Source organism: Pseudorasbora parva, chromosome 14, assembly GCF_024679245.1.
Source record: "Pseudorasbora parva isolate DD20220531a chromosome 14, ASM2467924v1, whole genome shotgun sequence".
In the NCBI taxonomy this organism is placed as follows: Eukaryota; Metazoa; Chordata; class Actinopteri; order Cypriniformes; family Gobionidae; genus Pseudorasbora; species Pseudorasbora parva.
Genome location: NC_090185.1, coordinates 5,439,612 through 5,511,700, shown reverse-complemented (window position 1 = coordinate 5,511,700; position 72,089 = coordinate 5,439,612). Strand labels below are relative to the sequence as shown.

The following is a 72,089-nucleotide window of genomic DNA, read 5'->3' as shown; positions in this document are numbered from 1 at the left end:
GTCATAGTACACACTGTATTCAGTATTTTTGTCAATTTTGAATTTGTGATAATTGAATAAATCCACTTTAATGTCATAGTATACACTGTCGTAATTCATTATTTTTGTCAATTTTGAATTCATGTTATAGTTGAATAAATTCCACTTTTACGTCATAGTATACACTGTTGTAATTCATTGTTTTTGTCAATTTTGAATTCCTGTGATAATTGAATAATTTCTACTTTTACGTCATAGTATACACTGTCATAATTCAGTATTTTTGTCAATTTTGAATTCCTGTGATAATTGAATAATTTCCACTTTTATGTCATAGTATACACTGTCGTAATTCAGTATTTTTGTCAATTTTGAATTCCTGTGATAATTGAATAAATTCCACTTTTATGTCATAGTGCACTGTCGTAATTCAGTATTTTTGTCAATTTTGAATTCCTGTGATAATTGAATAATTTCCACTTTTATGTCATAGTATACACTGTCATAATTCATTTTTTTGTCAATTTTGAATTCCTGTGATAATTGAATAATTTCCACTTTTATGTCATAGTATACACTGTCGTAATTCAGTATTTTTGTCAATTTTGAATTCCTGTGATAATTGAATAATTTCCACTTTTATGTCATAGTATACACTGTCATAATTCATTATTTTTGTCAATTTTGAATTCCTGTGATAATTGAATAATTTCCACTTTTATGTCATAGTATACACTGTCGTAATTCAGTATTTTTGTCAATTTTGAATTCCTGTGATAATTGAATAATTTCCACTTTTATGTCATAGTATACACTGTCATAATTCATTATTTTTGTCAATTTTGAATTCCTGTGATAATTGAATAATTTCCGCTTTTATGTCATAGTATACACTGTCATAATTCAGTATTTTTGTCAATTTTGAATTCCTGTGATAATTGAATAATATCCACTTTTATGTCATAGTATACACTGTCATAATTCATTATTTTTGTCAATTTTGAATTCCTGTGATAATTGAATAATTTCCACTTTTATGTCATAGTATACACTGTCGTAATTCAGTATTTTTGTCAATTTTGAATTCCTGTGATAATTGAATAAATTCCACTTTTATGTCATAGTGCACTGTCAAAATTCAGTATTTTTGTCAATTTTGAATTTGGGATAATTAAATAATTTCCATTTTTACGTCATAGTATACACTGTCATAATTCATTATTTTTGTCAATTTTGAATTCCTGTGATAATTGAATAATTTCCACTTTTATGTCATAGTACACACTGTATTCAGTATTTTTGTCATTTTTTAATTCATGTGATAATTGAATAATTTTCACTTTTATGTCAGAGTATAGACTGTATTTATGTCATAGTGTACACTGTATTCAGTATTTTTGTCAATTTTGAATTCCTGTGATAATTGAATAAATTCCACTTTTACGTCATAGTATACACTGTCGTAATTCATTATTTTTGTAAATTTTGAATTCATGTTATAGTTGAATAAATTCCCCTTTTATGTCATAGTACACACTGTATTCAGTATTTTTGTCAATTTTGAATTTGTGATAATTGAATAAATCCACTTTAATGTCATAGTATACACTGTCGTAATTCATTATTTTTGTCAATTTTGAATTCATGTTATAGTTGAATAAATTCCACTTTTACGTCATAGTATACACTGTTGTAATTCATTGTTTTTGTCAATTTTGAATTCCTGTGATAATTGAATAATTTCTACTTTTACGTCATAGTATACACTGTCATAATTCAGTATTTTTGTCAATTTTGAATTCCTGTGATAATTGAATAATTTCCACTTTTATGTCATAGTATACACTGTCGTAATTCAGTATTTTTGTCAATTTTGAATTCCTGTGATAATTGAATAAATTCCACTTTTATGTCATAGTGCACTGTCGTAATTCAGTATTTTTGTCAATTTTGAATTTGGGATAATTAAATAATTTCCACTTTTATGTCATAGTATACACTGTCGTAATTCAGTATTTTTGTCCATTTTGAATTCCCATGATAATTGAATAATTTCCACTTTTATGACAGTATACATTGTCGTAATTTTGTAATTGTGTCCATTCTGAATTCCTGTGATAATTGAATAATTTCCACTTTTATGACATAGTAGACACTGTCGTAATTTAGTATTTGTGTCCATTTTGAAGTTTTGTGATAACTGAATAATTTCCACTATTACGTCATAGTATACACTGGCGTAATTCATTATTTTTGTCAATTTGGAATTCCTGTGATAATTGAATAATTTCCACTTTTATGACATAGTATACACTGTCGTAATTCAGTATTTTTGACAATTTTGAATTCCTGTGATAATTGAATAATTTCCACTTTTATGTCATAGTATACACTGTCGTAATTCAGTATTTTTGTCCATTTTAAATTCATGTGATAATTGAATAATTTTCACTTTTATGTCAGAGTATACACTCTATTTATATCATAGTGTACACTGTATTCAGTATTTTTGTCAATTTTGAATTCCTCTGATAATTGAATAAATTCCACTTTTATGTCATAGTATACACTGTCGTAATTCATTATTTTTTGTCAATTTTGAATTCATGTTATAGATTAATAAATTCCACTTTTACGCCATAGTATACACTGTCGTAATTCATTATTTTTGTCAATTTTGAATTCCTGTGATAATTGAATAATTTCCACTTTTATGTCATAGTATACACTGTCGTAATTCATTATTTTTGTCAATTTTAAATTCCTGTGATAATTGAATCATTTCCACTTTTATGTCATAGTATACACTGTCGTAATTTAGTATTTGTGTCCATTTTGAAGTTTTGTGATAATTAAATAATTTCCACTTTTATGTCATAGTATAAACTGTTGTAATTCATTATTTTTGTCAATTTTGAATTCCTGTGATAATTGAATAATTTTCACTTTTATGACATAGTATACACTGTCGTAATTCAGTATTTTTGTCCATTTTGAATTCCTGTGATAATTGAATAATTTCCACTTTTATGTCATAGTATACACTGTCGTAATTCATTATTTTTGTCAAATTGGAATTCCTGTGATAATTGAATAATTTCCACTTTTATGACATAGTATACACTGTCGTAATTCAGTATTTTTTTCAATTTTGAATTCCTGTGATAATTGAATAATTTCTACTTTTATGACATAGTATACACTGTCGTAATTTTGTAATTGTGTCCATTTTGAAGTTCTGTGATAATTGAATAATTTCCACTTTTATGTCATAGCATACACTGTCGTTATTCATTATTTTTGTCAATTTTTGAATTCATGTGATAGTTGAATAAATTCCACTTTTACGTCATAGTATACACTGTCGTAATTCATTATTTTTGTCAATTTTGAATTCCTGTGATAATTGAATAATTTCCACTTTTATGTCATAGTATACACTGTCGTAATTTTGTAATTGTGTCAATTTTGAATTCCTGTGATAATTAAATAATTTCCACTTTTACGTCACAGTATACACTGTCGTAATTCATTATTTTTGTCAAATTGGAATTCCTGTGATAATTGAATAATTTCCACTTTTATGTCATAGTATACACTGTCGTAATTCAGTATTTTTTTCAATTTTGAATTCCTGTGATAATTGAATAATTTCCACTTTTATGACATAGTATACACTGTCGTAATTTTGTAATTGTGTCCATTTTGAATTCCTGTGATAATTGAATCATTTCCACTTTTATGACATAGTATACACTGTCGTAATTTAGTATTTGTGTCCATTTTGAAGTTTTGTGATAATTGAATAATTTCCACTTTTATGTCATAGTATACACTGTATTTAGTATTTTTGTCAATTTTGAATTCCTGTGATAATTAAATAAATTTCACTTTTACGTCATAGTATACACTGTCGTTATTCATTATTTTTGTCAATTTTTTAATTCCTGTGATAATTGAATAAGTTCCACTTTTACGTCATAGTATACACTGCATTCAGTATTTTTGTCATTTTTGAATTCATGTGATAATTGAATAATTTTCACTTTTATGTCAGAGTACAGACTGTATTTATGTCATAGTGTACGCAGTATTCAGTATTTTTGTCAATTTTGATTTCCTGTGATAATTGAATAAATTCCACTTTTATGTCATAGTATACACTGTTGTAATTCAGTATTTTTGTCCATTTTGAATTCATGTGATAATTGAATAATTTTCACTTTTATGTCAGAGTACAGACTGTATTTATGTCATAGTGTACACTGTATTCAGTATTTTAGTCAATTTTGAATTCCTGTGATAATTGAATAAATTTCCCTTTTACGTCATAGTATACACTGTCGTAATTCATTATTTTTGTAAATTTTGAATTCATGTTATAGTTGAATAAATTCCCCTTTTACGTCATAGTATATACTGTATTAATGTCATAGTATACACTGTATTCAGTATTTTTGTCAATTTTGAATTCCTGTGATAATTGAATAAATTCCACTTTTATGTCATAGTATACACTGTTGTAATTCAGTATTTTTGTCCATTTTGAATTCATGTTATAGTTGAATAAATTCCACTTTTATGACATAGTATACACTGTCGTAATTCATTATTTTTGTCAATTTTGAATTCCTGTGATAATTGAATAATTTCTACTTTTACGTCATAGTATACACTGTCGTAATTCAGTATTTTTGACAACTTTGAATTCATCTTATAGTTGAATAAATTCCACTTTTACGTCATAGTATACACTGTCGTAATTCATTATTTTTGTCAATTTTGAATTCCTGTGATAATTGAATAATTTCCACTTTTATGTCATAGTATACACTGTCGTAATTTTGTAATTGTGTCCATTTTGAATTCCTGTGATAATTAAATAATTTCCACTTTTACGTCATAGTATACACTGTCGTAATTCATTATTTTTGTCAAATTGGAATTCCTGTGATAATTGAAAAATTTCCATTTTTATGACATAGTATACACTGTCGTAATTTTGTAATTGTGTCCATTTTGAATTCCTGTGATAATTGAATCATTTCCACTTTTATGACATAGTATACACTGTCGTAATTTAGTATTTGTGTCCATTTTGAAGTTTTGTGATAATTGAATAATTTCCACTTTTATGTCATTGTATACACTGTCTTAATTCATTATTTTTTTCAATTTTGAAGTCCTGTGATAATTGAATAATTTCCACTTTTATGTCATAGTATACACTGTCGTAATTCAGTATTTTTGTCAATTTTGAATTCCTGTGATAATTAAATAAATTTCACTTTTAGGCATTGTATACACTGTCGTAATTCATTATTTTTGTCAATTTTGAATTCATGTTAGAGTTGAATAAATTCCACTTTTACGTCATAGTATACACTGTCATAATTCATTATTTTTGTCAATTTTGAATTCCTGTGATAATTGAATAATTTCCACTTTTATGTCATAGTACACACTGTATTCAGTATTTTTGTCATTTTTGAATTCATGTGATAATTGAATAATTTTCACTTTTATGTCAGAGTATAGACTGTATTTATGTCATAGTGTACACTGTATTCAGTATTTTTGTCAATTTTGAATTCCTGTGATAATTGAATAAATTCCACTTTTACGTCATAGTATACACTGTCGTAATTCATTATTTTTGTAAATTTTGAATTCATGTTATAGTTGAATAAATTCCCCTTTTATGTCATAGTACACACTGTATTCAGTATTTTTGTCAATTTTGAATTTGTGATAATTGAATAAATCCACTTTAATGTCATAGTATACACTGTCGTAATTCATTATTTTTGTCAATTTTGAATTCATGTTATAGTTGAATAAATTCCACTTTTACGTCATAGTATACACTGTTGTAATTCATTGTTTTTGTCAATTTTGAATTCCTGTGATAATTGAATAATTTCTACTTTTACGTCATAGTATACACTGTCATAATTCAGTATTTTTGTCAATTTTGAATTCCTGTGATAATTGAATAATTTCCACTTTTATGTCATAGTATACATTGTCGTAATTCAGTATTTTTGTCAATTTTGAATTCCTGTGATAATTGAATAAATTCCACTTTTATGTCATAGTGCACTGTCGTAATTCAGTATTTTTGTCAATTTTGAATTTGGGATAATTAAATAATTTCCACTTTTACGTCATAGTATACACTGTCATAATTCATTATTTTTGTCAATTTTGAATTCCTGTGATAATTGAATAATTTCCACTTTTATGTCATAGTACACACTGTATTCAGTATTTTTGTCATTTTTTAATTCATGTGATAATTGAATAATTTTCACTTTTATGTCAGAGTATAGACTGTATTTATGTCATAGTGTACACTGTATTCAGTATTTTTGTCAATTTTGAATTCCTGTGATAATTGAATAAATTCCACTTTTACGTCATAGTATACACTGTCGTAATTCATTATTTTTGTAAATTTTGAATTCATGTTATAGTTGAATAAATTCCCCTTTTATGTCATAGTACACACTGTATTCAGTATTTTTGTCAATTTTGAATTTGTGATAATTGAATAAATCCACTTTAATGTCATAGTATACACTGTCGTAATTCATTATTTTTGTCAATTTTGAATTCATGTTATAGTTGAATAAATTCCACTTTTACGTCATAGTATACACTGTTGTAATTCATTGTTTTTGTCAATTTTGAATTCCTGTGATAATTGAATAATTTCTACTTTTACGTCATAGTATACACTGTCATAATTCAGTATTTTTGTCAATTTTGAATTCCTGTGATAATTGAATAATTTCCACTTTTATGTCATAGTATACACTGTCGTAATTCAGTATTTTTGTCAATTTTGAATTCCTGTGATAATTGAATAAATTCCACTTTTATGTCATAGTGCACTGTCGTAATTCAGTATTTTTGTCAATTTTGAATTCCTGTGATAATTGAATAATTTCCACTTTTATGTCATAGTATACACTGTCATAATTCATTATTTTTGTCAATTTTGAATTCCTGTGATAATTGAATAATTTCCACTTTTATGTCATAGTATACACTGTCGTAATTCAGTATTTTTGTCAATTTTGAATTCCTGTGATAATTGAATAATTTCCACTTTTATGTCATAGTATACACTGTCATAATTCATTATTTTTGTCAATTTTGAATTCCTGTGATAATTGAATAATTTCCACTTTTATGTCATAGTATACACTGTCGTAATTCAGTATTTTTGTCAATTTTGAATTCCTGTGATAATTGAATAATTTCCACTTTTATGTCATAGTATACACTGTCATAATTCATTATTTTTGTCAATTTTGAATTCCTGTGATAATTGAATAATTTCCGCTTTTATGTCATAGTATACACTGTCATAATTCAGTATTTTTGTCAATTTTGAATTCCTGTGATAATTGAATAATTTCCACTTTTATGTCATAGTATACACTGTCATAATTCATTATTTTTGTCAATTTTGAATTCCTGTGATAATTGAATAATTTCCACTTTTATGTCATAGTATACACTGTCGTAATTCAGTATTTTTGTCAATTTTGAATTCCTGTGATAATTGAATAAATTCCACTTTTATGTCATAGTGCACTGTCGTAATTCAGTATTTTTGTCAATTTTGAATTTGGGATAATTAAATAATTTCCACTTTTACGTCATAGTATACACTGTCATAATTCATTATTTTTGTCAATTTTGAATTCCTGTGATAATTGAATAATTTCCACTTTTATGTCATAGTACACACTGTATTCAGTATTTTTGTCATTTTTTAATTCATGTGATAATTGAATAATTTTCACTTTTATGTCAGAGTATAGACTGTATTTATGTCATAGTGTACACTGTATTCAGTATTTTTGTCAATTTTGAATTCCTGTGATAATTGAATAAATTCCACTTTTACGTCATAGTATACACTGTCGTAATTCATTATTTTTGTAAATTTTGAATTCATGTTATAGTTGAATAAATTCCCCTTTTATGTCATAGTACACACTGTATTCAGTATTTTTGTCAATTTTGAATTTGTGATAATTGAATAAATCCACTTTAATGTCATAGTATACACTGTCGTAATTCATTATTTTTGTCAATTTTGAATTCATGTTATAGTTGAATAAATTCCACTTTTACGTCATAGTATACACTGTTGTAATTCATTGTTTTTGTCAATTTTGAATTCCTGTGATAATTGAATAATTTCTACTTTTACGTCATAGTATACACTGTCATAATTCAGTATTTTTGTCAATTTTGAATTCCTGTGATAATTGAATAATTTCCACTTTTATGTCATAGTATACACTGTCGTAATTCAGTATTTTTGTCAATTTTGAATTCCTGTGATAATTGAATACATTCCACTTTTATGTCATAGTGCACTGTCGTAATTCAGTATTTTTGTCAATTTTGAATTTGGGATAATTAAATAATTTCCACTTTTATGTCATAGTATACACTGTCGTAATTCAGTATTTTTGTCCATTTTGAATTCCTTTGATAATTGAATAAATTCCACTTTTACGTCATAGTATACACTGTCGTAATTCATTATTTTTGTCAATCTTGAATTCATGTTATAGTTGAATAAATTCCACTTTTACGTCATAGTATACACTGTCGTAATTCATTATTTTTGTCAATTTTGAATTCCTGGGATAATTGAATAATTTCTACTTTTACGTCATAGTATACACTGTCGTAATTCAGTATTTTTGTCAATTTTGAATTCCTGTGATAATTGAATAATTTTCACTTTTATGTCATAGTATACACTGTCGTAATTCAGTATTTTTTTCAATTTTGAATTCCTTTGATAATTGAATAATTTTCACTTTTATGTCATAGTATACACTGTATTCAGTATTTTTTCAATTTTGAATTTGTGATAATTGAATAAATCCACTTTAATGTCATAGTATTCACTGTCGTAATTCAGTATTTTTGTCCATTTTGAATTCCTGTGATAATTGAATAATTTTCACTTTTATGTCATAGTATACACTGTATTTATGCCATAGTATACACTGTATTCATTATTTTTGTCAATTTTGAATTCCTGTGATAATTGAATAAATTTCACTTTTACGTCATAGTATACACTGTCGTAATTCATTATTTTTGTCAATTTTGAATTCCTGTGATAATTGAATAATTTCCACTTTTATTTCATAGTATACACTGTATTTATGTCATAGTATACACTGTATTCAGTATTTTTGTCAATTTTGAATTCCTGTGATAATTGAATAAATTTCACTTTTACGTCATAGTATACACTGTCGTAATTCATTATTTTTGTCAATTTTGAATTCCTGTGATAATTGAATAATTTCCACTTTTTTGTCATAGTATACACCGTCGTTATTCATTATTTTTGTCAATTTTTTAATTCCTGTGATAATTGAATAAATTCCACTTTTACGTCATAGTATACACTGTCATAATTCATTATTTTTGTCAATTTTGAATTCATGTGATAATTGAATAATTTCCACTTTTATGTCATAGTGTACACTGTCGTAATTCATTATTTTTGTCAATTTTGAATTCCTGTGATAATTGAACAATTTCCACTTTTATGTCATAGTATACACTGTCGTAATTCAGTATTTTTGTCATTTTTGAATTCATGTGATAATTGAAAAATTTCCACTTTTATGTCATAGTATACACTGTCGTAATTCAGTATTTTTGTCATTTTTGAATTCATGTGATAATTGAATAATTTCCACTTTTATGTCATAGTACACACTGTCGTAATTCATTATTTTTGTCAATTTTGAAGTCCTGTGATAATTGAATAATTTCCACTTTTATGTCATAGTACACACTGTCATAATTCATTATTTTTGTCAATTTTGAATTCCTGTGATAATTGAATAAATTCCACTTTTACGTCATCACTGTCGTAATTCATTATTTTTGTCAATTTTGAATTCCTGTGAAAATTGAATAATTTTCACTTTTCTGTCAGAGTATACACTGTATTCAGTATTTTTGTCAATTTTGAATTCCTGTGATAATTTAATAATTTCCACTTTTTTGTCAGAGTATACACTGTCGTAATTCATTATTTTTGTCAATTTTGAATTCCTGTGATAATTGAATAATTTTCACTTTTATGTCATAGTATACACTGTCGTAATTCAGTATTTTTTTCAATTTTGAATTCCTTTGATAATTGAATAATTTTCACTTTTATGTCATAGTATACACTGTATTCAGTATTTTTTCAATTTTGAATTTGTGATAATTGAATAAATCCACTTTAATGTCATAGTATTCACTGTCGTAATTCATTATTTTTGTCAATTTTGAATTCCTGTGATAATTGAATAATTTCCACTTTTATGTCATAGTATACACTGTCGTAATTCAGTATTTTGTCCATTTTGAATTCCTGTGATAATTGAATAATTTTCACTTTTATGTCATAGTATACACTGTATTTATGCCATAGTATACACTGTATTCATTATTTTTGTCAATTTTGAATTCCTGTGATAATTGAATAAATTTCACTTTTACGTCATAGTATACACTGTCGTAATTCATTATTTTTGTCAATTTTGAATTCCTGTGATAATTGAATAATTTTCACTTTTATTTCATAGTATACACTGTATTTATGTCATAGTATACACTGTATTCAGTATTTTTGTCAATTTTGAATTCCTGTGATAATTGAATAAATTTCACTTTTACGTCATAGTATACACTGTCGTAATTCATTATTTTTGTCAATTTTGAATTCCTGTGATAATTGAATAATTTCCACTTTTTTGTCATAGTATACACCGTCGTTATTCATTATTTTTGTCAATTTTTTAATTCCTGTGATAATTGAATAAATTCCACTTTTACGTCATAGTATACACTGTCATAATTCATTATTTTTGTCAATTTTGAATTCATGTTAGAGTTGAATAAATTCCACTTTTACGTCATAGTATACACTGTCGTAATTCATTATTTTTGTCATTTTTGAATTCATGTGATAATTGAATAATTTCCACTTTTATGTCATAGTGTACACTGTCGTAATTCATTATTTTTGTCAATTTTGAATTCCTGTGATAATTGAATAATTTCCACTTTTATGTCATAGTATACACTGTCGTAATTCAGTATTTTTGTAATTTTTGAATTCATGTGATAATTGAAAAATTTCCACTTTTATGTCATAGTATACACTGTCGTAATTCAGTATTTTTGTCATTTTTGAATTCATGTGATAATTGAATAATTTCCACTTTTATGTCATAGTACACACTGTCGTAATTCATTATTTTTGTCAATTTTGAAGTCCTGTGATAATTGAATAATTTCCACTTTTATGTCATAGTACACACTGTCATAATTCATTATTTTTGTCAATTTTGAATTCCTGTGATAATTGAATAAATTCCACTTTTACGTCATCACTGTCGTAATTCATTATTTTTGTCAATTTTGAATTCCTGTGAAAATTGAATAATTTTCACTTTTCTGTCAGAGTATACACTGTATTCAGTATTTTTGTCAATTTTGAATTCCTGTGATAATTTAATAATTTCCACTTTTTTGTCAGAGTATACACTGTCGTAATTCATTATTTTTGTCAATTTTGAATTCCTGTGATAATTGAATAATTTTCACTTATATGTCAGAGTATAGACTGTGTTTATGTCATAGTGTACACTGTATTCAGTATTTTTGTCAATTTTGAATTCCTGTGATAATTGAATAAATTCCACTTTTACGTCATAGTATACACTGTCGTAATTCATTGTTTTTGTCAATTTTCAATTCATGTTATAGTTGAATAAATTCCACTTTTACGTCATATACACTGTCGTAATTCATTATTTTTGTCAATTTTGAATTCCTGTGATAATTGAATAATTTCCACTTTTATGTCATAGTATACACTGTCGTAATTCAGTATTTTTGTCAATTTTGAATTCCTTTGATAATTGAATACTTTCCACTTTTATGTCATATTATAATACTGTCGTCATTTAGTATTTTTGTCAATTTTGAATTCCTGTGATAATTGAATAATTTCCACTTTTATGTCATATTATAATACTGTCGTTATTTAGTATTTTTGTCAATTTTTAATTCCTGTGATAATTTAATAATTTCCACTTTTATGTCATAGTATATACTGTCGTAATTCATTATTTTTGTCAATTTTGAATTCCTGTGATAATTGAATAATTTTCACTTTTATGTCATAGTAAACACTGTCATAATTCAGTATTTTTGCCAACTTTGAATTCCTGTGATAATTGAATAATTTCAACTTTTATGTCATAGTATACACTGTTTTTATGTCATAGTATACACTGTATTCAGTATTTTTGTCAATTTTGAATTCCTGTGATAATTGAATAATTTCCACTTTTATGACATAGTATACACTGTCGTAATTTAGTATTTGTGTCCATTTTGAACTTTTGTGATAACTGAATAAATCCACTTTAATTTCATAGTATACACTGTCATAATGCAGTATTTTTGTCCATTTTGAATTTGTGATAATTGAATAATTTTTGTCCATTTTGATATATATGTGATGATTGAATAAATTCACTTTTATGTATTAGTATACACTGTCGTAATTTAGAATTTTTGTCCATTTTGATTTTTATGTAATAATTGAATAATTTAACTTTTATGTAATAGTATACACCGTCGTGATTCTGAATTTTTGTTAATTTTAACTTCTTGTGATAACGGAATAAATTCACTTTTATGTAATAGTATACACTGTCGTAATTTAGAGTTTTTCGGGTGGCCACAGATGGTCAGGAGCCTAAGGGCACCTTTGCAAGTAACAAGTCTTGGGTATCCATGGTGGGTCAGGAGCCATGGGCGGGCCATGGCAGGTCAGGAGCTGTGGGCCAATCTGAAGCTCCGGGCAAAACTGGAGTCTGGGGCGGATCTGGAGCCTTGGGTAGCCAGGGAAAATTGGGATCCCCACCCACGTGCCGCACCCACAGGTTCCCCACCAACGGGCCTATACCCCCACCCAAAAAAAGTGGCCTCGTGCCCAGGAGGGGCAGAGTGTCCCCAAAGTCTATCAGCCACCATTCCTCCAGCTCTGGTGTGGGTGCGGCCTTCATGGCCAGAATTGAGGGCTTAGCGGTAGCCTTCTACTGCCAACTGGGCTTAGAGGCTGGCAGGTTGGCACAGGAAGACCCACTGGAGGGATAGGCGGAGGAAACTGGCTGAGGGTTAACTGGCCAGGCCACGTTTCTCTCTGATGGGACTGGGCAAGGAAGACACACACTCTCTGGTTCTTCTACCATCTCAAAATCAGAACAATTTAGGACCAAAATCAGATTGATTGTCTCGACTAGGGAATAGGAACAGGCAGGTTCCAGGAAATGAACGGTGTCCTTGTCCAGACCCATCAGAAAAGAAACGTGTTAAGCGGGGCATCGGGCCAGTCTACCAGATAAGCAAGCACAGAGAATTCCTCTACATACCTCTCTAGTAGGCGAACGTTCTGCTGAAGGCCACATAGGCGATCCACTGCCGCAGAGACTTCAGCTGGCGACAAGTCTTGGCAGTTGGGTCCGGACTTCTGTTACAGGTGTGTAGTGCAGCAGAGATGAGGAGATCCAGGACTTCCAAACAAACAGGCTTTATTCAAATTAAACTTGACACAGAACACTAAACACTGCTAAACCTAACAGGGTAAGTATAACATAGACCAGACAATGAGTGACTTAAAAACAAACACAGATGACTGACTTAACGAGGGGCACAGGTGACAGGATGATAATTAAACACTTCTGAACAGAACTAGACTAACGAGGGAAACCATGGAAACAGACAAGTGGCGGGAAAATAGATCAAGGAACATGTGAGAAATGAAATCAGGAAGTACAGGGGCCAAAACACAACAAAAACAGACCATACATTTGACAAATATTACATAAAAGTTGAAATTAGTCAACTATTACATGAAGTAAAAATTGACAGAAATAAAAAATTAGGACAATGTATTAAAAGTGGAAATTATTCAATTATTACAAAGTCAAAATGGACACAAATTCTAAATTACGACAGTGTATACTTTTACATAAAAGTAGAATAATTAAATTATTACATAAAGTCAAAATGGACACAAATTCTAATTTATGACAGTGTATATTATTACATAAAAGAGGAAATTATTAAATTATTACAAAGTCAAAATGGACAAAAAATCAAAATTACGACAGTGGATACTATCACATAAAAGTGGAAATAATTAAATTATTATTTTTATTCAATAATCAATTATTTTTTAAAATGGACAAAAAATTCTAAATTACAACAGTGTATACTTAGCCTAGAAATCTAGACGCACCCTAGCGGCAGCAAATCTAATCTGCCTGCGAGTGTCATCTAGGAACTCTCAATTCCCTTCTGCTGTAATCGCCTAAATCTTGCTGGGCCAATCATATCGCGTAGAGAGTCGGTGGGCGGGGCCATAATGACGACGACTGAGTTGCACTTGCGTGCTTCTAATAAACACAGAAACTGGCAAACGGCGGTCTTTCGAATCAGCTTTGACCGCGACTCTGGAAGACTTGGAGTTAAGCTTTTCTCTGAGAAAAGAACAAAGAACGGCACTGAAGACATTCTTAAAAAGGGAAGATGTGTTCGGAGTTTTGCTGGCCGGATACGGCGAATGTTTAATCTATCAACAAGCTCTGCTTCACCTTTGTTGCTCTGGTTGGTTGTAGCGCTATCCTATCGCGTGCAGAGGGAGTTTGAAAGACAACCGTTTATCCGCCCCTCGGATTGAGCTGCCAATGGTGAGTTTCCAGACCAAACATCTTAATGTGGGTCTGGCTTGTCAGGCTAGTGTATACTACATTAAAGTGGAATAATTCAATTATGACAAAGTCAAAATGGACAAAAATGTTAAATTACGACAGTGGATACAGTGACGTAAAAGTGGAAATTATTCAATTATTACATAAAGTCAAAATGGACAAAAATTCTAAATTACAACAGTGATTTATCTGCTGCTGTAAATTAAAGTGTTATTTGTTCCTCTTTTGTTTCTTAAATGTATAAATGTTAGGATGTGTGCGAAATGTAGGGTACAATTGTGCAGATGTTTAAATGGCTTATTTGTTTTTAAGAGTCAGTTGACGCTATAGAAGTAATTAGTCCTACAAAAGATCATGGGGACATGAAAATCGCATCTCTTTACTATGGCATACACATAGAACATTTTTTACTTTCATTATTCAAATCAATTGACCGATTGTTAGGCTGCATTAACTAGGTCAGCCGGAACCGGGAACACTTCCCATAACACCTGATGTACTCGTTACATCATAAAAAGAGCGGCATCCACACTAATGTTAGTCTCTCTGTTTATCCCGAGGTTTACTGCAGTCGGCCGGATCCAGGCCGTGTCCGGATCGGATGGTGGACCTGCGTCTGGACATGACCAGCGCATCCTGGAGTGTCTGCTGAGACCGTGTCAATTGGGGCCCCTCTGAATTTGCCTCACTGGCATGTCATCCTCAATAAACTCGTCTCCGCCGCAATAACTCCGATCTTTCAAGTATTCATATTCTTGTGTAATCGACGCGCCATCCTAAATGAACCCGTCTCTTGCGTGATACTCAAAATTTAGAATATTTCTATCTAATATGATTTATGACTTGCAGGATTGGCAGAATAATAATTATACACTGTTTAATAATAGGCCAGAGGAGAACTGAGCCTGGTTTCTCCCAAGGTTTATTTTTCTCCATCATGCCCTGATGGAGTTTTGGTTCCTTGCCACTGTCGCTTTTGGCCTGGCTTGCTCAGTTGGGGACACTAAAATTATGATCCAAGTTGTTCAACTAAATATACAAATTAAATGTATTAATAATTAGGTCATATTTAATTCTGTCTTACTATCCAAGAATCAAACTAGCCAAAACAAATTTTGCTGCAATATTGTCCTGTTTAACACTGTAAAGCTGCTTTGAAACAATCATCATTGTAAAAGCGCTATATAAAAAAAGTTGATTGATTGATTGACATGATCTTATCACAACATGTTAAACACTTCGTACATATTTATTGAAACCGTTCCAGGCATTCATCTCTCGAGCCACATAGATATTTAAAACAAAAGAGTTAAAATTCATCAACAATTCCCAATGTAAAATACACAAATATGTTAAAACTGTTCAGCTGTCCAAAATCCACCCGTTGTGGTTTGTTGTGATAACTTAAGTCTTGCAAATGTTTTTAAACCTTGATGAAGGCTATTGTCAGTCTTGTAGTGTATAATAACAATTCTCAAAAAGATGTCTTTTAATATATTCACAAAAGTATTTTGTGTACTTTTTTTGAAATCAGGCATCACTAGCACTCTACCCGAGATATATTTAGCTTTGCTTGCTGACCCCATTCCCATGGAGAGTATGTGACAGGCTTAGGCTATAAATGTCACATGATTCGCTTCAGCAGAGAGGCGAGTGGTGGGAGGGAGAGTGCACAATCATGGCTTGTGGAAAGCAAGAAGTAGGTACCAATGTCCAGAGCCCAGAAACTGAGAAAGATTTCATTAAGGAGGATCAGCATGCTGTCATTGTCGCTCCTGACGTAATGCTCCAAGTGGAGGGAGAGTCTTTCTTCGTAAACCGCAAGCATTTGGCCCAGCTGAGTCCCTACTTCCGAGCCTTGTTCTTCGGCGGTGGTCGGGAGAGCACCAGGAAGCACATTGAGATTAAGGGAGTTGGACTGCAGCAGTTTCACACACTAATGGAGTTCACAAAGAACTTTAAGCTGACCCTGGACAGACAGAATGTCCTTGATATTCTGGAGGCCGCTGACTTTCTTCAGTTGGACAGGGCTCGGCTACTCTGCTGTAAGTTCTTGGAAAGGCAACTCCATCTTAGTAACTGCTTGGGAATGATGGCCTATGCTTGGCAGCGTGGCTGTCTGGACCTCTACGCCACAGCAAGGGAAGTAGTCTTGACCCATCTACCAGCCATAGCCTCCGAGCAGGACTTAATGTTCCTTTCAAAGGAAAGCATTGCTGAAATCCTCGCTAGTGATAAATTGAGCATTCCAAGGGAAGACCTGGTCCTTGACGTGGCCCTTCGCTGGGCAGCATTTGACCCAAGTCGGGAAGAAGACTTCATGGAACTAGTGGGCCTGGTTAGGCCCGAGTGCTTAAGTCTTCCCTACATTACTGATCTTCTGACCAAGATGAACAGTTCAGACCCACGTGCTAAGCTCATTTGTAGACTGAACAATAACTTGCCCAGCAGTTGGACTATAGGCAGATCTATCCCAAGAACTCGTTCAAGGGAAACTTTGTTTGTTCTCGGTGGGCCGCATGAGCAAGAAGCGCAGTTGCTGTATCAGTTCCACCCCTACAGTGGACGGTGGCAATCCCATCCACCCCTGCAAAAGAAGTGCCTCACACAGTACTCTGTGGCTGCAGTAGGTAACAACCTCATCTGGCACTATACAGTTTAACCTGCCATACGTTGTTAGCATAATGACCTATCTGGAACATGGTTGATCAGGTGTTGCATGCTTTTCTCCATATAAGCCTTTATGCCAGGAGTGTCCAATCCTGTTATTTTAACATTCACATAGACCAGAGGTGATGAACGTTGATCCAGAAGGGCCACTCTCTTTTAGAGTTTAGCTCCAACCCTAATCAAACACACCTGAACCTAATCAAGGTCTTCAGGATTACTAAAGTTACAGACAGGTGTGTTTTTTTCAGGGTTGGAGCTAAACTCTGCAGTGGCCCTTCTGGATCAACGTTCCCCACCCCTGACATAGACACTGCTGAATCCAGTACAACAAAAGAGCTCATGACTGTTCAAAACATTTTTGATTTGACACAGAATGTACATGGACCCACACACAATCGTGGGCTAAATTTACTTATCAGTAAGGGTCTAAACATTTCATCGATTGTTATTAGGGATGTGGCACTGTCCTATAAGTTCTGTGTTTTCTTTGACATATCAATCTCTCCTGCCATTGAAGCTAGACCTGTCTCTGTCAAAAAGAGATGCTTAAATGAGAACACTAATGTGCTGTTTATGAAGGCTTTATCTCTAACACCAAGCATATCTGCAGACTCTTTTGATTTTCTTCTTGACTCCTTTAACTCAAAAGTTAAGAGTGTGATTGATGATATTGCTCCTCTAAAAGTCAGGAAACAAACAAAAAGTGGCAAACAAAAAGCACCTTGGAGAAACTCAACAGCAGTGCAAATAATGAAAAAATAATGCAGGAAATCTGAACACATGTGGCAGAAGATAAAACAATTACAGTAGTTTTTGATTCTTTAGTGTCTAAATTAAAAGTTTGTAATATACTTTAATTAAAAATTATCCTTGTGAATGAATAAATGCATATTCATTCATTCATTCTCCTTAGTATTGTAAGAAAACACTAATTTTACCTGGTCAATAACAGCTGTTTTCATCAAGCCATTTCAGTGCATGTGACGTTAAATGATAATGAGCTTTGCTCACCCCGCCCCTCTGTTCTGTGGGGCGCTTTGACACAACACACATGGAGTGTTGCCTTGACAACAGTTGAGGGTATATTTTGGAGAAAGAATGACATCTGTGCAACCATATCAATTTGTCCGGAGTCGGACCCGGAACAAGATGACGGCCCGATAATTAAGGCTCGAACAGGGCGCTTCTGAATACTTTGATTTATCTTTGAATGTAACGTTACAGGCAGGGTAGTGTATTGAGATACAAATGTTATGCATTTACTGATTCACTGACAGATTGATGTTACATCTAATGGTCATGAAAAACTTTTTTTCAATAAATGTAGGCTTGTCAGTGCTGCGCAATATGCAGTGTTAGGTACAACTGTCAGGGCTGAAGCACTGACATTAGGTGACAGGAATGTTTCAACAGACAACATTATAAACCTACTCCACTACAGGAGCCCGTCTTGGGTCGAGGAGACACTGCGAACCTGCTCCATCTCTTCCTTCTCAGATAGGGGTACCCGAATTTAAAATCAGACAGATAGGGATCTATTTATCACCCTTTGAATTACCACTGAGTATGAAATCTGCTATACAAATAAACTTGCCTTGCCTTGCCTAGATCTACCCAATTAAAAGTACTACACTTGTGCAAGAGTAAAGTATAGCATATATCCACAATATAAATATCTTATTTACAGTTATTGTTCAGCTATACTTTAAGTTATGTGAACTTGCTTTGTTTCCGGTTGACCGCATAAGAAAAGAAATACAGTTGTTCAATCAGTTTCCCCACTACAGTGAAGTGGCGTTAAGGCCCATACAGCCTGGTTTAGTTTCCTTTGATTTGGGTTGGAACTGAACTTTACATGAAGGTAGCTCTCCAGAAACAGAATAGGGATGTTATTTCACATTCTTTGTCTTACTGTCCATAACATTTAAAATGTTATATCTTGCTCTAAGGGGACAACATGGTAGTGACTGGAGGCTACTTCCGGGATGTGTTGTGGTACAACGTGGACTGGGTGAGCATTTACCAGTGTGGCAATGAGCAGTGGGTGGATGGCCCGGCGATGCAGAAGTCCAGACACAGCCACTGCTCAGCGGCTCTGGAGCTCAAGCTCTTTGTGTTTGGCGGTAGCATGGACGAGGGACCTGTGGCCGACGTGGAGATGCTGGTTCTGGGAGCGGAAGAATGGGATGCCGTCAGCCCCATGGTGCGGGCTGTGGAAAGGGCTGCCATTGTCACTTTGGGGACTTGTATTTACGTGGCCTGTGGTCTGGATGAGAATGGAGATGTTTACAGTGGCATTCAGAGGTACAGGCCAGAGGTTGATCAATGGGACGTAGTGTCCTATTCTCCGTTCCCAAGGTGAGTAAACTAAATTCTGCCCAACTTGTTTTAAGGAAGAGTTGGGCAACTCTGACCCTCAAGGTCCACCGCACTTAAGAATTGATCTCAAGCCACAGTGTTCACAATTACTTGAAAATTACAGGCAAAGTTTAAGCCTAAAGCTAAACATTGCAGGATAGTGGATCCTGAGGGCCAGAGTTGCACACTCCTGCTTTAAGGACACTTCCATCAGTCATGGGGTGCTTCTCAATATCCCTCGTTTCCTCGCCCCTTCGTCCTCCATCCTATGACCTGGAAAACGATGGAGCTCAGCCATCTTGAACATCTCAATTCCCTAATCACTGGAGTAGCCTTTGCTGAAGTGTTTTATTGACTAAACATCACGCACGCATTCATTCCCCGCCCCTTTCACATCGTGCCAAAGTTTATTCATTATTATTATTATTGTTTACGTGTACAAGACACAAATGTTTGTCAAATAACAAAAACTGACAGTTGCAGGATTATATCAAAGCTGTAATACAACAAATAAAAAGCAGTTAATAACTGGGAATAATTAGTTGTTAATAATAACTGGTAATATTACATAAAATATGGACAAATGTGGTATTTTGTGAAGGTTGAAGCTTACAATATAAAGTTATCTCTAATGTTCAAGAATCCTGACTAAATCCAGCTGTACTGAGTCATCATTAATTGACGCCGCTTTGAAGTGACGTTAAAGGGAGCGAGGATATATCATTTCACTTGATTCAATTCCTCCGTCCTCGTGTCGTTTCCTTGCGTCCTTCCCTCTCATCCTGAAGGGGTGGAGCTAAGGCGATAGGAAAGGAAGCGATGCGCAAATAAGAATTGGGAAGCACCCCTGTATTGGTTATGTACAATTGTGACATCTCATTGGATACACATGTACTTCTTTTCCAGGTACGACCTTCTTGCAACAGAGCTCAATGGTGCCCTCTATCTGCTGGGAGGACAGGCTCTGCGCTTAGACATTGACACAGACGAGTGGACTATTATCCAAGAGGACTGTCTGGACAACAAATTCTTCACAGGCTGTGCCACAGTGAATGGACAGATTTACATACTGAGCGAGAGGAAGATAAACAAAACCTACCCAAACATGATCCTACTGGACCCTTACATTGACACTTGCTTAGAAATTGATGATAAAATACCCTGCCCTGTACCCATAAGAGGTTGTGTCACAATGCATGTGAATCCCTTCTAAAGCCATAATGCTATCATATTTCTTTCAACCAATAAAGCAAATTTGAGCAAAGTTGGGGATAATGATATGACGCTCATAACTCTTAACATTTTTATTGTTATTCAAAAGGTCAAAGAAAATAGAGGAGTGAGAAACAAGTATACAACAAAAACACAGTATCGAAGATGGTGCTTCATATTTCATAATATATCCCTCTTCTGTCATTGTTACAAGTTAAATAACATTTGTAGTATGTTAGTATTAACAAAATCAGAGCACAGTAAAATCCTAATAACCAAAAACGAAATGTATCCATACAAAAACAATCACAGGTCATTTGATTTAAACAAAATTGTAAGACAGATGCACAGCTTTTGAACGAAAGGCTCAGTTCATGGCTATGGTGCAAATAAACAACTTTAGGCTAGGTGTTTGAATGTTTTCTAACGTTAATACATTTCCAGCCCTGTGCAGAACAACATAAACACTTTGCCTTTAGCCCTTGGAGCAGATTCAATACTCAGGAAATCAAGGGGCTCACATAGGAGTCCTCAAATCCCACTACCCACTTTGACTTTTAAGATTTCGCACAAATCATCGCATTTCTTGTTTGGTAAGGCAATGCACAATAAAAAATACTATCTTACAAAACAACAAGCCTCAGTAGTTCCTTGCAACAGTAGCAAAATCACAAAGACAATTGGACATTTCACCAATAGATGGCGCTCTAAGTCTTTTCTAGTGGTCCATTTAAAGAAACAAGAGCAACTGCAGAAAGCTCACACGTTTGCACAACTTAGAAGACTAAAATGTATCTCTGTTTTGTTCTATTAAAAGTACTTAAAAAGAAAACCTAAATATTGTGGGTATCAGGAGAGCTAACTTGTGTTTCATAACGAACAGTTGCAGCACATTAGCAACCTAATTTACAGTTTTTCTCTATCGCTTTGGCTCGAATGAGACTTTTAGTTCTTATGACAATAAATTCAGATCTCTGAACAATTTGTTTCTTGTTTACATCAGATTCAAATTTCTTACTGATTTAAGCAGATTACATTTGTTTGGCACATGTGTGCAAAAGAGTTAGTACAATTGTCTACAATTTGCACAATGACTAAGTGCACATGGCTTGTTGATTCTCAGCGAAACTGTCAAACTCTTCACAACATTCTTCCACAGTGTGAGCCATCACATGCAAAATGATACATTCAGTGATCAAAATTGGTCAGACGTGTGTGTGTGTGTGTGTGTGTGTGTGTGTGTGTGTGTGTGTGTGTGTTGCAATAAAGTTTGCTGTCAACCCAATCACCACCATTTTTGAATGTGGAACTTACTTTTTTTTTTATTTGTACTTGGGGACACTTAAATTTCAACTATATTACCGATCTGCCTGCATTGACACTATACGATCATTTAAATGAGCTGGATAACATCACTGTTTTCTCCAGTACAGCTGAATCAAATTCTGTTGCATTATTTTCATGTCAACACTTTGAAGCTGCTTTGAAACAATTGGCATTGTAAAAAGCACAATATAAATAAAGGTGACTTCACTTATTCATTTGTATTTATACAGTACATGTATTTTTGTAGAAATATCTGAAAATTCTTGTGTGTGTGTGTGTGTGTGTGTGTGTGTGTGTGTGTGTGTGTGTGTGTGTGTGTGTGTGTGTGTGTGTGTGTGTGTGTGTGTGTGTGTGTGTGTGTGTGTGTGTGTGTGAGACCTGGTAATCCCTACGTTATGGGGACAAAATGTCCCCACAAAGATGGCAATATCCGAAATCCTTGTCCTTGTGGGGACATTTTTAGGTCCCCATGAGGAAAACATCTTATAAATCACACATAAGGAGTTTTTTTGAGAAAGTAAAAATGCAGAATGTTTCCTGTGATGGGTAGGTTTAGGAACAGTGTGTGTGTGATGGGTAGGTTTAGGGACAGTGTGTGTGTGTGATGGGTAGGTTTAGGGGCAGTGTAAGGGGATAGGATGTACAGTTTGTACAGTATGAAATCCATTACGCCTATGGAGAGTCCCCATAAAACATGGAAACACGACATGTGCGTGTGTGTGTGTGTGTGTGTGTGTGTGTGTGTAAATGAACAATCAAATCAAAATAAGTAAATAAAAAAAATGTACTGTGTAAATACAAATGTTATTTTTCTTTTCGCGTCCTAAATTATTAACTTTTCCCATTCAATTTTTACCTAAAAAGCTCAGTGTGATCCACGAGAGCATTCAAAACAAAACTGACATTATAGTATAGAAAAGAAAGCAGTTAGTGTCAACAGAAAAGAAAGAAATAAAAACATTTCCATGGTGAAAAAAAACTTCTAGATCTAAAAATATCTTTTTGACGAGTGTGGCTCACACGATGACAAAAACTTTTGGTGGCCAATTTACTGACACAATAACTAGGTTTTGAAGCATGAATTAAATGTTTTGGGTAAGTAACTACATTTTGCAGACATGCTATAGTTATTCCAGCAAACAGTTGTGAGAACTGAAATCACAGTTTAGAGAATGTTTAAAAAATTGTCCCAAAGCGATTGAGAAAAATTGTAAACAACAGTTAAATTGTTCATGAATCCTTTTATGCACTCGACCTATATATGAAACCAGACAGCAGCATACTGTCGGCCCAGATCCGGCCCACATCTGGTAGGCGTGGAATCCACATGTACCAGTTGAGGCCCGGATTTGGGCCGACAGTATGCTGAGTCTGCGAACCTATTTCAAATGTACTCTACTGGTAATGTAATGATACAAAAAAGTAGTAGCATTTGCTTTACCTCCAACCAAAACATTATCAATCGGAAAACAAAGTTAAACCTTGACAAACAAGATAAGCCAAGAGTGTGAAGATGATTTCCCAGACAGCAAGATAGTGTCGGCCCAGATCCGGTCCACATCTAGTAGGCGTGGGATCCAGATGTGGCCCGGATCTATGTTTCTGTCTGGGTTAACAAGTTTAAACAAAACAAATGCATAAAATAGCTTTACTATCTGGCTTTTGGCGTTCTGCTGTTCATTTTTCGTCTCTGATTGGTTAAATTGTTCAAAACACAGTTATTGGCCAATGACGCCAATTTTGAGTTAAGCGCACCCTTTTTCTGCTCCCAGTTGTACTCTTCTTCCCCAACTTCATCATCTTCATCAGCCTCACTCTCTTCATCACTCCGTTCATCGCGTTCCACCTTAAAAACACTTTTTTTAATGACGATTCTGTAACTCTTAGAAAACAGTGATTTTTTTTATACTCACCTTCCCTACAAAGACAAACTTGTGAACCATTCGAAGAATCAGCCAAGCCCAGAAAATGTGCAGAGCTTGAAGAACCAGCAATAGGCCGTTTAAGAAATAATAACCGGGGTACGGAAGAAAGACGTCCAATGAATCCACCACAGCTGTATAGATGACTCTGGAAATGAAGTTTATAAACCTTCAAAGCAATGCTTAAGTCATCTTATATTTGAAAAGAATGTATTCGAAATCAGCGTTTCAAATGAAACGTGCCTTCATACATGAGCAGATGAGGTTTTTACCTGCACGGGAAAACCACAAGACGAGTTACCAGGAAAACCGCAGCAAAAACAACAAACAGGGCATCGCAGGTCTTCCTCCATCCGCCGTAATTGAACATCTTGGCAGACTGCAAAACCAACATTCATTAATGATGAAACATTGGGTGTTTATACGAGCGATAAACTAGAAGAAGTAAAGGTCATTTATGTGATTCATTGTGTTACTATTAAGAAAAAAACTGAAGGGGAACTTGTAAATCTACAGTGTGTTTCCTGGTAGTTGTTCACCCCTGAAGCAAAAAGAGCTTGTGAAACAACTTCTGGAATAAACTACTATTATCTATCACTATTCACCAAAGTCCCTTTAAGTCATATACACCTACAGGGAGTGCAGAATTATTAGGCAAGTTGTCTTTTTGAGGATTTATTGAACAACAACCATGTTCTCAATGAACACAAAAAAACTCATTAATATCAAAGCTGAATATTTTTGGAAGTTTTAGTTTTAGCTATTTTAGGGGGATATCTGTGTGTGCAGGTGACTATTACTGTGCATAATTATTAGGCAACTTAACAAAAAACACATTTATACCCATTTCAATTATTTATTTTTACCAGTGAAACCAATATAACATCTCAACATTCACAAATATACATTTCTGACATTCAAAAACCAAACAAAAACAAATCAGTGACCAATATAGCCACCTTTCCTTGCAAGGACACTCAAAAGCCTGCCATCCATGGATTCTGTCAGTGTTTCGATCTGTTCACCATCAACATTGCGTGCAGCAGCAACCACAGCCTCCCAGACACTGTTCAGAGAGGTGTACTGTTTTCCCTCCTTGTAAATCGCACATTTGATGATGGACCACAGGTTCTCAATGGGGTTCAGATCAGGTGAACAAGGAGGCCATATCATTAGATTTTCTTCTTTTATACCCTTTCTTGCCAGCCACGCTGTGGAGTACTTGGTGTGGAGTACTCGCTGTGGAGTACTCGCCTTGGTGTGATGGAGCATTGTCCTGCATGAAAATCATGTTTTTCTTGAAGGATGCAGACTTCTTCCTGTACCACTGCTTGAAGAAGGTGTCTTCCAGAAACTGGCAGTAGGACTGGGAGTTGAGCTTGACTCCATCCTCAACCCGAAAAGGCCCCACAAGCTCATCTTTGATGATACCAGCCCAAACCAGTACTCCACCTCCACCTTGCTGGCGTCTGAGTCGGACTGGAGCTCTCTGCCCTTTACCAATCCAGCCACGGGCCCATCCATCTGGTCCATCAAGACTCACTCTCATTTCATCAGTCCATAAAACCTTAGAAAAATCAGTCTTGAGATATTTCTTGGCCCAGTCTTGACGTTTCAGCTTGTGTGTCTTGTTCAGTGGTGGTCGACTTTCTGCCTTTCTTACCTTGGCCATGTCTCTGAGTATTGCACACCTTGTGCTTTTGGGCACTCCAGTGATGTTGCAGCTCTGAAATATGGCCAAACTGGTGGCAAGTGGCATCTTGGCAGCTGCACGCTTGACTTTTCTCAGTTCACGGACAGTTATTTTGCGCCTTGGTTTTTCCACACACTTCTTGCGACCCTGTTAACTATTTTGAATGAAAAGCTTGATTGTTCGATGATCACGCTTCAGAAGCTTGGCTATTTTAAGACTGCTGCATCCCTCTGCAATATATCTCACTATTTTTGACTTTTCTGAGCCTGTCAAGTCCTTCTTTTGACCCATTTTGCCAAAGTAAAGGAAGTTGCCTAATAATTATGCACACCTGATATAGGGTGTTGATGTCATTAGACCACACCCCTTCTCATTACAGAGATGCACATCCCCTAATATGCTTAATTGGTAGTAGGCTTTCCAGCCTATACAGCTTGGAGTAAGACAATATGCATAACGAGGATGATGTGGTCAAAATACTCATTTGCCTAATAATTCTGCACTCCCTGTAGAATGACTTGAAGTTGAGTAAATCATAGGCTATTTATAATTTTTGGGTGAACTATACTTTCACCTGTCAGCCATGTTTGAAAAATCTCTCTGGATATGCAAGTGCAGCTCCTGTCTCTTTGAACGGGGAACCATCAAACTCTCCAAAACTGTTCACCAAGCTTACGAATAAACTTCATATTAGAAAACGCCAATGCAATCTGACAACTGTCTCATAAATTGTGTTTCTAAACGCTGAACTCATGCAACCAGAGCTTCTACGATTGGCTCTTTCACTTAGACTTATTCACCATATTGGGCGTTGCACTTTCTCCCATTTATAAATAATCAGAGTGCACCGTCTTCCTATATATGAAGTCTTTTCTATTCACCATTTTATCCGTGTGAATCCAATCAAATTCAGCGATTTACCTCCAGCAGGAAGTCGGAGGAGTCGTGGACGAGCATCACCAGGGTTCCTACACGCACGTAATTTGCACAGTATGAGAACGCGATGAGGAAAATGGTGGCGATGTGGTGAACAATTTGCTCTTTAAAGTCCTGAACAACCATTAAAAAAAAACACATAAGCACAATTCATCGATTATGAGACTGTTCAGAGGAGTTCATGTTGAACGAGTCAAACTTACTTTGCGCTTTATGTCCACCGATACGCAGAGCAGAAGCGAAAGGTAGAAGGACAACTCTATGATGTAATACCAGTACTGAGCTTCTGCTACAGCCTACAGATCAAATCAGAAATAATGACAATATGATCTGGAAAAGCACAATTATCATTTTTATTCCTATTATTATCTATCTATCTATCTATCTATCTATCTATCTATCTATCTATCTATCTATCTATCTATCTATCTATCTATCTATCTATCTATCTATCTATCTGTCTGTCTGTCTGTCTGTCTGTCTGTCTGTCTGTCTGTCTGTCTGTCTGTCTGTCTGTCAGTCTATCTATCTATCTATCTATCAGAATTGCTACAATACTCAATATAATATTGAACCGTTCGGTACGGCCTTCACGGTTCAATACACGCTGGTGAATTGCGTTTTTTTCCGTTTTGCATTTAATTAATTATCTTAATTTCTCTCCGTTTGAAATATTTCTCTCAGTTTATTTCGGCTCTGTTTGAGTGTGCCTGTGAGTCTACACGCTGATATGAGCAAATATCCAATCATATGCACTAAAGTTAAGGGGGGTTAGCCTCGTTTTAAAGCCTTGCCGGTTAAACATTTCATTTGCGTGCATATGTTTAACCGGCAAGGCACGGTAAGGAGCGTGCGAACTAAACATCTGTCAAACACACACATTACTGGACAGTCTTACTGCGCTAATACTGTCAAATGCACACAAGGTTAACATATAAACACAGTCGGATATGTCTAAAGTGAAACTAAAATTGCGTGCGTCTAGATATATGAGATGTGAGCAGGTCTTCAATTGACAGCAGCAGCTTATAGTGAACGCGTGTCCTTAAAGGGACAGTTCACCTCTAAAATGATTTTAATAAAAAATAAAATTAAAAAAAAGACCTTAATACAGTAGCTTTTAATCAATGTTGTATACTGAAGACTACGTAGTTTTAATTTTAGCCAACATTAATTCATTCAAATTCATACTTAAATGCTGCTGTACATCTCTGCGCTGCCACTGTAAATCTTTATTTATTTTATAATATACAATACACTGGGAATGTGTAAGTTTCGTTTTAAGTTTAAGTAAGGGTTTTCAAATCTTTAAAGTAAAATAAAGAAAGAGTATTGCAATAAAAACATTTTCTCCTTAATCTTTTTCTGTTCCTGTTGCCTAAGAATAGAAAAGCAAAAAAAACGAACCGAACCAAAAGGCCGTGGTTAAAAACCGAGGTGTGTATTGAACCGTGGACTATCTATCTATCTATCTATCTATCTATCTATCTATCTATCTATCTATCTATCTATCTATCTATCTATCTATCTATCTATCTATCTATCTATCTATCTATCTATCTATCTATATATCTATCTATCTATCTATCTATCTATCTATCTTTTTTCTGGCCTTAAAACCTCAAACTACTAAATTTTAAAACTACTTACTTGCAAATATCTAGTAAACTGAACCATTGACAGAAACATTGAATCCCTAATTTCTGAAAACCAAATATTTAAATTTAAGGAGCTTATGATTGATTATTCTCTACATCTCTGGCTCTTGAATGATGAATGGTGTTTTGATGGTATTGTAGGGTGCGGCGCTGACTAGTTCCTCGGATTTCTGCCTAATCTCCTTCAAAGCAGCTCAGCAGAGCGAATGAAGTTCCTGGGATTGTTCACAGGAAGTGAGTGTGTGTGGAGAGGCGTTTGTTACAGACCTGTCTTGGGTATCCGCGCCAGCATTCCCGATGATCCCAAAACCATGGAGTCTGAAGAGCATAATTTGACAAAAATGTGAATTTTGTTTGTTATAAAAGGCAAACGCTAAGGTTTGGTTACTTTTGTTTTTGTTTTTATTTATTTTTACTTTGAAATAGCATGCAACAATTTATTCTTCATAAAAAGACCACCAATTTTTGTGTATTAAGTGTATTAGAGATTATCAAGAAAAACAAAAAATATATATAAAAATGTATTTATTAGCTTTAAATTTGAATGACTAGTATTCTATCTATCTATCGATTAGTGTTGTCAAAAATATAGATTTTTCGATATGTATCGATACTGAAATATCTGAAACAATACGATACTCAGTTTCTACAGTAACGATACCAGCTGCGCTCTCCTCTCCACTCATCTCATCTCATAACATGTAAATAAAGTAAACATATGGTTTACATATTAACATACTGATATTTATATGTTTCATGAATAATTTTCTTAGACACGTTAAATTTACTGTTTATTAAAGTTTTAAGTTTATTAAATTCACAATATGAACACATTCATTACTAATGCCCAATACAGGCTTTTTTATGTACTGGATGTTACAAATAGAATTATATTAATTTACAATATATACACATTCATTATTAATCTTATGCGCCTAATCTGATGAAAATGGCTTTGTTAATATTTCTTGTTCGTTAAGGCCTACATAAATCACAAAGGCATATTTCCAGTTAAAAATGGCGAAATTAGACAAAAGTTTATTTTTTCTTTTGTTTAATATTTCTGACTTAACATGTCAAACATGAATGTTTAGTTTAGCTGCTTACATTTATCTTACTTGACGTCGAGTTGCGCTGCTAAAATTTGTGCTCAGCCTCAGCAGTTTCTGTGTGACCATAAAGCCCGCCTACTCTGATTTGATTGGTTTTATCAAATATTTTGACATTGACGAGCGGTGACAGACCAATGACGCTCAGATTTACACACACACACACACACACACACACACACACCTCTGCTTCTGACGTGCACTGCGCTCTGCTCAGAGCCGCTGCGGATTGGAGAGACAGACTAAAAAACGTGACGAAGCCGAAGCCTCCCGCCAGTTTCATATGTTTTAAAGGTTAATCACATATTTTTTAGGGGGGCTGAGGCATAAGTTTAAAGGGCCTAGCGATGCCCAAACATTTGGGATATTGTAAGTACTCAACTGAACAAAATATATAACACTGGCCTAGTGGTTTTTGGATATTTTACTGCAAAAATACTACATAGTGCACCTTTAAGACTTGCGGTGTGAATTTAGTGTTAGATTAAGACTTAGATCGGTCTTTTGAATTTTTGATTGCACATAATTATACTAATCCCTGCAAATTTCGCACTCAACATCTGAAGCGCACACACACATACAGTTATAAAGCCGCCTCTGACATACAATACAACTGCAAACATTTGCTTCTTTTTCTAGCTTATTACTGGTCAAATACACTCAAGTGCACATCAAAAATCCTCAGTGCACATCTTGAAGAGTGTAAACCGTTCTGGAAGAATGAGTAACAGGAACAGTGTTTAGGATCCATCAGGTCTTAAAGGGACAGCAGTGATTTGTTATTCAAACTACAAAAGTCAAACTACAAACTACAAAGACAAACGATCACACTGCTCTTGACTGATCAACTTTTCATCTCTAGGCTATTGAATTTTTTACAAAGAACATTATCCAACGTTATTTTAAAATTAATTACTTTGCAGGTTTTTTTATTTAGTTTCTTACCTGAATGTTAGACCTACCTGAAAAAATAAAGCAGTCTATTTCATTTGTATCTTTATTTCTATTGTATTTATTTGTGCTATCTGTTTATTTGTTCTTATTTTATAACTGTTTACTCGTCTTTTTAAATGCAATTTACCATTCGAAATCAAGCTTCCTCGTGCTGTGTGTAAGCTATTGCAACACAATTACCCCGTTATAAAAAATAAAATGAGTTAGCAAATATGTGTTTATATATGACAAAAAGCTTAAAAGCTTTATAAAGTGATCTCTTGAGAAGAATTTTTGGATTGCCTAGACTTTCAATAGACGGATAAAAAAATTATTATTGGTATATTAAAAATATCTATTTGACAGTATATGCAGCAAATGCAGTAAATTTGTCATATTGTTTGTAATTTGCATTTTTTGCTTATTTAAAAAAAAGATACAATTAAAAATCTATATTATAATTATAAAATTACATTTAAGAAATATTAAATTACTCATATCATGAAATAAGATTTTGGTCATCCCGACCTGTTCAGAGGTGAAAGGTTAGTAAATGATAACATTATTGATAATGTGATCTCTCTGAGGTTGTTCACACTGGCATGTATTTATTATAGCAATAAGAGGAGAAATATTATTTTAATCTAGTATCTTTTTAAAATCTATCGGTCGATTAATCGGTTATCGGCAAGCGTGGTCCAACCTAGCTATTGGTAAAATCCACTATCGGTCGACCTCTAGTAGTTATTATAGCAATAAGAGGAGAAATATTATTTTAATCTAGCATCTTTTTAAAATCTATCGGCCGATTAATCGGTTATCGGCAAGCGTGGTCCAACCTAGCTATCGGTAAAATCCACTATCGGTCGACCTCTAGTAGTTATTATAGCAATAAGAGGAGAAATATTATTTTAATCTAGTATCTTTTTAAAATCTATCGGTCGATTAATCGGTTATCGGCAAGCGTGGTCCAACCTAGCTATCGGTAAAATCCACTATCGGTCGACCTCTAGTAGTTATTATAGCAATAAGAGGAGAAATATTATTTTAATCTAGTATCTTTTTAAAATCTATCGGCCGATTAATCGGTTATCGGCAAGCGTGGTCCAACCTAGCTATCGGTAAAATCCACTATCGGTCGACCTCTAGTAGTTATTATAGCAATAAGAGGAGAATTATTATTTTAATCTAGTATCTTTTTAAAATCTATCGGCCGATTAATCGGTTATCAGCAAGCGTGGTCCAACCTAGCTATCGGTATCGGTAAAATCCACTATCGGTCGACCTCTAGTAGTTATTATAGCAATAAGAGGAGGAATGGTCAAAAATCAGGGCAGGATATTGCTGGACAGGTACATTTTTAGTAAAAACATAAATAAATAAGGTCTGTTGTCATATTCAATTATTTTTTACTGTTTTTTTTTTTTGTTTTTTTTTACCGTGGTATCGATTTAGTATCAGTATCGAGGTATTTTAGTCTGGTATCATATCGAAGTCATAATTTTGGTATCGTGACAACACTAATATCTATCTATGCAAAGTATGCATTATCTAATTCAATATGGACTTATTTGCATGCATTTTAAGAACATTAATCTGACCACTGGATAATGAAAGGTTATCAAATTTCTATTTTTATCAGTCCATAAATCAGTCAACAGCATAAAAATAAACATTTTCTGTTTTTGGAATAAAATGTTATATCAATCAGGTGAATAATACTGTATTTACAAACCCCTCACTGAAAACCTTCAGAATATAGAGGGGAATAAAACTGTAAAATATGGTGTATGTAAGTGCTACTGAAGTGGAGAAAGAAACTCAGTTTGACAGAAGCACCTTTATAGATATGTGTTGTAACTGATGCAAATATTGAGATAAAATAAACATTTAAATGTGTATTTTTGATGTTTTCTTTCCACTAATCTGAAAGAAGACAAGTTATGGAAGGAAAATAGTGCTTTTAGTGTCTTAATTGAAAGAAAATGTTTTCATAATTACAAAAAATGACCAAATTATTTCACAAATGATGGAAAATGTTGAAAGTTTTGAATATTTTTGCCGAATTAAATACTAAAAATTGTCATGTACACTTGAGAACATCTCGCTATTTCATTATATTTACTTTCAACGTTGATGATGGGCGGGAGGATTCTGAAGAAAGCACTGGAGATACTCACATTAATGAGGGAGATGAGACCAGCTGAGAACGCAGTGAGATAAAAGACGAACCTCCATCTGAGAACCCAGACAGAAAAGGCAACGTTAATCAAATACAAATGAAGATGTGGCCTATTTTGAGCACTTTTTAAAGGCAGAACACAGGTGACCGTACGAAGCTTCGCAGAACTTCCTGGTGTTGCTGGGTCTGTCCTGGTTCCGGCGCTGCCGCAGCCAGGTCTGGATCTGGCGCTGAGTGAGTCCGCAGTGCTTCTCCAGAACCACTAAATCACTCTGAACAAAAACAGACACAGTAAAACCAAAAGAGCCCTTCACAAAACCTTGGTCACTTTTTACCCTGAAATATATTGTCTGAATCTGAAGTCTGAATTTTACTGGTAGTCACTGTATGAAGAATGTTTGGGTATAATATGTCACAGTTTACTTTATTTTGCTCTCCTCACTTACAGAAATGAACTATAGTGTCCTGCACACACTAATGAAACATTATATCTGCTGTCGGAATCATCTTTGGTTTGATTACATTATATATATATATATATATATATATATATATATATATATATATATATATATATATATATATTCAAAGCAAAGATGATGATATATATGAAATGAAAATTAAATGTCTCAAGCTTTTGCTTAAATGAAAAATTAATCCAAAGATAAAAATATATGACACTAAAAACTAACACTAAAATTAAACACAACAAACATTTATTAGTGTCAGATTTAATCTTTATTAAAATAAAATTATTTTTCCATGTTTTTATTAACTATTTAGTGCATTTATTTAAATGTTGAAATATTTAATTATTGACTAATTGTTTTGTAATATTATATATATATGTGTGTGTGTGTGTGTGTGTGTGTGTGTGTATATATATAAATATACACACATATATATATATATATATATATATATATATATATATATATATATATATATATATATATATTATTTTATTTTCTAAAATATGATAGATCAAATATAAATGTAATTGAGATATATATATATATATATATATATATACATATAATTAATCTGTTTATATATATATATATATATATATATATATATATATATATATATATATATATATATATATATATATATATATATAATTTTATTTTATACAAGAGGATTATATAATATAATAGAATAATTATCTAAGATTAATATAATATCATTATTTTAGATTTTAAATAATCTTATTACACATTTTATAATCATTAACAATGACTAAAAAGTTATTTATAAAAAATATAAAGTCACATTTTATGAATGCTTAATATTATATACAATATGTTGCCTTCTAAAATACATTATTTTGGCCAAAATCTAAGTCAGCACTATATGTATAATTCGGGGAGAAGGTAATTTCAGAATGCTTTGCAAAAAAAAAAAAATACTGAAAAATATTGATAAAACAGTTATATTTCATTATAAATGGACAACTGTACCCAATATTTGTGTGCTACTGCCTATGATCCTCTGGAGTGGATCTACAGTATTGCATATCTCATTTTTGGCACACACAGGTGCACATGTGACTCCCTCACCTGTGACGGCTGCTTCTTCTTCAGCAGGTAAAACGCCTCCAGCTTTGGGACAGGTGTGACTTGAACCTGAACCCTGTCACGGACTCCCAACCATCGGCTGAGAGGCAGAGCCACAACCCTACGAGACACACACGGCGGCTTTTGTTAAGGGAGTGACACGGTTCACAGCAAACGTGACTAAACGCGCTGGCACTCGACTGTCCGTGGCCGTGACACCTTCACCTGTCTTGCCTTGATGCTTCGGTGTAAAGCGGTTACCCTTTGGACAGATTATGCTGTTTGAAACTCAAGATCTTTACTCAATCCCAATATGGTGCAGACCAAGATATTGGGGGCCAACTGATAAGTAAAGGTTAAGATCAAGTTTCAGGAGGACGTGACAAACAGCTGTCGGTTTAACCTGGAGACAGTCGCGCCCTTTCTACAGGTCTGCACTTGAGCCGCTCTTCCAGACATACTGGCAAACCAACTTGACAACTCTATAAGTCTGTATGTAACTGTCAAGAGCGAGTCCAGGTCATATGCTGACTTCATCTCAATAAGAAATTTCGGACCCACTTTATATTAGGTGGCCTTAACTACTATGTACTAACATTTTAATTCATAATTTAATACGATACCATTATTGTGTACATACATGTTTTTACATTGTACTTACATTTTAAAAATACCTGCATGTAATTAAGTCTGTAAATAATTTCTGTAGTTTGTAATTTGTAATTACACAGTTGGCACTTCCCTTACACCTAACCCTACCCTTAAACTGACCCACACCACACCTGACCCTAACTCTACCCTTAAACTGACCCACACCACCACACCTGTCCCTAACTCTACCCTTAAACTGACCCACACCACCACACCTGACCCTAACTCTACCCTTAAACTGACCCACACCACCACACCTGTCCCTAACTCTACCCTTAAACTGACCCACACCACCACACCTGTCCCTAACTCTACCCTTAAACTGACCCACACCACCACACCTGACCCTAACTTTACCCTTAAACTGACCCACACCACCACACCTGTCCCTAACTCTACCCTTAAACTGACCCACACCACCACACCTGTGCCCGGTTGCATAAAACACCTTAAGTTTTTCCCTTAAGTATGATACTTAAGGCGTGATTTCCCCTTATCTAAGGGAATGATTTAAGGGTGTTGCATATAATCCCTTAAACGGTTCTCTTAGGTAAGGGAAACCGTTAAGTGTTTCACGACTGCAACCCAGGTTTTACCGTTATAAAATTCTATTGTTGCCATAGACACGCTACTGTACACATTAACCTATAGGAACTGTAATACAATGGATAGGCCTACAATAGATATGGATAAAGAAAACAAAAAAAGAAAGCCAAATTGGACAGAGGAGGAGAAATGTATCCTTCTGGATGAATATGGGAAAAGAAGGGCAATTTTAAAAAGTAAACTCAATCCCCAAATAACTGCGGCCAAAAAGAATAAACAGTGGGAGGAAATAACGGAGAAGATCAACGCACGTAATCTAGGTGTAAAGAGGACCGTATCGGAGGTAATAAAAAAATATGAAAACGTCTCTGTGGTGGCAAAAAAAGAAATAAGCCTCCATAGGAGGGAATCCAACAAAACGGGTAAGAAAAAAAAAAAACAAGTTCTTTTTTCTTCGCACCGAGTGCGTTTTGATACCATATCACAGAGTTAAAGAGCTAACGATAACAAAACTGCAGGTGGAGGACCGCCGCCTTCTGAACTGTCAGACTCAACGAAACTAGTCCAAGACATCATTGGGGCGGACTCACCTGTCCTAGCTGGCATCCCTGGCGGGTTAGAGAGTGAAGCTGAGATTCAACAAGAGGATAATTACACGGAGTGAGAACATTATTGTCCTGAATCAAATAAAAAATATCACTACTGAGGATAAACGATTTGAAGATCACGGCAAAATAAAATATGCTTTGTAACGTTATTTGTTTCACACGTTAGAGCTTCTCAGCAATCAAATCAGCTTCAACACCGGCAGAGCGCCAGCAGCACGCCAAACCATGCAGCGAAGTAAGGTTTTATTACTTATTTCGTTAACAATTATTTTAGTCTATTGTTAAATTTACTTAGAACAGCCTTGATATTTTTTTTTTTCATTATTTCTTTAAAAGACTTGTGAATTGCAGAAAGACGCAAATATCCTCTCCAGCCGCGACAAGAGAAGAAGTGCTAGAACTGCAAAGAGACGTCCTACAGCTTCAAAAGACAAAACTGCAATTAGAGCTCGAAAAACTTAAAAAGGAGAAGGAAAATCAGGACATTTACAACTTCATTCTTAATAACAAACTAATGCAGCTACAAAGTGAAGGAAAAATAACAATCACATCAATTGACGAATAAATTTTTTTATGACAGATCTGACAGGTTTTGTATTTATTTATTTATATTTTATTTATTTATATTTATGAGTATTGTCCATAGGCTACTAGCTAAACTAATTAAAGAATGCATTTACGATGGCATCTCTGACAACAAATCCAGCCCGTTGAAAATCTTGTTGATTTTCTTCATGAGCCTCTTCTGCTTCTTGAGCCTCTTCTTCGACATCATCTCCCTCTTCAGAATACATCTTTGACATGTTAAAAAGAACAACGCTGGCGACAATAATTCTGCAGGCCCTTGGAGGTTCAACGCGCAGCTCGCTGTGGAGACAGTGAAATCTGCGTTTGAGCTGTCCGATCGTCCTCTCAATTATAGACCGTGTGTGTGTCAACGCATTGTTGTATCTTTCCTAGGATCAAACGATGACCATAAGTATCAACAAGTCAAAATACATTTTAATACATTGAAAAATATGATCAATAAGATGACAATAGCCTATATGTTTTTACTTAATTTTCAACTTTTTAAAGTTAATAAGCTATAGTCTAAATATAAAAAGAACTCAAGTCAGTTAAACGTAATTTAAGTTGAAATGATTTGTAAATTTAAGTTGTCTGTAACATTATTAAATACATGCCTGTGCAGCGTTAAGGGGATTCATGAAGGGCGTCATGAGCCATGGTCGGCAGGGGTAACCACTGTCCCCTAGCAGAAGACCACCGTGCATCCCAGCCTCAAAATCTCTTCCGATCTTGCTCTCTGTCAAAATCCTAGAGTCATGTGTACTCCCTGGCCATGATGCAACAACATTTCTAATTCTGCACAGATGGTCACACACTAGCTGCACATTAACAGAATGGTAATTTTTTCTGTTAACATACTGATCTTCATGCGTGCGGGGAGCCTGAATTCTGACATGTGTGCCATCGATTACACCACTTATTCGAGGAAACCCCGCTTTCCGAAAAAAAGAGGTTTGAATGGCATCCAGTTCAACACGCGATGGAAATGTCACAGTTTGGCTTAAATGACGGCAGAGAGCCCCTGCAACCCGGTGAATAACTCTACTAACTGACGATTTATGAACATGGAAAACATCTCCCACTACAGACTGGAAACTCCCAGTTGCAAAGAACCGAAGTGCTATAAGCAACTGTAACACAGAGGGTAGTGAGTGGTTACGCTGGGTAACATGATCAAGATCGCCTTCCAGTTTGTTAGCGATCTCATATATCCCGCGGCGATCAAATCTATATTCGCGAAGCAGTTTTTCATCGCTAAGATGGTCCAGAGGATTCTCTCTATCGCGAAAAATTCGCCTTGGCACATTTACATCTTCAACAGGATCAATAAACTCAGCCATTTTGTTCTCATTAATGTTCGTCAACTCTTAAGGTAAACTTTTCCTAACCTTAAACTATACTTAGGAAAATGACAGTTAAGGGGCTTTATGCAACGCTTAACGGTTTTTAAGGGATTACTTAAGTGAAAAATAGACATTTGAGGAAAATTCTAAGGGTTTATGACGTTTCAGTTTAAGAAACCCTTAAGTGACACTTAAGGGTTATTTTATGCAACACCCTTAAGTTTAAGGGAAACCTAAGGGCGATCTTAAGGGAAATTTTCACTTAAGGTGTTTTATGCAACCGGGCACTGACCCTAACTCTACCCTTAAACTGACCCACACCACCACACCTGACCCTAACTCTACCCTTAAACTGACCCACACCACCACACCTGACCCTAACTCTACCCTTAAACTGACCCACACCACCACACCTGACCCTAACTTTACCCTTAAACTGACCCACACCACCACACCTGACCCTAACTCTACCCTTAAACTGACCCACACCACCACACCTGTCCCTAATTCTACCCTTAAACTGACCCACACCACCACACCTGTCCCTAACTCTACCCTTAAACTGACCCACACCACCACACCTGACCCTAACTCTACCCTTAAACTGACCCACACCACCACACCTGACCCTAACTCTACCCTTAAACTGACCCAAACCACCACACCTGACCCTAACTCTACCCTTAAACTGACCCACACCACCACACCTGTCCCTAACTCTACCCTTAAACTGACCCATACCACCACACCTGACCCTAACTTTACCCTTAAACTGACCCACACCACCACACCTGTCCCTAACTCTACCCTTAAACTGACCCATATCACCACACCTGTCCCTAACTCTACCCTTAAACTGACCCACACCACCACACCTGTCCCTAACTCTACCCTTAAACTGACCCATACCACCACACCTGACCCTAACTCTACCCTTAAACTGACCCACACCACCACACCTGTCCCTAACTCTACCCTTAAACTGACCCACACCACCACACCTGTCCCTAACTCTACCCTTAAACTGACCCACACCACCACACCTGTCCCTAACTCTACCCTTAAACTGACCCATATCACCACACCTGTCCCTAACTCTACCCTTAAACTGACCCACACCACCACACCTGTCCCTAACTCTACCCTTAAACTGACCCACACCACCACACCTTTCCCTAACTCTACCCTTAAACTGACCCACACCACCACACCTGACCCTAACTCTACCCTTAAACTGACCCACACCACCACACCTGACCCTAACTCTACCCTTAAACTGACCCACACCACCACACCTGACCCTAACTCTACCCTTAAACTGACCCACACCACCACACCTGTCCCTAACTCTACCCTTAAACTGACCTACACCACCACACCTGTCCCTAACTCTACCCTTAAACTGACCCACACCACCACACCTGTCCCTTACCCTACCCTTAAACTGACCCATATCACCACACCTGTCCCTAACTCTACCCTTAAATTGACCCACACCACCACACCTGACCCTAACTCTACCCTTAAACTGACCCACACCACCACACCTGACCCTAACTCTACCCTTAAACTGACCCACAACACCACACCTGTCCCTAACTCTACCCTTAAACTGACCCACACCACCACACCTGACCCTAACTCTACCCTTAAACTGACCCACAACACCACGCCAGTCCCTAACTCTACCCTTAAACTGATCCACACCACCACACCTGACCCTAACTCTACCCTTAAACTGACCCACACCACCACACCTGACCCTAACTCTACCCTTAAACTGACCCACACCACCACACCTGACCCTAACTCTACCCTTAAACTGACCCACACCACCACACCTGACCCTAACTCTACCCTTAAACTGACCCACACCACCACACCTGTCCCTAACTCTACACTTAAACTGATCCACACCAACACACCTGGCCCTAACTCTACACTTAAACTGATCCACACCACCACACCTGTCCCTAACTCTACCCTTAAACTGACCCACACCACCACACCTGACCCTAACTCTACCCTTAAACTGACCCACACCACCACACCTGTCCCTAACTCTACACTTAAACTGATCCACACCACCACACCTGTCCCTAACTCTACCCTTAAACTGACCCACACCACCACACCTGTCCCTAACTCTACCCTTAAACTGACCCACACCACCACACCTGACCCTAACTCTACCCTTAAACTGACCCACACCACCACACCTGACCCTAACTCTACCCTTAAACTGACCCACACCACCACACCTGTCCCTAACTCTACCCTTAAACTGACCCACACCACCACACCTGACCCTAACTCTACCCTTAAACTGACACACACCACCACACCTGTCCCTAACTCTACCCTTAAACTGACCCACACCACCACACCTGACCCTAACTCTACCCTTAAACTAACCCACACCACCACACCTGTCCCTAACTCTACCCTTAAACTGACCCATATCACCACACCTGACCCTTACTCTACCCTTAAACTGACCCACACCACCACACCTGTCCCTAACCCTACCCTTAAACTGACCCACACCACCACACCTGGCCCTAACTCTACCCTTAAACTGACCCACACCACCACACCTGTCCCTAACTCTACCCTTAAACTGACCCATATCACCACACCTGTCCCTAACTCTACCCTTAAACTGACGCACACCACCACACCTGACCCTAACTCTACCCTTACACTGACCCACACCACCACACCTGTCTCTAACTTTACCCTTAAACTGACCCACACCACCACACCTGACCCTAACTTTACCCTTAAACTGACCCACACCACCACACCTGTCCCTAACCCTACCCTTAAACTGACCCATATCACCACACCTGACCCTAACTCTACCCTTAAACTGACCCACACCACCACACCTGTCCCTAACTCTACCCTTAAACTGACCCACACCACCACACCTATCCCTAACTTTACCCTTAAACTGACCCACACCACCACACCTGTCCCTAACTCTACCCTTAAACTGACCCACACCACCACACCTGACCCTAACTCTACCCTTAAACTGACCCACACCACCACACCTGACCCTAACTCTACCCTTAAACTGACACACACCACCACACCTGTCCCTAACTCTACCCTTAAACTGACCCACACCACCACACCTGACCCTAACTCTACCCTTAAACTAACCCACACCACCACACCTGTCCCTAACTCTACCCTTAAACTGACCCATATCACCACACCTGACCCTTACTCTACCCTTAAACTGACCCACACCACCACACCTGACCCTAACCCTACCCTTAAACTGACCCACACCACCACACCTGTCTCTAACTTTACCCTTAAACTGTGCCACACCACCACACCTGACCCTAACTTTACCCTTAAACTGACCCACACCATCACACCTGACCCTAACTCTACCCTTAAACTGATCCACACCACCACACCTGTCTCTAACTTTACCCTTAAACTGACCCATATCACCACACCTGACCCTAACTTTACCCTTAAACTGACCCACACCACCACACCTGACCCTAACTCTACCCTTAAACTGACCCACACCACCACACCTGTCCCTAACCCTACCCTTAAACTGACCCATATCACCACACCTGACCCTAACTCTACCCTTAAACTGACCCACACCATCACACCTGACCCTAACTCTACCCTTAAACTGATCCACACCACCACACCTGTCTCTAACTTTACCCTTAAACTGACCCACACCACCACACCTGTCCCTAACCCTACCCTTAAACTGACCCATATCACCACACCTGTCCCTAACTCTACCCTTAAACTGACCCACACCATCACACCTGACCCTAACTCTACCCTTAAACTGATCCACACCACCACACCTGTCTCTAACTTTACCCTTAAACTGACCCATATCACCACACCTGACCCTAACTTTACCCTTAAACTGACCCACACCACCACACCTGACCCTAACTCTACCCTTAAACTGACCCACACCACCACACCTGTCCCTAACCCTACCCTTAAACTGACCAATGTCACCACACCTGACCCTAACTCTACCCTTAAACTGACCCACACCACCACACCTGTCCCTAACTCTACCCTTAAACTGACCCACACCACCACACCTGTCCCTAACTCTACCCTTAAACTGACCCACACCACCACACCTGACCCTATCTTTACCCTTAAACTGACCCACACCACCACACCTATCCCTAACTCTACCCTTAAACTGACCCAAGCACCACACCTGTCCCTAACTCTACCCTTAAACTGACCCACAACACCACACCTGTCCCTAACTCTACCCTTAAACTGACCCACACCACCACATCTGTCCCTAACTCTACCCTTAAACTGACCCACACCACCACACCTGTCCCTAACTCTACCCTTAAACTGACCCACACCACCACACCTGACCCTAACTCTACCCTTAAACTGACCCACACCACCACACCTGTCCCTAACCCTACCCTTAAACTGACCCATGTCACCACACCTGACCCTAACTCTACCCTTAAACTGACCCACACCACCACACCTGTCCCTAACTCTACCCTTAAACTGACCCACACCACCACACCTGTCCCTAACTCTACCCTTAAACTGACCCACACCACCACACCTGACCCTAACTTTACCCTTAAACTGACCCACACCACCACACCTATCCCTAACTCTACCCTTAAACTGACCCAACCACCACACCTGTCCCTAACTCTACCCTTAAACTGACCCACAACACCACACCTGTCCCTAACTCTACCCTTAAACTGACCCACACCACCACACCTGTCCCTAACTCTACCCTTAAACTGACCCACACCACCACACCTGTCCCTAACTCTACCCTTAAACTGACCCACACCACCACACCTGACCCTAACTCTACCCTTAAACTGACCCACACCACCACACCTGACCCTAACTCTACCCTTAAACTGACACACACCACCACACCTGTCCCTAACTCTACCCTTAAACTGACCCACACCACCACACCTGACCCTAACTCTACCCTTAAACTAACCCACACCACCACACCTGTCCCTAACTCTACCCTTAAACTGACCCATATCACCACACCTGACCCTTACTCTACCCTTAAACTGACCCACACCACCACACCTGTCCCTAACCCTACCCTTAAACTGACCCACACCACCACACCTGGCCCTAACTCTACCCTTAAACTGACCCACACCACCACACCTGTCCCTAACTCTACCCTTAAACTGACCCATATCACCACACCTGTCCCTAACTCTACCCTTAAACTGACCCACACCACCCCACCTGACCCTAACTCTACCCTTAAACTGACCCACACCACCACACCTGTCTCTAACTTTACCCTTAAACTGACCCACACCACCACACCTGACCCTAACTTTACCCTTAAACTGACCCACACCACCACACCTGACCCTAACTCTACCCTTAAACTGACCCACACCACCACACCTGTCCCTAACTCTACCCTTAAACTGACCCACACCACCACACCTGTCCCTAACCCTACCCTTAAACTGACCCATATCACCACACCTGACCCTAACTCTACCCTTAAACTGACCCACACCACCACACCTGTCCCTAACTCTACCCTTAAACTGACCCACACCACCACACCTATCACTAACTTTACCCTTAAACTGACCCACACCACCACACCTGTCCCTAACTCTACCCTTAAACTGACCCACACCACCACACCTGTCCCTAACTCTACACTTACACTGATCCACACCACCACACCTGTCCCTAACTCTACCCTTAAACTGACCCACACCACCACACCTGACCCTAACTCTACCCTTAAACTGACCCACACCACCACACCTGACCCTAACTCTACCCTTAAACTGACCCACACCACCACACCTGACCCTAACTCTACCCTTAAACTGACACACACCACCACACCTGTCCCTAACTCTACCCTTAAACTGACCCACACCACCACACCTGACCCTAACTCTACCCTTAAACTAACCCACACCACCACACCTGACCCTAACTCTACCCTTAAACTGACCCATATCACCACACCTGACCCTTACTCTTCAGTTAAACTGACCCACACCACCACACCTGTCCCTAACCCTACCCTTAAACTGACCCATATCACCACACCTGACCCTTACTCTTCAGTTAAACTGACCCACACCACCACACCTGTCCCTAACCCTACCCTTAAACTGACCCACACCACCACACCTGGCCCTAACTCTACCCTTAAACTGACCCACACCACCACACCTGACCCTAACCCTACCCTTAAACTGACCCACACCACCACACCTGTCCCTAACTCTACCCTTAAACTGACCCACACCATCACACCTGACCCTAACTCTACCCTTAAACTGATCCACACCACCACACCTGTCTCTAACTTTACCCTTAAACTGACCCATATCACCACACCTGACCCTAACTTTACCCTTAAACTGACCCACACCACCACACCTGACCCTAACTCTACCCTTAAACTGACCCACACCACCACACCTGTCCCTAACCCTACCCTTAAACTGACCCATGTCACCACACCTGACCCTAACTCTACCCTTAAACTGACCCACACCACCACACCTGTCCCTAACTCTACCCTTAAACTGACCCACACCACCACACCTGTCCCTAACTCTACCCTTAAACTGACCCACACCACCACACCTGACCCTAACTTTACCCTTAAACTGACCTACACCACCACACCTGTCCCTAACTCTACCCTTAAACTGACCCACACCACCACACCTGTCCCTAACTTTACCCTTAAACTGACCCACACCACCACACCTGTCCCTAACTCTACCCTTAAACTGACCCACACCACCACACCTGTCCCTAACTCTACCCTTAAACTGACCCACACCACCACACCTGACCCTAACTCTACCCTTAAACTGACCCATATCACCACACCTGTCCCTAACTCTATCCACCTCAATATCAGCAAAAGTGCTTTGCAATACAATTTGAACACAGTAAGTATATTGTAGTTTTTTGTTTTTTTTATGTAAGTACATCATACTTAGGGCCACCTAATATTAAGTGGGGCCGAAATTTCCTTTTGGATATGTTTTCTACAATCCAATTTTGTTTTGACCAAGCGGCAACCTCCTGTGGCCTCTATTAAATCCAACACGAAAGTGACTCACTTAGGGTGCGTTCACACTTGTCATGTCTGGTTCGATTAAAACGAACCCTGGTGCGATTGCTCGTTTAGTGCGGTTCATTTAAACATATGTGAACGCTGCCATCCCAACCCTGGTGCGCACCAAACAAGAGGACCCAGAGCGCTAAAAAGACGGGTCTCGGTCCGCTTCCAAACAAACTCTGGTGCGGATCGATTGATATATGAACGCAACACGGACCAAAGACATGTAAACGAACCAAAAACCGGACGTAATGTCACAAGATGCGACGCATAGTCAGCTGATTTGATGATGCGGAAAGATCGGTGTATCCAAAATGAGTAACGTTAACGTTAGAGGGCAAACGTGGAGCAACGAGGAAGTGCCTCATCAATATTTTGTCCGACGAGCGTGTTTCAAAAATGCTACAAGAAACGCATAAAAAGCAGACCTGGTTCTTCTCATCAGAGGACCTGTTGCCCATTATTAGCAGGTACAGACGACAGAACGGCCGTCTCTGTTCTGCACAACGGAGGAAATCCTGGAGCTGTTTTGAATGTTTTGAACATTTTATGAGCTCTTCATGAGTTCTCAGCGAGTAAAAATAATGCCATATGTACACTCATAAAACGATGGCGTTTAATCCAGCACACAGCGTTGTTCTGAATGTTCGGTCAGCAGCTCCGACGTCATATAAGCCGACCAATCAGGTTGTGACCGTCTCCCTATGCCTTCGGTTTGGTATATTTAGGTTCGCTGTTATAAATGCCAGTGTCAATGCTAAGAGGACCAGGACTATATGTTTTGCTTTTGTTTTTTGGTCCAGACCAAACGAATCAAACTAATCGAAAATCGGCACATGTCTACTGTCAACGAGCCAAAACACTCAAGAAACAGCCTAGCAACCAGACAAACACTCTAGCAACTGCATAGCAACAATCCAAAACACCTTAGCAACTGCCTAGCAGTTAAAACCAGAATAAACAAACTTTTCTAAACACAAGACACGCTAGTTTCCAGAACATTTTGACACTACCCATTCATAAATAGAGAAAAATAGCAGAAAATGCTGCATAAGTCAAAATATAGACATCAAAACCCTGTGAAAACAATATTCCACATTCATTCTGTCAGAACTGACACACTGATATTCTTATTAAAAGACAAACTGTTGAAATTAAACACCTGTGCTAAAGTTAGAAAGCATCCTAATATCGCACTGGAGAGAAACCGCACAGGAGAAACCAAACTATCCATGCATTAGTTACTCAATACACTAGTGTTTACAGTAATGTACATGCTAGGGCTGTGCGATATTGAAGAAAAATGTGATATGCAAAATCTTGATAGATAATGAGATATTTGATCTGCAATATGATATTGCTATTAGTGTAATATCTATTTAAATTATATAAAAAATAAAATAAAAACTTAGAATAAAACAATTTGTGTTTCACATTCTGTTTGGGAAAAGAAAGCATCGCTACAACTTCTGAAAATGAACAGCAGTTTTTTAGAAAACATTTACGTTACAAAATCGTTCACGTTTCGGTATGTGTGTGTTTCAGACACCGCAAGACTGAAAGTTATTGTTTTTCAGAAATTATTGCGTTTAAAAACTATTTTTTAATGTCAAGCAAGTCACATTAGTAACAGTCGTGTGCCCAGTATATTCTCTGCTCGATGCGTCGACCTAAAACATACACTTTTCACAATGTTGCAGTAGCCTATTAAAATCATTCAGATATTAAGTGCCGTTGCGATATGCACATATGCGATATTTCGGTAACTTCGATATAGCCCTAGTAAACGCTAATGCCAGAAACACACACTACCCTCCATCCTGAAGGACTGATCATTTGTGCCTATTTAGACAATGTTCTGCATTAATGTCATTTCAAACATAATTAAATGAAAATTCAATATTAATATCGACCTTTCAAAAACAAAACGTAGGGCAATGAAACCCAGGGCCAAGGGCAGGGAGATGAGCAGGTCACGGGGTAAAGGATGCCGACTTCCGTCTGACGTCCCCTCTGCGATATCTTTCCACGAAACGCCCGGGGGAAGCCAGAAGTCTTGCCGCCAAATCCAGTGGTTTATAAGTTCCTCTAGCCTATATAAAAAACAGAATAAAGACAAAGTCATAAAAATTATTACAGCAGATAAACTAACTACTGATGACACAGATTATTCAGCCAGCAATTGAACAATATCATTCAACTCTATATAATAATTAATAATGACAATTTTGATGAACAATTACTAGTGCTTTAACATAATTTTTGAGCGTTTTCTATGTGATGAATATCACTCTTGAGTTTAGATAAAATAAATATTAAGAGAAAACTATTTTATACAATTTATTTTGATGCCGCCGCGAGGGGGTTAAAGGGCCCCCGTGACGTCATGACTCCAGTCCACCAGGCCGAATATAACATTACTAAATCGCAATAAAATATGCCACATAGTAATCATAAAACAAAAGTAATAAATCAACTGGGTTATTAATTTAAAGAAAATTCTAACGTTTTATTCTAGGAATCAATTTGTTATTTACCTACTGTGATATTGATAATAATATTAATAACGATATTAATAATTCTTTGTGTTATTAAAAAAAACACCAACAACAAACCCGTCCATATAGGCCCAAAATAATCGAATTATTAGCAAGGAATGACGTAATTTACATCTACGCGATTATAATTATCATTTTAAAGACATACCTTTCCATGATTCAGTGATGAGAGTCGATGGTAGATATCGATTAAAAGCAGGACACTTAGGCCTCTTCAAAGCGTCTTTACTGTATTTTATTCCAGTTCTTCGACGGATAATACAGCATCATGCGCTAAATCGAAATAAAAACAATCCCTCACGCAGAATCTTCCGGCGAATATTCATTCGTAGGAATGCGCGCGACCCTGTCGACGACATCGACTGTCATCCACCACATCGACCTCCTTTTTTTGAGTCTTTCAGGAGCTTCCGAGAATAAAACTGGCCCTACACTCGTGAAATAATGCCAGAGTGGTGAGAATTGATGAAAACGCCAGAGAAACGGGAGATTTCCGCAGCATCTCCTCCGTGTTTCTCTCCATCAGGAAGGAACATCATCATTATGCTGTAAGGTGCTTTCACTGCTGTGCTTTCCACAAAATACCAGTACAGACGCCCCCTACCGACCATTAGACGAACACACAATGATATCTCTCCATCTTTGGAACGTGTGTTGACTGTGAGAATCTAAAGATGAAGAGCCAGCCAGGTCTGGTTCAAAAGCCTCAATGCCACAGATTAATTTCCCCTTCGTGTCTCTGCCAAGAAATGACTGACAGGTGTTTAGAAGCTCTGCCAACTTGCAGAGAGGAATGTCCTATCGGTCTCGCTTCTAAGAATCAGTCTGCTGTCTGTTTGCATATCACTGGGGATTTCACAAGGAGGAAAACAACATTATGTTTATTAATTGTTGAAACAAAACTATTTCAGCATATGGTGTACAGCACGCAAAGGTCATCTGTTCCATCTAATGATAATCTTGTAAAATGCTTTCCTTATTTTGGCTTTAAATGTGCATCTTTTCCCAGACTGCAGAGCATTAACATATGGCTAAAAGCCAATGCAAACATCAGAAAAATTGAGGACAGCCGTACATAATGTATTCACTATATATGATTTTCCATGATGTATGCCATGTTTGGCTTCGTAACGCAAATCACTGCACACTCTCTCTGCTTTTCTAAACCGATTAAATAGCCTATTAAATACTTTATATATAAACATAAACCACATGGTTACCATTATACATATTTAAATATTAAACACTATAGAAACGGCATAGCAACCAGTCAAATATCTCTAGCAACTGCCTAGAAACAAGCTAAAACACTCTAGCAACTGCATGGCAACCAGTCAAACACTATTGCAACGGCATGGCAACAAGCTAAAACATTCTAGCAAATGCCTGACCACCAATCAAAACACTCTATCAACTGCTTAGAAACAAGCTAAAACACTCTAACAACTGCATAGCAATAAGCTAAACAATCTAGCAACTGCATAACAACAAGCTAAACAATCTATCAACTGCCTGGCAACCAGTCAAAACACTCTAGCAACTGCCTGGCAACCAGTCAAACACTCTAGCAACTGCCTGGCAACCAGTCAAAACATTCTAGCAACTGATTGAAAATCAGTCAAAACACTCTAGCAACTGCCTGGCAACCAGTCAAAACACTGTAGCAACTGATTGACAACCAGTCAAAACACTCTAGCAACTGATTGACACCCTTGTCAAAACAATCTAGCAACTGTTTGACAACCAGTCAAAACACTTTTGCAACTGATTGACAACCAGTCAAAACACTCTGGCAACTGCCTGGCAACCAGTCAAAACCCTCTAGCAACCGGTTGACAACCAGTCAAAACACTCTAGCAACTGCCTAGAAACAAGCTAAACAATCTAGCAACTGCCTGACAACCAGTCAAACACTCTAGCAACTGCTAGCAACAAACCAAAACTCTTTAGCAACTGCCTGGCAACCAGTCAAAACACTCTAGCAACGGATTGACAACCAGTCAAACACTCTAACAACTGCTAGCAACAAACCAAAATTCTCTAGCAACTGCCTGGCAACCAGTCAAAACACTCTAGCAACGGATTGACAACCAGTCAAAACACTCTAGCAACTGATTGACAACCAGACAAAACACTCTAGTAACTGCCTAGAAACAAGCTAAACAATCTAGCAACTGCCTGACAACCAGTCAAACACTCTAGCAACTGCCTGACAACCAGTCAAACACACTAGCAACTGCCTGACAACTAGTCAAACACTCTAGCAACTGCCTGATAACCAGTCAAACACTAGCAACTGCCTGACAACTAGTCAAACACTCTAGCAACTGCCTGACAACTAGTCAAACACTCTAGCAACTGCCTGTAGACCAGTCAAACACTCTAGCAACTGCCTGTAGACCAGTCAAACACTCTAGCAACTGCCTGTAGACCAGTCAAACACTCTAGCAACTGCCTGTAAACCAGTCAAACACTCTAGCAACTGCCTGTAGACCAGTCAAACACTCTAGCAACTGCCTGACAACCAGTCAAACACTCTAGCAACTGCCTGACAACCAGTCAAACACTCTAGCAACTGCCTGACAACCAGTCAAACACTCTAGCAACTGCCTGACAACCAGTCAAACACTCTAGCAACTGCCTGTAGACCAGTCAAACACTCTAGCAACTACCTGACAACCAGTCAAACACTCTAGCAACTGCTAGTAACAAACCAAAACTCTCTAGCAACTGCCTGGCAACCAGTCAAAACACAACAATTGAATTGAACACCCTAGCAACTGCACAGATTTCCGACACACTCTCAAAGCCACCTTAGGTCTCCAGCTGTAGGGTTTGAACGGGTGACTCTGGTTTGCTGGATAGTTCAGTATATACTTGCAGAGCATACGCTGCCGTTCTGCGTACTGTGGAAACAATGCCTTGTGAGCTTAACAAAACAAAACGTTCTGCCACTTAGATTAATGGAAGGAAGCACAAACGCCTTTTGTTTTTTCCCTTCTGTCAATTCCACCTCAGTTCAGCTCACGTGTCTGAGCCGTAAATGAGAAAAAGCGTGTGAAAGAAGCCACGAGTAGAATAAAGTAGGGAACTGGCTGAGTGCAAGGATGTGTTTGTGGGCAAACCTCTAATAATGCCAGCGATCCAACAGCCAAACCAAACCACTCGGCTCTGAAGGCCAGCAACAGCAGTACAAGGGCAACAGGGACTCCTACTAATTCTGCAGTATGTAGTATAGTGTGCACAGTATCCAATTTTCTACATGATTACCACAATGCAATGCTTGCATGCTAAATAAAATGAACACCAGTATACTGCACACTAGCCAGCTCACCGTGAGCATGTAGCGAATGCTAAATTAACTTTATGAATGCTAAATGAACTAAATGAATGCTAAATGAACTAGAACTATAGCGAATATTGTGGCAAGGTTCTTTCAAAGTTATGAACAAACATATCCAAAAAATGACCTACACGCATCAAAAGAATGAGAAGAAATAAGGGCGATGATGTCATTAAAAAAATGTCAAGTCATAGTGCTGCAGAGATATCAACCTTAATTAGCAGTAGCATTACTAGCCCCGGCCCGACAGGTATCGTAATACCAGTCTCGGCCATGGGAGGCAGTATGCGGGCAACATAACCACCAGCCAACCTGGCGTACTTGAACCTGATGTCAATCGTGTGGAAAGTACAGCACACTACTTTATTTCAGTCGAGGGAAGAGAGCGGACGGATGGCCGAAGCCCTTGGCCCCTTAAATGTATCTGATATAAATTTGGACTGCATTTATATAGCGCTTTTATCCAAAGCGCTTTACATTTTTGCCTCACATTCACCCATTCATACACCGACGGCGATGTCAGCCATGTAAGGCGCCATCCAGCTCGTCGGGAGCAGCTGGGGTTAGGTGTCTTGCTCATGGACACTTCGACACTTGGTCAAGTGGAACCGGGGATTGAACCACCAACCTTCTGGTTTGTAGACAACCTACATGAACCACTGAGCCACTGCCGCCCCGTGATATGATAAAAAGAGCTGTTTTTACCTGACCGGAAAAACCATAGATATCCATAATAAAGGCTAGATGTCTTACGGCGGAGTCACCATCGTCATCACCGGCGGCCATCTTGTCACAGGCAAGCTTTCTGTCGGGCTCTGAGGAACCTGATGTAAGATGAGTGATCTGTACGAACATAAATACTCTTATCTCGCTGAAATCTTGACGGATTTACAAATGGTTTGGTTTCTTACAAACGTTATTAACATGGCTACAAATCTGGATGCTATAACACGTTGAAATTGCAGCTTTTCGTTTCGATAAACGACTAAATTGTGCAGCTTGTGCAAAAAAAACAATATTCTAGCTGCTATAACTCTGTGCCAGTACTTCACACAATTATTCTGCTCATTTCCTAAGAAACTACCGGGTCTCAGCTTTCTAAAGAGGTAAGGCGTTTGATGGTAGGCAACATTGTGTGGGAAAAGTGATCTCTGAAGTAGGCACAGTGAAATGTAGGGGGGAAAATCTTAGTAAATTGCATTTTTGAAGTTAAAATAAACTTAGTTTGCATGTTTTTTTGTAAAAAAAAATTAAAATACAAATTATTTTATTATTATAGTGATATTCTTATTATAAAGTGTATATATATATATATATAGCATATAGCTTAGAGCTGTGTGTGTGTGTGTGTGTGTGTGTGTGTGTGTGTGTGTGTGTGTGTGTGTGTGTGTGTGTGTGTGTGTGTGTGTGTGTGTGTGTGTGTATATATATATATAATTGCACAGTTTTAGTAGCCTATATATTGATTTGACATAAATACCTTGTGTGTGTGTCCATGGTTATAATTATTCATAAGTGCGTGCACGAGACATCTAGCCTTTATTATGGATATCTATGGGAAAAAGCGGAAGTGCGGGCGCCTGGCGACTGTGTCCCGACTCGTCATAATAAAAGTCCCGGTACTCGCGAGCCGTTTGGAATAGGCGCCCTCCAGTGGACGAAAAGTTGCATAGTGCACCTTTAAAGGGTTAGTTCACCCAAAAATTTTATTTATGTCATTAAAGGGGGGGTGAAACACTCAGTTTCAGTCAATCTCATGTCAATCTTGAGTACCTATAGAGTAGCATTGCATCCTGCATATCTCCGAAAAGTCTTTATTTTTTTTATAATTATATAAGAAAGATGCGCTGTTCCGAGTCTTTCCGAAAAAAGCCGAGCGGGTGGGGGCGTATCGTGTGAGCGGAGCTAAATAATGACGTGTGCCCGCTGCTGCTATTGTGTTGAGTCGAGTGCGTCGTAAAGCTGTGTCATCCCTAACAGCGGGAAAAACTTTATTCAAAATAAAAATATGGCTTTTAATCAGATACAGCCATACATCTATGATCCGGAATCAGACCCAGAGGCTGCAGTTGAACAGGAGCAGCAGCAAAAACGACTAGAGCAGGACGTCTCTATGTGGTACAAGTTATACACTAACTATATAATCTGCTTAGCGGCTTGTGTTATTTACATATTTATACTTCAATTATATCGTCGTATTTTTGTCTTTGAAGGTGTACATGTGGGAAGTGCAGTTGTGCACGTGTGTGTGTGTGTGTTTACGCGTGGTTTGTGTAGACAATTGTAGTAAGCGGACTGGTTTTGCACGGCAGGCTAGTGACATAGAAAGACACGGAATAGTAGCGCATTTGAATGAAGAAGTGCGCTTATTTAGTTCAACATATTTCCCCCCTCTTTGTGTATTGTTGTTTGGAGTGCTTTTACAATACACAAACATAAAGTTACACATATAGTGGCCAGCTAAACAAATGTACACGCACTATACATCGCATGCTCCATTGATCAATTAACTATACGTGATCATGTTTGGGCTACTTGATGAGCATCGGCAAAAACACAGACATTTGAATCAGTCTAACTCACCGCCTGCGGTACTAACGTTGGGACTGCTCCATCCTTCAGCATTAGGCGATCGGAAAATCCGGCGTCGAGCTGGGCCTTGTTTATGAAACAGTCGGCACCGAAATGCAGTGACCAGACATAAACCTTTGCGCAACTCAGTTGCTGATCCGGAAAAGCAAATTCCATCCACTGTTGCCTTAACGCGGGGTTTTTTGGCAATCTGTACAGGACTGTCTTGGTCTGGCAACCAAAAACGCACTTTTTTGGTGACATTGTTAATTTCTTGAAGTCACATCACCTGTGCAGCGCAGCCTACGAGCCCCGCTTTGATGGGCGTAGGCTGTTACTTTCGCTCTCTCCCTCTCTCTCTCTCACGCTCTTCCGGTAGAATTGTCCGTAAGGCCCATACAAGGAAATTCCGACCTTTTAACGTCAAAGGGGACCCATGATCTCAAAAAACTTGCCGAAACTTATGACTAACCGGAAGTAGTATTTTTTATTACAAAGAAATACTCCCATCAAACGTCCACCTTAACTTTTGAAACTTTGTCTATGTTTAGTATGGGATTCCAAGTCTTTAACAGTGTAAAAAGATCAGTATGCATGAAACAGCATTTCACCCCCCCCTTTAATGACTCACCCTAATGTTATTCCACACCCGTAAGACCTCCGTTCATCATCGAAACACAGTTTAAGATATTTTCGGATTTAAACGGTTATGAATCAGCGTATTGATTCATTGGCGATCCGAGTCAGGACTCAATTCGCTGATTCATAACCGTTTGAATCTTTATTTGAGGATTGAAAACAAACGCGGAAGAGAAGCCAATGCTGAATAAAGTCGTAGTTTTTGTTATTTTTGGACCCAAATGTATTTTGGATGCTTCAAGAGACTCTAATTAACCCACTGATGTCTCATATGGACTACTGTGATGATGTTTTTATTCCCTTTCTGGACATGGACAGTATAGTGTGCATACACTCGCATACGCTCTCGGACTAAATATAAAATATCTTAAACTGTGTGTGAAGATGAACGGAGGTCTTACGGGTGCGGAACGACAATAATGACATACATTTCATTTTGGGGTGAACTAACCCTTTAAACTTTATGCAAGCATCTGTTCTGAGTGTGATTCTGTAAAAAACGATGATGAACGTATTTAGCAATGACACTGTCAGGCTTTGTCATTTACAACAAAGTAAGCTAGCATTGTCATATAACAATTAGCCTAATATATAACAATAACGTTTTCAGTGGCTTCATAGATTAATTAAAAACGTAAAAGATTAAAACTCACCTGATGCGCATTCTTTGTTCTTTCCTATATTCAAATATTGTTTATTTCCTATAAAAGAAGGTACACCGCCATCTTGATCCAACCAAAGAGACTTGAACGCACATGATGTCGTAAACACGACTTATCACCTTGTGAATAGCAACATCCCAGGAGGATCTGAACGCACCAATAGAATGTTTGTTAATTTGGGGGCGGGGCTATCAAGATAGGGGTGTGATCTTTTTGGGTAGGGGCATGTTTGCTTTAATGTTCACATAACCAATCAAACGAGCTTTAAAGAGCTCGAAAGTTTACAGTGGCAGATGACGAAACTGCCGCGCAAACTTATAATATTGTGCATTGGTGTGGACAATAATATAGTTACCTTTATTGGCTGTGTCCAAAATCACCCCCATAAATAGGGCACTATTTGACGGAATAGCCATTTGTAGTGGTGTCCGAAACAATAGTGGACTTCGGAGTGCACTCATTCAATCCCATAATGCACCGCAATAACAAGTGTCCAGCCAATGTATGCTCAACAGCTAGAGAATACCCATAATGCACTGCGATAGTGGCCTCAAGATGGCACCCGCAGCTGAATCATCCATACATCTCGTCCATTGTGGCTACAGCGTAAAATCATACAGGTATATATTACTACATTATTTAATTAAAGTTTATACATAGTTTTCGTGACATATTCAAGATAACTCTTTCCATTAATACTTCAAGGGGACTATATTATTAGAGTTATGTAGGGAATACTATATGGGGCGATTTCAAAGACATATATATTTATCTGGTTTATACTTTCCAGTAAAAACAGGAAGTCACATCAAGATCACTGCATTATGGGATGCTAGCATACAGATAAATATAAAGCAGGAATAGTATGAGTTGTATGGTAGCATGCTGTTCTGCTGAGCAAAGCCACAGATTCATTTTTAATGGCTGCACGTCTGCTGTAGTTTCAGCAGAGGGCGCAATGCCACATTTGTCAAGTTTTTTTGTTGGCAGTTTGCAATCACAGCATGGGGGGGGGGGGGGGGGGGGTTCAAAATACCTTGCTGTTTGGCTGTTTAGTTTATGATATTGGTGTATTACACAAAAACAAGCAATCTTTCGGTGGTGAGCCATGTGTTTCTGTAATGGCCTGCCAAAGCGATGTCTCTGATTGTGAGATTTATTTACTCAGTGAAAAACAAACGAGGAGACCTAAAGAGGCTAAATCAATTTCATATTTTGGTCTTTTCTTCATCATAATGAGTTTAGACACAATCTAAACTGATAGGACCCAGTCTGTCTTAAATAAAAGGTCTTTCAGACTGGTCCCCCGCTAACTTTTCCATGTTGAGCCAATATTTCCATGTCTTATCCTCTCTGTGGAGGCAGCAAATGTCTTCTGGATGTGTTGAAGTTAAACAGGGATAGGGAGGTGAAGTTCATGGTTCTTCTGTCCCAAAAATATACACATATTGAAATAATCTAATATTCAGTGACAGTCATTTAACACAGACTTAAGTAGCTAAAAACATTAAAGCAGCCTAGAAACAGCCAGAACAAACTAGCAACCAGCCAGAGGACCCTAGAAACCACCTAGAACAACCTAACAACCAGCCAAAACAGTTTAGCATTTGCCTAGCAACCAGTCAAAACAACCTGTAAACCACCTTAAAAAACTTAGCAAGCAACCAGACAAAACACTCAAGCAGCAGCTTAGCAACCAGTCAAAAACTGCCTAGCAACAATCCAGAACATTTTAGAAACCTAGCAAGCAACCAGCCAAAACAATCAAGCAACTGCTTAGCATTTACTCAAAAACTCAAGCAACTGCCAAGCAACAATCCAGAACATCTTAGAAATCATCTAGAACAACCTAGCAACCAGCCTAAACACTCTAGCAACTGCCTAGCAACTACTCAGAATACTATTGCAACTTCCTAGCAACCAGCCAGAGAACCATAGAAACGACTCAGAACAACCTGGCAACCAGCCAAAACACTTAAGCATGTGTCTAGTACCCAGCCAATACATAATAGCAACTGCCTAGCAACGAGTAAAATAAAAATAAAAACTAGAGACTGCCTAGAAAAAAAAGCAACCAGCCAAAACCCTCTAGCAACTGCCTAGCAACCAACCAGAACACACTAAAAACCATATAGAACAACATAGCTAGCAACTAGCTAAAACACGCCCAATTCGCATGCTATCCATTCTAAATAGTAGTCGAAAATAGAATTAGTATGTCCCAAATCGTAGTATGTTGAAAAGAGTATGCCAAAGATTCCCGAATGGTTTAATATTTCCGGTCTGAATTCGAAGTATGGATTGATGGGCACTCTAACGGCTGATATTGTCCACAACCCATTGCGAGTTGGATGAGGATTCGATTAGAACTACAAACGCGGATAAAAAGTGTTAAAAAACTACAAACATGACGGATGTGCGAGTCCGCAGTTAGGTAGAGAGGTTTAGATAAAGGGGTTTGAGTGACACACTATCAGTATTTAACCTGACAAAAATATATTTATTCAGTGTTGTCCACATTATATTTCACCTGCAGCAGCATTGAGAACTTTTGTAATGACAAGTTTGGCCGTTAACTTTTAAATGCATCATTATATTTAAACTGCAAACACACGAGGAGAGTCTCTGCATTAAAGACACACACATTGCAGATCAACGGGCAGCTACATTTCTCTCTGATACGCTAGGAGATTAAACTGAATGTGGAGGATTTGAACTGTGTGATGATTGACAGCAGTTTAAACGGTGACGGGATGCATGTAATTAAGCGACAGAGTCCGTAAAAGATGGCGAAGTAGTATGTTCCGAAGCCTGCATACTTTTCTGCTACACACTCAAAAGTATGTACTTTTTCTTCACAAAAAGAGTGCATATTTTTAGGACGTAGTATAAGTAGGCAAATTGGGACACAGCATCTGCCTAACAACCATCCCAAAATACTCTAGCAACAACCTAGCAACCAGCCAAAACATCCTAGAAACCGTCTACTTTCCTAGCAACCACCAAAACACTAGCAACCAGCCACAATACTCTAGTAAAAGCCTACCAACCAGAGCATCCCAAAAATACTCTAGCAACCGCCAGAAAGAACATCTAAGCCACACCCCAGCAACCACCTCGCAATGTCATAGCAACAAGCCAGAAACATACCTAACAACTTCCTAGCAACCACTCAGGAAACCCTAGCAACTGCTAAGATGTTTGAATGGTAAATTGAATATGTAAAGGTGGTTTGTTGGATAGATTTTTTTGTTCCAAATGTATATGAGTGAGTACATCATGAATCCATCTTCCAAAGTGTTTTTGTCTTCTTGTATCCGACAGAACGCTTATAAAAAGTGTTTATATTTTAGAGCAAGCGGGACACCAATCGCTGCGGAGGATCATCCCAGTCCCTGCGTGACTCGTCGTCATAAACAGAAGTAGCTCCGGCTACAGTGTTCTTCTGCAAGACACATGCAGTTTTGTTTATTAACCACTAGAGCGCCCTTCTCACTCGTTTCAGCTTGTTTATAAGTTTAATTACCAAGTAAACATTAGATTGAACCACATGCGTCATATTTACTGTTGAGGCGTAATAAACTTTCTGGGGGTCGAACTCTTGAAAGTGATTCTCACTCAGCTAATGTTGAGAACCTGACCTGCTTCTAATTTACAACGAATGGATGTAATTCGATTACAAAAAAACTAAATATTTTGTTATTTGGCTCGCTTTGAAATCACAGACAACAGAGATCTACATACCATACAGAAAAAAACAGGTCAAGCGTCACTCTGCGCCTTCTTGCAAACTTTGGGCAGCTATTTTCTATGGGCCAATTACCTGTTCAAATTAGCAATACAAATGAACAACAGTACCATTATGAATTTGTAAAAAAAAAAAAAAAGAAATTCTGTCAGCCAGAATGCCTAACAACCCCATAGCAACATGTTAAAGCATCTCTAAATACCCCAGCAACCACATAGCAACATGTTAAAGCATCTCTAAACACCCCAGCAACCACATAGCAACATGTTAAAGCATCTCTAAATACCCCAGCAACCACATAGCAACATGTTAAAGCATCTCTCAACACCCCAGCAACTGCATAGCAACATGTTAAAGCATCTCTAAACACCCCAGCAACTGCATAGCAACCAACATGTTAAAGCATCTCTAAACACCCCAGCAACCACATAGCAACATGTTTAAGCATCTCTCAACACCCCAGCAACTGCATAGCAACATGTTAAAGCATCTCTAAACACCCCAGCAACTGCATAGCAACCAACATGTTAAAATCACTCTAAACTCCCCAGCAACTACATAGTAACATGTTAAAACCACTCTAAACACCCAAGCAACCACATAGAAACATGCTAAAGCATCTCTATATTACCCCAGCAACATGTTAAAATAGCTCTAAACACCCCATCAACCACATAGCAACATGCTAAATCCAATCTAAACACACAAGCAACCACATATAATGTAGGAGCATCTCTAAACACCCTAGCAACCACATAGCAACATGTTAAAACCACTCTAAACACCCTAGCAACAGCATAGCAACATATTAAAGCATCTCTAAACACCCTAGCAACCAAGGTTATTATAGTTTTGCTTTTTGAAATTAGTTTTTATTTTAGTATCGTTTTCAATTTTGCTACAAATTTCAGTTTAGTTTTAGTTAGTTTTACAAATGGTTTTGCTAGTTTTAGTTTAGTTTTTATTTTGCAAATACATTTCTATTTAGTTTTTATTTATTTAGTTTCAGTTTTAGTTTTAGTAATTATAGTTTAGCAGAGTTACCATAATGAAGTGTAGAGACCAAATCAAGGTTTTTAATTTCAGCAAAGTTTAATTTTTGCACAGATTAGAGTTTAATCTTACTTCCTTAAGTGAAATAACTTGATAAACAAGCATTATTGTTTAAACCCAGGAAGGTCTTACAAAACATGCAGTAAAGTTGGGTCTTCACCTTTGAGCAAAAAAGCTCGAGTCAAACTATGACCTATACAAACAACAATCTGGAGATTAAAAATGAAATAAATTATATTTTGATATTAAAAAAATTATATTTGATATTTTTGACATAGGCTAATACTCAGAGGATCTATCTTAAAGAACAAAATAAATGCAACGTAAAATATAAAAGTAAAAATTATAAATTCCAGACAAACTCATTCATAACAAAGATGAAATATTGTTAAACAATTAAAAGCTTATTTTAATTTCTTCAGTACAATGTAGGCTAGCAGTGTAAGACCACAGCTAAAGTCATCTGAATACAGCCAACACACACTGTTGTGCTCTGTGTGTGTGTGTGTGTGTGTGTGTGTGTGTGTGTGTGTGTGTGTGTGTGTGTGTGTGTGTGTGTGTGTGTGTTGTGCTTTAATTGTAAAGGGGACCAATGTCCTCATTTATCTAGTAAAATATTATGATAACTTTATTATTATTTATAAGCCTTTTTAACTAGTGAGGACCAGTCAAATGTCATCAATAGTTAAAAAGGCTTATAAATCGGCCAAAACATGTTTTTATTTAAATCTATTGTTTTGCACGTTCTTGGGATGGGTAGGTTTAGGGATAGGGGTTGGGTTAGGAGATATAAAATATCATTAACCTGATATAAAATCAATGGAAGTCTATGCAATGTCCTCACTTATATAGTGAAACAAACGTGTGTGTGTGTGTGTGTCCTGGTATTCCCTACTTTGTGGGGAAATGTCTCCACACAGATAATAATATTATTAGTAGTAAATGATTATGATAACACCTTTGAGCCTGTCAATATTATGCAAACATGAAATCTCAAACGCACAGTAGACTGGTACATGCTACTATAGTTGCTGACTTTTGCGCCTGCGTCTCTCGTCGCGTAAGAAACGGCATTCTAAAACAGTGAGCTTAAGTTAAAAGAAGTTCAACGTGCATCTCATTACCTCGTGTTATTTCCCATTTCACTGCCACGGACGCATTGATTCTTTGTGAACTGCCGTTTGAGACTAGCGATGTGTTGACTCTCTGCACCGTCTGCACGCGTCCGTCACAGGACAGCGGTTAATCTCCTCAACTCACTTCACGCGCAGTAGCGCAATACAGACACTCCCTCAACCGCCACAGTCAGATTTTCCACCACATTAAATAGGGCTTATTAATAACGAAAACGAATATTTATTTTTGCTAATTATTATTTTATTTCAGTTCGTTTTTTAGTAAGAGTAGTTAGTTTCGTTTCGTTTTAGTTTTTTATTTATTCAAATTTTTTAATTTTATTTCAGTTTACGAAAATGTTTTTTGACCAATAGTTTTAGTCTTAGTTTCAGTTTTCGTTTACGAAAATAACCTTGCTAGCAACCACATAGCAACATGTTAAAACCACTCTAAACACCCTAGCAACAGCATAGCAACATGTTAAAGCATCTCTAAACACCCTAGCAACCACATAGCAAAATGGTAAAGCATCTCTATACACCCCAGCAATAGCATAGCAACATGTTAAAGCATCTCTAAACACTCTAGCAACCACATAGCAACATGCTAAAGCATCTCTAAACACCGCAGCAACCGCATGGCAACATTTTAAAGCATCTACAAACACCCCAGCAGCTTTAAGCAACATGTTAAAATTACTCTAAACACCCCATCAACCACATAGCAACATGCTAAATCCACGTTAAACACCCTAGCAACCACATAACATGTTAGAGTATCTCTTAACACCCTAGCAACAGCATAGCAACATGTTAAAGCATCTCTATACACACCAGCAACCGCATAGCAACATGTTAAAGCATCTCTATACACCCTAGCAACCGCATAGCAACATGTTAAAACATCTCTAAACACCCTAGCAACCACATAGCAACATGTTTAAACCACTCTAAACACCCTAGCAACCGCATAGCAACATGTTAAAGCATCTCTAAACAGCCCAGCAACCGCATAGCAACATGTTAAAGCATCTCTATACACCCCAGCAACCACATAGCAATATGTTAAAGCATCTCTTAACACCCCAGCAACTTTAATCAACATGTTAAAATCACTCTAAACACTCCAGCAACCACATAGCAACATGTTAAATCCACTCTAAACACCCTTGCAACCACATAACACGTTAGAGCATCTCTAAACACCCTAGCAACCACATAGCAACATTTTAAAACCACTCTAAACACCCTAGCAACAGCATAACAACATGTTAAAGCATCTCTATACACCCCAGCAACCGCATAGCAACATGTTAAAGCATCTCTAAACACCCTAGCAACCACATAGCAGGATGCTAAAGCATCTCTAAACACCGCGGCAACCGCATAGCAACATGTTAAAGCATCTATAAACACCCCAGCAACTTTAAGCAACATGTTAAAATTACTCTAAACACCCCATCAACAACATAGTAATATGTTAACTCCACTCTAAACACCCTACAAGCCACATAACATGTTAGAATCACTCTAAACACCACAGCAACCGCATAGCAACATGTTAAAACCAATCTAAACCCCCTTGCAACTACATAACACGTTAGAGCATTTCTAAACACCCTAGCAACCACATAGCAACATGTTAAAACCACTCTAAACACCCTAGCAACAGCATAGCAACATGAAAAAAACACTCTAAACAACCCATTAACCGCATAGCAACATGTTAAAACCACTCTAGACACCCTAGCAACAGCATAGCAACATGTTAAAACCACTCTAAACACCCTAGCAACTGTCATGAACGTATCATGGAAATGTATTTTTCTTTCTTCAGTGTAGTTAAATGTAACAATAAAATGATACAGAAATACTTTTTTAATGCAACTTTTAAACTGCATCTGAATTTTAGCTGTCCATTTGAAAAATTACAATTGTATAAATATTTTTATTTAACTTTTTATAAATTTGACGTATTTTTTGTCATTCAGAAACCCCCAGGACTGTTCAGACATGAAGTAGGCTACTCAATTCAGACTTGAGGTTTTGTCGTAAACTTTTAGTGGTTTGGTCATAGCATTTAACTATCAAAAAGACCAGAGAGACGTAACAACATGCTGTTCCCCAAGCCTTTCATTGTCCTCGGATGATCTCAGGTCTTCTCTGCGTGAGATCATCACTCGCTGTCATTTCATGAATGATTATCATTATCAAAGGCTGTTAATTCTGTTCCAACTGCATCATCTACAAGGACACACGGGCCTGAGGATAATAGCCACCATGTGTGGAAACACATTTGTGTTATAGGGATGATTGCAGTCATGCAGATGCTTTCTGGCACAAAAGTCTTTTTTGAATTCAGTGTATTATTTCATTAATATAATGAATGAAGACACATTTATAGAATTTAGCTGGTAAACATTGTCAAGACAAAAGGGTTTTATATTTAAAGTGCCCCATTATGCTATTTCAAATATTATTGACGCCATCATTACTGTTCGTATCACTGTATAACAAGTGATGAGATTAGGATATGGTAATTTGCATTCCGCCTCCCTCACGTGCTGTAAGCAGTCAACCAATCACAACAGACTGGGCTGTCTAACCAATGAGAGTAGACCAATCACAACAGAAACAGACTGGGCCATCTGAGGCTACGTCTACACTAATCCGGATAAATTTAATTTGAGTTTTCGTCTAAAAACGCTCCGCGTCCACACTATCATTTTCAATCGTTTTCCAAAAAAATTGAATCTACACTGAAACGTCTGAAAATGCTTACATCCCCATACTGCGCATGAGCAAATCCAAGACGCTTCGACTTGCGTCATTTCCGCTACTCATTTATTTACTCTTTGAAATTTTGCGGCAATGTCGAGAAAAGGCACTGAGTTTTTTAACAGTATGTACAAACTGACATTAATATTTAACAAGGCTGTCAAAACAGAAAGCATACAAAACAACTGCTGTACAATCTCGTTCACCTGAATTGGTCATATGACTGCATCACATGGCTAAAAATGCGTCATCGTATTTAAAAGCCTCCGTTTTCACAGTCCACACTACGACGCGAAGACCCCGTTTTCAAATGTATCCGCTTTGGAGAGAGTTTTCAAAACGATACGTTTTCAGTGACTTAAAACGCTGTCTCAGTGTGGACGGAAGGCCAAAACGGAGAGAAAAATATACGTTTTCAAATGAAAACGTATTAGTGTGGACATGGCCTGACCAATCAGAGCAGAGTAGGCTCTTGGAAAGGCGGAGTTTATGGAGACTGAATCCTTTACTGGACCATTTCAGACCCTGAGAGAAAAGAGCAGATGGTGCAATGTATATTCTGAGAAAATTAAAGTGTTTTGTTTTTGTTTTTACCTTTGATACATGTAAACATACTGCAGAAGACTCCAAAACAAAACAAAATTACTAACCTTTAAGGGAGCATAATGGGGAACTTTTAAATTCGAATTAAGTAGCTTTTAAGTAACAATTGCATTTTACAAAATCTTAAAAAGCAAAGAAATCTAGTATAATGACAGAAATATGAGTAACATCCAGCCCCACTTTGATTTGTTTCTACATCACAATAGTTACAACTTACAAAAACTGCTCACATTTTGTCGAACTCATAGTTGGAAAATTGTAAACGGTAATTTCAAGAGGCCATGATCTTGGTATCTTATTTAAAATAACGGGGTGTCTATTCACACCAAGTGCATGCTATTCACACAAGCTTCACCTAGCAATGCCTGGCTGTGCCAAACAACATTTTAAAAAGTTCAACGTCCCATAGACAGTAAAATAAATGGACAGAGCTATCCCATTGCCTGTGAGCGTCTCCTCAGGTCTATACGGTAATTTCTCAACTGTGCGACAGAGTCGCGTTGGTTATGACGCAATCGTTAGCCTATTTTTTCAAAAACAGCTTCTGCGGGGCGATAGTGTAAGATACAAGGTAACGGAACCTTTTATGCATTGTCGTGTTTCTTTAGAAATAAACAATGGACAAATGGAGTCTTTAAACGCCTCAGATGTAAAGTTATTCACTGTCAAAGTGACTCAAAAATGAATGGGATGCTAAGAGCAGGTGATGGCTTGGTTAGCAATGGTCGCCCCTATGGGTGGAACGCTTTCCGAGCGCTAGATTACCCCCTTGGTTTTGTCGCGATCAACACGGCTTCGAATCCGCCTCTTCTCTCTTTTCTCATCACAAATTACATCATAAAGGCATTTATTTTCAATAAAAATTAAGAAAATGTTCTAAATGTGGAAATAAAGTGCCAAACTAAATGTTTAATAATAATAAAAGCATGTATTGGGTAGGGTTAGCGATAGGCGTAAGGAGGGCTTTTAGTGTTCCTTTAAGACAGCATCCATTTAATAATTTAAATAAAAGTAATAATAATTCGCACTGTTATTATTGCATCCTGTTAATGTACAACAATACTGAGGTGCAAATAGGATGTATCCGTCAAAATAAACGATAAATTACATGTAACTACATTACTGTTTATATGGAAACAAACTGCTACTTTTATATACACTGTAAAAAAAATTGTGTTGGTTTTTGTTGGTTTAACTTAAAAAAGTAAGTAACCTGGTTGCCTTAAAATTTTGAGTTTATTGAAATTAAAAATTTGAGTTGATACAATGAAGCAAATTTGTTTAATAAATAGAAACTCAAAATATTTGTGTATCTGTACCACATAAAAAACTTGATAAATCATAAAAATAGCACTATTTGGCATGTTTCACTGCGTCATCAAAAATAAAACACACACAATTACCCAATATGCTTACAAAATCTTTTAATAATATTTTAATAAAGGTTGTCGAATCTCAAAAAATGTTCATTGTATTAACTCAAAATTTTAATTTCAATGAACTCAAAATTTTAAGGCAACCAGGTAACTTTTTTTCGAAAACATTTTTTACAGTATGGTGTAAATATAATATATCTCTATTTTCACTTGGTGTAAATAGCAACTTGATTCTATTTACACTTAGTGAAAAAATAGCCGCTGCCTTAATATAAACGCATTTTTAAAAAAAATGAAATCAAATGTAAAACCTTTTTCACTAATCAACATCACTAAATCGTATTATTTATTGCAAATAATACAAAATTTAAAAATACATTAAAAAGTATGTCTCACATGCTCCCTGCAGTTTCATTATGAGCCTCTAGGGGTCCTGGTTGGGGAAACCCTGCTGTGGTTCACGGCTCAGGAATATTCAGAAATAACTTTTGATAGTTTACTGTTGTGGAATAGGCGTCCTCTTTTATTAAGATTAGTATCCACAGAGTCTGAATTTAAATCTAAGTTGAAAACCTACTTTTTCTCTCAGGCTTACAACTGTATTTGATTTTTTATTTGATTTTATTTTAAAGATTTCAAATTAGTGTTTCTGATGTAAACTCTTTTTTTATTATTGCATTATTATATTTATGTATGTATCCTCTTGTACAACACAATGGCTACTGTTGTCTTTATTGTGCTATATAAATACAATTTTGATTGATTGATTTTGATACTGTGCAAGGTTCATTTGGTTGCCCTTGGCTTCCTGCCGGGTGGATTACCTCAGCTGTTATTGGAAGGTGCTAATCAGTTCCTCATTAGCAGCCACACGAAACATTGAGATGCTGCCCTGCAACAAAAGGCCCAATTTACATCTCCCTAGCTCACAGGCAAACCCCAAATCAGAGGACACAGCCTCTATATCCTGCCCCATCTAATCTGCATCTCCCAGTCTTCGTTGATGAGTTGAGATGAGGTGACAAACCGCAGGAATCACATTCCTGCCCAGCCATAAAACCAACAAACTATACTGAAGCTATTAAAGAATTTGTATATGAAAGGGGTGATCAACTGAGAAATCAACTTTCCCTTGAGCTTTTGATATATAAAAGGTCATGATAATATAAGAATATCCTCTAAGTTTCAGAGCTGAAAACTTCCCTGTTATTCAAAGAAAAGCTTTTATAGACACCAGGCCCAGCAAACTGTCCTGAGCTTACGTCACTGTGCGACGAAAGATGCTGATACAGCACGTCTAATCCAGTAGCCCCGCCCACCGACTCATCTAATCCAGTAGCCCCGCCCACCGACTCATCTAATCCAGTAGCCCCGCCCACTGACTCCTCTAATCCAGTAGCCCTGCCCACCGACTCATCTAATCCAGTAGCCCTGCCCACCGACTCATCTAATCCAGTAGCCCCGCCCACTGACTCATCTAATCCAGTAGCCCCGCCCACCGACTCATCTAATCCAGTAGCCTTGCCCACCGACTCATCTAATCCAGTAGCCCCGCCCACTGACTCATCTAATCCAGTAGCCCCGCCCACCGACTCATCTAATCCAGTAGCCCCGCCCACTGACTCATCTAATCCAGTAGCCCCGCCCACCGACTCATCTAATCCAGTAGCCTTGCCCACCGACTCATCTAATCCAGTAGCCCTGCCCACCGACTCATCTAATCCAGTAGCCCCGCCCACCGACTCATCTAATCCAGTAGCCCTGCCCACCGACTCATCTAATCCAGTAGCCCCGCCCACCGACTCAAGGAAGGCTCGTACTAGAGCCAACAACAAACATGCCGAGGAAGATAGCAAGATATTGCGCTATTTCCGGTTGTGGAAGAACACAGTCGCTGCATAAGCTTCCTTCAGATCCTAATATTAGGAATGAGTGGTTGAACTTTATTTTTAATGAAGTTCCAGCTGACGTGGGGAAGACATGTTCACTTTAGTTCACTGCGGGATCGTTTGTAAACCAATCTCCAGTCGATGCTGGATCCGACAGGAATGGTGCAACACACTTATGTGAGTAAAACGTGTTTTTATATGTGATAGTATTGCATTGTTATAGATAATTTTGCTTATGTGTATGTGTCTAACAGAAACATACCTTTAGTACGCTGGACTCAGACACGTATGGGCCAGGGCTCGCAAAGCCCGGCAGGCCGATCAATCTCATTATATTCAGTTCTTGTTCTGCTATTCTCTCTCTCTCTCTCTCTCTCTCTCTCTCTCTCTCTCTCTCTCTCTCTCTCTCTCTCTCTCTCTCTCTCTCTCTCTCTCACTCTCACTCTCACTCTCACTCTCAATCGAGTTGACATTTGAAGGGCGGCGCGCGTGCGCACGTGTGTGTGTGTGTGTGTGTGTGTGTGTGTGCGCGCAGTTCGTGCTAATATCGTCCGATCTTGCGGGCTATGTGTAATATAAAAATAATAGTCCAATCAATCGGGGGTGGATGATAAATAAATCATTGTGTTTGTTTGATAAAGACGTTTACGAGCCCTGCGGTCGAGAGAATCATTCTGGTTGCTGCTTCTCCCTCATTTTCTCCTCCTCATTAAATATGCAAATCTTATCCAATCCTAGCCGTGGGCGTTTACTTCCAAGTCTCCAGTGACACGCCCATCAAAACCCAGAGTTTTGGAGAGAGCCTCAAAACCAGTGTAGAAAATAGACTATTACTTATTAGTTATGATGTTTTTGAATGTAAAAAAAAAGGCAGTTCATGACACCAGTTCATTGACTTAATTTTACAATTTGTATACAATATGTAATTAATCAGGCACTAAAATGTTTTCAGATTAATATTGGCATAAAGTTACAATTAAAGCAGTATAATTGAGACTGAAAGCCAAGAAGTCGCAATTACGAGAAATAATCACAATGATTAGATAAAAATTTGCAATCAGAAAATAAGTCACAACTAAGAGAAATAAAAGTCCCAATTGTGAGAAATAAAGCAAGAAATTAGTTGCAAATTAAAAAAGAAGTCTCAACTACGATTAATAAAAGTTGCAATAGAAATAAAGTCACATTTATGAGAAATAATCACAAACGTGAGATATAACATTTTACTAGTTTTTATTAATATATTAAGGTATTTTAAGAGAAATAAAGTTGCAGTTAAGAACAATAGTGAGTGTAACAATGTTCGTATAGAAGGAAGGAAGAGGACACGGGGGTCGGCAGGACTGTTGATGCTCTTTTATTATAGTAACTTAAATCACACTCAGGCGTGTGTTGGCAGTCAAAACTCATGAACAATAAACACTTCCGGTTCACAGCACTTCCAGCTTCCGGGTCAGGTTCAGTCTCTTTGTGGGTCGCATCAACAGTCCGACTCTCTCTCCCTGGTCAAACGGCATCGTGAAAGCTGTCTTTTCTTTGGACAATGGAGACAAGGGGATCTGCCAATAGCCCTTTGTTAAGTCCAGTGTCGAATAAAATCGAGCCGTGCCTAACCGATCAAGCAACTCGTCAACCCGCGGCATTGGATACGCGTCGAATTTCGACACAGCGTTCACCTTGCGGTAGTCCACACAGAACCTGACCGAGCCGTCTGTTTTGGGAACCAAAACTATCGGGCTCGCCCAGTCACTGTTGGACTCCTCGATTACTCCCATGTCGAGCATTGCGCCTAATTCTTCCTGAACTCCTTTTTTCTTGTGTTCAGGCAAGCGATACGGCCGGCTGCGAACTACCACGCCCGGCTCGGTCTCGATATGGTGCTGAATCAAGTCGGTACGTCCCGGTAGGGGCGAGAACACGTCAGCGAACTCCACCTGCAATTTTGATAAATCAGTGAGTTGTAACGGTGAGAGGTGATCTCCCCCAGGGGCCAGCGCGACTGATTGCGCTTTAATGCTCGCCTCTGGCCCGAGATCATCCTCTCCCCCGATCACCGTTGCCAACAACACTGATTCCACCTCATTCCATTTTTTTAGCAGGTTGAGGTGGTATATTTGACGTGCCCCGTTCCTATCGGATCGTATCACTTCATAATCGAGCTCTCCTACCTGTCGTGCGACCTCAAACGGCCCCTGCCACTTTGACATTAATTTTGAGCTCGACGTAGGGAGTAGAACGAGCACTTTCTCTCCCGGTGTGAATTTGCGTAGTTTTGTACCCCTGTTATATGACCGGCTCTGGCGGTCCTGGGCTTGCAACAAATTCTCCCTCGATAGCCGCCCCAAGGTGTGGAGTTTTGTTCGCAAGTCCATCACATACTGAATTTCGTTCTTAGCCAAAGAAGGCCCCTCCTCCCAAGTTTCTCGTAGGACGTCCAGCACGCAGGTTGGAGAGACTGACCTCCTCCCAAGTTTCTCGTAGGACGTCCCCCGGGGCTGCCGTCCGTAGAGAAGCTCGAAGGGGGAAATCCCCGTGGAGGCTTGCGGGACCTCCCGCACAGCAAATAAGAGGGGTTCTAACCACCGATCCCAATTTTTGGCGTCTTCCTGTACGAATTTACGGATCATGGATTTAAGAGTGCAATTAAATCGTTCGACCAAGCCGTCTGTTTGTGGGTGATAGACGCTTGTTCGAATGGATTAAATGCCCAATAATCCGTACAATTCGCTTAACGTGCGTGACATAAACGCCGTGCCTTGATCAGTGAGGATTTCCTTCGGAATCCCCACTCGGGAGATTAAACGAAACAGTGCGTCCGCAACACTCTTCGCAGAGATGTTGCGGAAAGCCACTGCTTCCGGATATCGTGTTGCGTAGTCCACGATAACTAGCGCAAAACGATGTCCGCGTGCGGATCGCTCTAATGGCCCGATGAGGTCCATCGCAATTCTCTCGAAGGGGACCTGCATTAATGGAAGGGGGCGCAATGGCGCTTTTGGGGCGGCCAGTGGATTCACCAACTGACATTCAGGACAAGACGCGCACCACCTGCGCACATTGTCATGAATGCCTGGCCAAAAAAATCGGGTCATTAAACGATTCAGCGTGGCCGCCTGTCCCAGGTGGCCCGCCATCGGGTTAGAGTGAGCCGCCTGGAAAAGCATTTCCCGGCGGCTCTTTGGTACTAACAATTGGGTTGTATCTACCTTTGTCTGAGTGTCTTGGGTCACTCGATACAACCGATCCTTGATTATGGCAAAATATGGATACGAGACAGGCAAGGCAGGTTGGAGAGACTGACCGTCAATCGATCGGACCTGCTGGAAGGCATTTTTGAGGGTCTCATCTTGTGACTGCTCCAGAGGAAAGTCATCGCGGTCCGAGAGAATCAGTCTCTCGATCCCGCTCGGTTCCTCTGAAGCTGTCCCCAAGGGTCCCGTCTCAGTCTCCCCAAGCTGCACTCGCGCCGCCCCCCTCCTCGCCTTTTTCTCCCAAGCGGCATCCGCGCATAACGACCCCAATAAAGCCGGAAAGGCGGGCCAATTTGTCCCCAGAATTAGCGGATGCCGGAGGTGTGGACTAACCGCCACCTCTATACTATGCTTTTTCCCCCGAAACTGTATCGTGACCGGGACAACCGGATATTCCACCACATCCCCGTGCACACACCGCACCTTAACCATGCGGCTTGTATCCAATGCCCCAGGCTGCATCAGGCTTTGATGGATCGAGGTTTGGTTACATCCTGAATCCACCAAGGCCTGATATGTACCCCCCTTGATACTCACAGGAATTTGGTACTCTCCTGCCTGATCGGGGGTGGTCCGCTGGACGTTCGGGATCCGGATCATTGTTCCGATGTCCATCATCGGACATCGGTCCACAAAATGATCCGGATCACCACACCGCCAGCAGGCCAGCCCAGGCCTACCCGCCGCCCCTGCGGCGGGGAGTGGGTTGGAGAATGAGCGCGGAAAGGGGGCGGAACCAGAGCCATTGTCACTACCAGCCCCCAGCGGCCCCGCCCCCCTGGGCGGAGCCCGCGAACTCCCGGACGGTCCGAGGCCCATCCCACCCCGGCCTCTGGGGGGGACGCGAGGAGGGCCTGGAGGGCGGGACCTGGGGAGAGGGACAGGGCGAGAGAGAGAGAGAGAGAGAGGGGGGAGAGAGAGAGGGAGAAGTTAATGGGGGCTCGCCGACCCCCGGGCACGCCACCAGGTGGTCCTCCGCCAAGTTGATGGCCGTCTCCAGCGACGTGGGCCGGTGGCACTGGACCCACTCGGCGGTCTTCCTTGGGAGCCGAGCGATAAACTGCTCCAGCACCACCAGATCGACAACATGGTCCACGTCGCTTCCGCCGGCCAGAAGCCATCTGCGGCACTCGTCCCGGAGCTGTTGGGCCATTGCGAAGGGTCGGCCGGACTCACCCCACTCCATGGATCGGAACCGCTGTCTGTGTTGTTCCGGGGTCCGGCCGACCCGCTGAAGGATGGCCCTCTTCAGATC

At 38.3% G+C, this 72,089-nt stretch overlaps 4 protein-coding genes across 7 annotated transcripts; 2 read left to right on the top strand and 2 right to left on the bottom strand.

The window, feature by feature from the left end:
* Nucleotides 1-16,218: 16,218 nt before the first annotated feature.
* LOC137039945 (kelch-like protein 23) lies at nt 16,219-23,119 on the top strand. 2 transcript variants are annotated; one of them, XR_010897787.1, is made up of 4 exons: nt 16,219-17,446; nt 19,436-19,844; nt 20,751-22,932; nt 22,995-23,119. XR_010897787.1 is itself a non-coding variant. In XM_067415299.1 (3 exons), exons 1-3 carry the CDS (start codon nt 16,438-16,440, stop codon nt 21,055-21,057), a joined length of 1,725 nt encoding a protein of 574 aa, XP_067271400.1. In that variant the 5' UTR covers nt 16,219-16,437; the 3' UTR covers nt 21,058-23,119. The 2 variants fall into 2 exon arrangements, 1 of the variants encoding a protein (XP_067271400.1); XM_067415299.1 differs by having other exon boundaries at nt 20,751-23,119.
* A 265-nt stretch (nt 23,120-23,384) lies between these two features.
* Nucleotides 23,385-48,376, bottom strand: cers4a (ceramide synthase 4a). Of its 2 annotated transcripts, XM_067415300.1 has the most exons (11): nt 47,955-48,376; nt 47,162-47,341; nt 34,378-34,495; nt 32,969-33,087; nt 32,814-32,871; nt 28,859-28,909; nt 27,137-27,229; nt 26,919-27,047; nt 24,577-24,683; nt 24,296-24,452; nt 23,385-24,228 (listed from the first exon to the last, which is right to left on the bottom strand). In XM_067415300.1, the coding sequence occupies exons 1-11, from the start codon at nt 47,960-47,962 to the stop codon at nt 24,034-24,036; spliced, it is 1,215 nt and encodes a 404-aa protein (XP_067271401.1). In that variant the 5' UTR covers nt 47,963-48,376; the 3' UTR covers nt 23,385-24,033. The 2 variants fall into 2 exon arrangements, with proteins under 2 accessions (XP_067271401.1, XP_067271402.1); XM_067415301.1 differs by lacking the exons at nt 26,919-27,047; nt 27,137-27,229.
* On the top strand, nt 35,455-36,760 carry LOC137039948 (myb/SANT-like DNA-binding domain-containing protein 4). Of its 2 annotated transcripts, none has more exons than XM_067415303.1 (4): nt 35,455-35,993; nt 36,090-36,231; nt 36,346-36,414; nt 36,531-36,760. In XM_067415303.1, exons 1-4 carry the CDS (start codon nt 35,690-35,692, stop codon nt 36,742-36,744), a joined length of 729 nt encoding a protein of 242 aa, XP_067271404.1. In that variant the 5' UTR covers nt 35,455-35,689; the 3' UTR covers nt 36,745-36,760. The 2 variants fall into 2 exon arrangements, with proteins under 2 accessions (XP_067271404.1, XP_067271403.1); XM_067415302.1 differs by having other exon boundaries at nt 36,516-36,760.
* Nucleotides 36,839-38,374, bottom strand: LOC137040700 (putative nuclease HARBI1). The gene is made up of 2 exons (XM_067416472.1): nt 37,364-38,374; nt 36,839-37,135 (listed from the first exon to the last, which is right to left on the bottom strand). The coding sequence occupies exons 1-2, from the start codon at nt 38,087-38,089 to the stop codon at nt 36,839-36,841; spliced, it is 1,023 nt and encodes a 340-aa protein (XP_067272573.1). The 5' UTR covers nt 38,090-38,374.
* Nucleotides 48,377-72,089: the final 23,713 nt, after the last annotated feature.

What these genes read in the sequence shown, in the direction of transcription:
- LOC137039945 (XM_067415299.1), top strand. Translation starts at nt 16,438, where the DNA reads ATGTCACATGATTCGCTTCAGCAGAGAGGCGAGTGGTGGGAGGGAGAG. An exon ending in GTACTCTGTGGCTGCAGTAG is followed by an intron (nt 17,447 to 19,435) that starts GTAACAACCTCA and finishes TCTTGCTCTAAG; the next exon opens with GGGACAACATGGTAGTGACT. An exon ending in TCCTATTCTCCGTTCCCAAG is followed by an intron (nt 19,845 to 20,750) that starts GTGAGTAAACTA and finishes CTTCTTTTCCAG; the next exon opens with GTACGACCTTCTTGCAACAG.
- LOC137039948 (XM_067415302.1), top strand. Translation starts at nt 35,690, where the DNA reads ATGGATAGGCCTACAATAGATATGGATAAAGAAAACAAAAAAAGAAAG. An exon ending in GAGGGAATCCAACAAAACGG is followed by an intron (nt 35,994 to 36,089) that starts GTAAGAAAAAAA and finishes ACAAAACTGCAG; the next exon opens with GTGGAGGACCGCCGCCTTCT. An exon ending in ACGCCAAACCATGCAGCGAA is followed by an intron (nt 36,415 to 36,515) that starts GTAAGGTTTTAT and finishes TTTCTTTAAAAG; the next exon opens with ACTTGTGAATTGCAGAAAGA.
- LOC137040700 (XM_067416472.1), bottom strand. Translation starts at nt 38,089, where the DNA reads ATGGCTGAGTTTATTGATCCTGTTGAAGATGTAAATGTGCCAAGGCGA. An exon ending in ATCCCCTTAACGCTGCACAG is followed by an intron (nt 37,136 to 37,363) that starts GCATGTATTTAA and finishes GTTTGATCCTAG; the next exon opens with GAAAGATACAACAATGCGTT.
- cers4a (XM_067415300.1), bottom strand. An exon ending in CGGTGGACATAAAGCGCAAA is followed by an intron (nt 27,048 to 27,136) that starts GTAAGTTTGACT and finishes ATGGTTGTTCAG; the next exon opens with GACTTTAAAGAGCAAATTGT. An exon ending in CTTGTGGTTTTCCCGTGCAG is followed by an intron (nt 24,453 to 24,576) that starts GTAAAAACCTCA and finishes CTTCATTTCCAG; the next exon opens with AGTCATCTATACAGCTGTGG.